This window comes from Cupressus sempervirens, chromosome 4 (genome assembly GCF_028749045.1).
Source record: "Cupressus sempervirens isolate cs-2001-9-10 chromosome 4, ASM2874904v1, whole genome shotgun sequence".
Taxonomy (NCBI): domain Eukaryota; kingdom Viridiplantae; phylum Streptophyta; class Pinopsida; order Cupressales; family Cupressaceae; genus Cupressus; species Cupressus sempervirens.
The window spans coordinates 198,376,436-198,448,524 of NC_143121.1; the positions used below are offsets into that span (position 1 = coordinate 198,376,436).

At 33.2% G+C, this 72,089-nt stretch overlaps 1 protein-coding gene across 1 annotated transcript; it reads right to left on the reverse strand.

Moving 5' to 3' along the window:
- Positions 1–38,842: 38,842 nt before the first annotated feature.
- LOC149560676 (disease resistance protein ADR1-like) lies at positions 38,843–40,787 on the reverse strand. The gene is made up of 3 exons (XM_089823638.1): positions 40,305–40,787; positions 39,998–40,215; positions 38,843–39,778 (listed from the first exon to the last, which is right to left on the reverse strand). Exons 1-3 carry the CDS (start codon positions 40,670–40,672, stop codon positions 38,964–38,966), a joined length of 1,401 nt encoding a protein of 466 aa, XP_089679764.1. The 5' UTR covers positions 40,673–40,787; the 3' UTR covers positions 38,843–38,963.
- Between the last annotated feature and the right edge of the window lie 31,302 nt (positions 40,788–72,089).

Here is a 72,089-nt window from a genome sequence, read left to right on the forward strand (position 1 = left end):
CAATTTTCATTGGCTAAAATGCATCAATGTAGATAATTGTGCATCTCTCTAAGAGAAATTCCCCACTAAAAGGTGATAACTATGTACTATTACCATGGGTAGATTTTTTCCCAAGTAGGCTTATGGAATTTGTCTCCCTAAATAAATGGATGAAGGAATTTTTAGAGGGAGTTGACTTTAGGTATGGTTGGTTAATAACTTCTAACATATGCAAGTTAAATCCTATTAAATTTTCATGGCTTTACTTCTAATTGTGTCATTTCTTTGGAGGCATCACTTACTCGAGAGGCAGCTACAACATACCTATGCTAAGAGGCAACCAAAATCTATTATCTTGATCAAGAAATATGTTGTTGGGTTTCATATCATGGTGTACAATTGGTGGATGACATTCATGGTGGAGAAATTGTATAAGCTCATATCCTGCTTCTGTAGTGTTCTTCACACAGAGGAGGAAATCATTTAGGGATGGGATTTGGCTTTGCCTTCGGCTTTGGGATTGGGATTCCTCATACAGGTGGTCTTCTAGGATACCATTTCTCACAAGTTTGTAGATCAAAAGCTTGCCTAAGCTTGCAATGTACTAGTCCAATAATGGGGCCACATTTGGGTGCTTGATTTGCCCCACAGTGTGGAATTCCTTGTCCAATCTAGGATTGTGTTCTGTTAAGCATTTTATAGCTAGGGGTACTATACTTAATCATATTTGAGATGGAAGAGGGCTTTGTGGACCACTCTAAATCTCCCTTTTCCTATAATGGTGGAATTATTGAACTTCGTGGCTACTTTCAGTAGCTCTCTATGGCTTAGCAGTATTTTCTCCCTTCTAATTGATTTGAATATTCTAACTTTATCGCTTGGGATGTGGTGTTGTTCTCTACAGATCTGACAAAACTATTGAAATGGAATTACAAGGATGCTTTTTACAACCACTAGAGTGTGATTTTTTTAAAGGATACTTGGTAACTTAAATTGTTGCATTGAATGTCTAGTGTGGCATTTAAGGATATTTCATAGAATTTTAAATTAGAAAATTCTTTTTTATAAATCCTATTTGATATATAATATTGAGTTTTTCCTTGAGGATAGGTGTTTTTATTTATAGTTGTCACTCAATTTTATCAATAATTTTCTACCTCTACAATATTTAGTAATATTTTGGGCCAACATCTTTAGCATGATGTGTTTGTTCATAAAATTAAATATTGGTTTAGTTTACAATTCATATCTATTCATATATGATCATTAAACCTTCATGTCACTTTTTGGTATTTGAACTTCATTATTGGCACTTTTTTTGGTATGCATCTTGGATTCAACATAATTCCTAGACTTCATGTTGTAATCCCATTAAATTAGGTATGCAATTGAATACAATAAAAAAAACAACCCAGGCCCCTCTATGTGAGTGCCTCAATAAGTTTCCCATTTCCTAAAAGATAATATGGCCCTAATGCAATGGAATATGGGAAGTTCCAAGAACCAAATCATAGATATAAAATGAAAGTAGAAATGCAAAAAGTATATTGTGGCTTGGATTTTTGAAGATAAAATTCCTAACCCCTCCATTATATCTAGAACTACATAGACAACTTTGAGAATTTCTTACCTAAGATTTGGTCCAAACACTCCTTCCCAATAGCAAAGTGTAGGCTTTGCTAAACACTTTTCTGCCTACATTTTATTTTGAAGTCAATCTATTTTCACATCTATTACTTGAATTTAAATTTTCCGCACATTACTTCTTTGAACTTAAAGTAGATATATAGTTCAAGGCTAGTTTAATATATTATTTTGTTCCAAGAGCATTTTTATTGCCTCTTCTTAGTAAAATTTTAAAACATTTTAGTCTTTGTGAAGAGAAAGGAAAGCAAGAAAAGAATCCTATTATTACATTCTATCATAAACAACTTTCACCACTACTAGTACTATTTTATATTATGTGATGAATACAATCAACAATATATAGGGTGATGCACAATTACCTCAAAGATTCCTTTAAAACCCTAGCTTCCCTTGTAGAACCCTTAAAATAAGCCCTAGGTCCCTAGAAATGGGAAGTGTAGAATAAAAATCACATTATAAAATGATGGGTAGTTCAAAAGGTTTATAATTAGGAACATACACAATCTATGAAACTAGAAACAAGTAGTCTCTAAGACTATAAAATTGTGGGAAAATGTCCTCTAAAGATACACACAATCTATGAAACTAAAAATTGCATGGAAATCTTCAGACATGACTCCCTAGAAAATCCCTTCACGACAGTTGAGAAATTTCCAAAAGGAAAGATAGTTCATTCAAGATTGTTATCCCTAGAGCTCATGATCTGAAAAATCTAGTTCAAAGTGGTAGCAAGGAATCCTTCACACAATAAAAAAGAAAATAGGAACAAAATTCAAGAATAGAAACATGGCAGACATAAAATTGATGAAAAGAAAAGAACGATCTAGATAAAAGGACAACCTCTTAAAATTGATAAAAAGAAAAGAATAATCTAGATAAAAGGACAACCTCTTAATAAATGCACATTTAACACCAAAAGAAAATAAATCTAGTTCAATATTTAAAAAAAAATCTAATTTCAACTTCAAAAATTAATTTTACTCATTGCATTTTTTGGTGGTAGCCAATAGAATTTTAAAAAAGAATGTTAAGTTTAAAAAATCTATATTTTAATATTTTTCTAATTTTGACTTCAAAACTTAATTTTACTCATTGCATTTTTTGGTGGTAGGAAATAGAATTATTATTATTATTTTTTTAAAATTTAAAATGTATAAAAATAAGAAACTATAGAACAAACATTAGGGAAGAAATAATTTTAGAATTCTATTGGTTGAAAGTTATTAATTTTAGGATTGAATAGATCCATTAGTATTCCTGTTGTACGCAAAAATTAATAATATTCTAGATAATTGAGATTAATATAATATGATACAATAGAAACTACATGAACTATAGAAATGTGTTTGATTTTTTAATATGATTGGTTATTATAATTGAATAAATGAATTGAATGAATGCATTAGTATCATGTCTTTTGTAGGAACTAATAAGGTTCTTTTAAATTGATGTTTATAATAGGAGCATGATCATGGTGTTTATAGTCAACTATTGATGTGTACTAATATTTTTAATGTCCTTTAGCCATTGATAAGCTAAGATACACCACAAATCCTACATGACCATTTTATTAGAGCCCAATCAATTCTCCACTTAGATTGAATTGATGGACTTCCATTTTCCTTTAAACTTTAGGTGGTGAAATTGTGCTATTAAGAGCATGTTGTGGATTTATATATAACTAGAGAGATTCATATCAAGACTTAAATACATTGTTGATAGTATGAAATCAAGAACTAAGGAGTTCTACTAATCTTTCTTGTAACACATCAATACTTTAAAAAAAAAAAAGTATAAAAAATTATAAAAACACTAATAACCCTTTTCAAAAAAAAAAAAAAAGTTTCTAGTATCCACTATTAACTATTTTGAAATATTAAGATCCCTCACAAGATCCATAGGCCGACATCAAACAAATTTAGGATTTGGTCATTATTTTTTGTAATAATCTAGTATCTTTAAAAAAAGTCCTAGCTCAATAGGATCTCCATTTTGCCATTAATTACACAATTGATGAGGAGGTTTCTCATGGATAATGAAATATTGATTTATACCTAAAATTGATAATCTTAAGTTAATACACATTAAAATATAAATCACTCTCTTAAATATTTGGGTAATATCATTGTAGAAGCCCTTATTCTTGGTGTTAGCCATATTAACCATTGGTTCATCATTTATAGGAAATATAAAAATATAATTTATAAGTGAAAATATTATTGTTGTATATAAGATATAGAATGTCTTAAGAAATTCAATTAATAAGTGGTCTTTGTCAAATTTAACTTTGAGAAAAAATATGATTGAATTAGAGGGTCATTAAGTTGTCCATTCATCACACAAATTTCTTTAAGAATACTATTATCGAATTTCTTAATACATTCTTTAGTAGTCCTTTTTCTTTCCTCATACTTAATAGACCACACTAATATTTAATATTTAAATTTATTAGTGATGAATAATCTAGAGCTTTCAATATCCTTTGATGAGTTGGCTATGAAGCACTTTAGATATCTAATGTCTTAATTTCTTGTACTACCTTAAATTTGAAGCATCTCAATTGAATGATGATTTAAAAACCATTTAATGCAATATCATCATTCATTTGAATTTCTCCCCTTTCTTTTCCTTTCTCTTAGGTGGAATTAGGGTAAGACCTATTTGATCTTCTTTAAAGATTCTATTTTCATGGTGTAAAGTACAAGGAAGGATTTGACCACCTATTTTCCCCATCGAAATGGCTATATCTCAAGTTTTGTACACAAATTTCAAGATATGAGACCTGTTTTAGGAACCCAATGAAATCTTGAAGGTTTTGGGCTCTAATTGGTATGAATGTAGTGTGCCCCTATCTAATCAGGGATTAGTGTTCCCATGATGCACCAATTAGGCATGTAGTGCATCCCTTTTTCAGAGCTATTTGTTGTGGTCGCACAACTCACACCCCATTTTGAGTCACAAAATAGAGACCCCCTAGTTTCAAAATCCTCTATGAGGCACTCAATCATGAGGCTCAGTCATTTAGGACCCTCCTCTAGGTCTAGGTCATACCCTGGTCTCTGATTACGAAGTGTCAAGAAGATTAGAGGGGTAACACATATTAGTTTTGGAGAATATATATATATATATATATATATATATATATATATATATATATATATATATATATATATATATATATATATATATATATATATATATATATATATATATATATATATATATATAGTGTTAAGTGTGCACAACATTGGAGGTGTGCAGTGTTTATGTCCTAGGTCTATAAATAGACCCCCACTACCCTCCACTCTCCACTTATCTTCTATCCCCTCTCCAGTTACGCACCATCGCACTCTTGTCACCTACAAAAGTCTACTTGTCCTCTCACCAAATCCAACCAATGTCTAACATAAAACCATATTTTGGAGGTGTGCACATGCACATGTGTGCACCCTCAAAAGGTGTGCATCTCCACACTAAAAACACTACTTTCTCCTCCAAACCATAACACAACTGCTCTTGGCACGTGTATACATGTGCACCTTGTGTAGATGTGCAAGGTGTGCGATTGTGCACATTAGGTTTTAGAGGCAATAATTCAGTGCACTACAAAATAATTCTCACATGTACAGGTGCACTAGGTGTGCTAGTACGCAAAATAAGACCTTTGGGGAGTTTTTTGGTTAATTTGACTATTTTTCATGGTTTTTTAATCAGTTTGGATTCTTGCACATTATTTAAGGTTTTGACATCAAGATGATAATGTTTCTCCCCTTTCTTGCAAGTATAATGGCATCATCATCATCCTCTATGGCAGAAAATATGGCACTAAAGAAGTAGTGTTCAAATACCAAGGAGCCCCGAAGCAATCTAGATTCTAGGTCAAACACATAGAGATTTGAGACACAAAATTGGGATACATTGATTGAAATATTTTCCTAACTCTCTGCAACAAACCAAAAGAAAGATTAGCAATGGTGTCAGCCCTAATCTAGAGTGGGTTGGTGAATGTTGATTCACAACCTACATCAATATAATCTGTTGAGTTGACCATGACATTAGCCCAACACTATGTGCTAGATGAGAAGGTCGTAAAGAATGTGACATGAGAGATAGTCCTTGTTCATAGGCCATGAAACATTGAGAAGGCTTTCCAACTCCCTAGGGGAGACCAATACATTTAGATATCTTATAAAGGTGTAGATATATGGTATAGAAAGAATGAAGTAGAGGCCAAGGAATTAGTACAATCTAAGTACCTAATTGATAGGACACCCTTGGGCTAGAGAGTAGGAAAGTTTGATTTGACATTGGGATACATGATCAAGGATATTGACTACTCAATAGTCCTCTTCAGTAGAACTATGGGCCTTCTTGCAATAGGTCACTTAGAGACATAGATGATCCACTTCATCGAAACCATTAGAACAATGAAGATGCCTATTGATTGGGCCACTATCTTAAGTGTCAATCTAGATGAGCAACTCATCAAGGTATAGAATGATACCCGCTTTTACATGACTTCTTATATGGTGTATCTATTGGCAACAAGGACCATAGACTACCTAGGGTTGTACAAAAGGGAAGCATTTCAGATGCAAATTCTTGACCCTATGTAGTATATCTATAGCTTGTAAAGAAGAATCTCTGACTACAAAGTGTGGAATATAGGGTGGTAAATTATGGTTTCATATTTGACATCATTAGGTTTATCAAAGGTGATTACGCAAAGAGGATGTCAGTAGAGGCTACAGTACAAATAATAGAAGTTGGTGCCTACTACATCCACTTTAAGACCTTCACCTATGTACAAGTAGCTGGTACTCTCACATGTCCTAGAAATCTCCTAAGATACCCATTGGATAGGTTCATACTATTCGAGATAACTTTCCAACTCACTTCTACATATGACAGAGTGAGAAAACAACATAAAAAAATGTGGGTATGGATGATCACCATTGTAGTGTTTGAAGTAAAGAAAATGCAAGATATTTATAATTTTCACTCATAATGGGATCAATATCCCTTGGAGGATTATTAGGCTCCACAATCATATTTTGATAATATTGGGATGGTACAACATCTAGTGGGGAAGACATTTGTACATGAGCAAGCATTGGAAGATCATTGGATAAATATGGTAGATGACTATGATGTCCATATTAGGGACTACTTTAGAATGAGTCTAAACCTATGATAAAAGAGTGCTAAACATGGAGATACCCTTAAATTCTTGGGACAAGGATGTGCCTAAGATAATAGATCCCTTATATAGTAGGGATAAGATCTATGATTGGCTTATCATGAACATACAAATAGGGCATGAGGAGAATGATGACATGGGTCATTGGGGTTAACATGGAATAAAAATTACAAGGGAATGGATTAGGAAACCATTTTTGATGGATCTAGTCCCCTAAGACATACCTCTTTAGGATACAACCTGACCAAAGAAATGAAAAGGAAAAAAAGTCACTATACTGACCTACCCATGCAAATCACCAATGAGACCAAAAATGGAACACCAACATGAGTGAGAGGTTGAGTATTTTGAGATTGGAAAAGGAAATGGTAAGAAGAGAAAGGAAGCCTCTAGAATAAGAAATAAAGTGGTTGAGGCTCAAGCCATGCTGACTGGTCAAGAAGGAACACATCTAGAGTTGGAACAAGCTCAATAGGAGCAATAATAATAGGAATCGCTAGAACACAAATCAACCCCATCTCTCTGAGCCCTAGATGAAGTAACCTCCATGTCAGTGCCTAAGAGAGCCCAAATAGAAACAATAGTGTTAGGTGTGAAAAGGGGAAAATTAAATAAGAAGAGAACTCCCTCCCCATAGGTTCCAGAAACTATTTCCAAAATGGAGGATGAGGAAGAAGGGGAAAAAATTGAGCCTATTCCTTTAAATAAGAGAACTCACTCATCTACTATTTCCAAAGAAGGGAGAAGGAGAACCTCTTCTCAAACACCTCTATGTATACCTAGGGAACTCATCCATGTTGAGACCTCAGAAGACAAGCAACATAAATGGATTGAAGAAATGGAGGTTGAAGGAGCAAATATTTTTGACCTTTCAAATTTTGATTTTATGCCAGTAGGTATCGAGATGATGGGAGTGAAAATAAGAGATACTCCTAGGAATGTGTCATTAGAAGAAGATTGGAATTGATTAACTCCTATACCTTAAGGACCTCTCAACATTCCTTCACTACCAACACTAGTGATAATGGATAAAGCGTCAGTAGCTCCACCTCCTCTAGCAATCTAAGTAGAAACATGAATTTAGAATATAGAGGAATGAGAATATGGAAAGTTACATGCCGATCAAGTATTCAAAAGAGGAAAAATAGTAGAAGAAAGGAAACAAATTCCTCCATATACAAAGGCTAGGTCCTTAGCCCAACGTAACACAAATGCTCTCTTTAATGATCTCCCTCAAACTGAGAAGACTCCAAAGACAAGTGATAAGGGAAAGGAGCCTCTTTTGGAACCAACTTCTTCACCACAATACATGTCACTAATGAGGATTAAAAAACCATGGCTGAAAAATGAGGTCATTTTCCAACAAAGGAAGAATATGAAACTCACCGAAGAAGAGGGAATGATGAAACTGATAAAAGTGATGAAGAAGCTTGATCCACCTAAGGATGATGCTAGAACACTTGCCTTCACTATGAAGAATCAAGATTAGGATCTTCTAGCACACATTGCCATTCTACCTTCTCATGTTGACCCCAGAGAAATGAATGCAAAAGATTATTAGATGAAAGAGGTTATATTGGGAAAGCCCATGGTGGATACTAGGAAGGAAGTAGGCATTACCATAGATGGATTCATTTTTTGACACTTTTCATCAATGATATCATAGTTTTGAGGAGAGGGGAATACATATAATATAGGGAAAATTTAACCTTATGAACAACATCTAGACTAATGCTATCAAATTGGATTCTATTATAAACCAAGATTTTGGGCTAGTGGATGAAGTGCATACCCGAGCTACTGATTTGTAGGTACTCATATCTATGAAAGGGAAAAGTACTAGATGCTGATGGAGATATACTTAGCAGAGGAGCTAGATAAATTAGATGATTGGACAAAAAGGATATCACTAGGGAATACAATTACGGAGGGATTACATGAAAGTATTCAACAGATTAAGAATAAAGATCAAGAGCAATTTTTGGAAGTGGATAAGTACTACAATGCTGCTAGCCTTGAGATTTTTGAAGATGAGTCAAAGACCAAGCTTTCCTTAGTGCAAATAGTGGTTCAACAATTAAGAGATACATTTGAAAATGTTTCATCAGAAGATGATATAAGACAAGCATTTAAAATAGAAGAAGCATTGTTGGAAATAGATACTAAGCTTGAGGATTTTATGGATATAAGAATAGAAGTAAGGAACTACTAGCAAGTAGTTAAGAATAAGTATGATAGATTATATTTACTAGAGGTTAATGAAGTGGAAGAGATAATGGAGAAGTTCAAAAGTAAACATTCAGACACTATTTTTCTATAAAGGGGAAGAAAACCCACATGTCAGAAAATCAGTTTTTGACACTTAGAATAAATTTTGGATTTTTAGGTCTTATCACCAAGATACATAGATGTGCTTTTCTTAGAGGTGCATTGATAGTTTTGAAGAAGAAGTAGTGTGCCAATAGTTAACTTCCAATTGCTATTTTAGATCATTCCATGCATCAAAAATGCATTTTGATGGATGTTCAACTCCCAAAGAGACCTAGAGAAGGTTGAGCTTCCATTTTTAGAGCTCTTAGTGACTCCTAGATCATCTCATGGCTTCTATCTTCTTATATCCTTCTTCTTTAATTTTTTTAAGTCATGTAAAGGCTCATGCACCCATTAATTGCTACAAACAAGGGTAGAGACCTACTTAGCACCATTTAGAGAGTCAATTTGTATGTAGTTAGTTTTGTTTTATTAGTTTTTTAGCATGAGTTTGCATTAGAAGAGATCTCACTCCTAACACAAAAAGAGGAGAGGATTTCTTTTAAATACAAGGATGTAATATGTACTCCAGGTCATTATTTTGATGCAATAATAGAGGTTATTCGTGCTCTCATTTTGAGTGTAGTTATTCTTGTCAGAGTGTGATAAATTTGTGATTGCATGTCCATGGATAATAATGGAGTCAGTGGTTTTATTGCATTATTATGATTGTCCAATATTTTAGATATGGTGTTTTCCTTGTGTTAACAGATTTTCTTATTTCAACAAATTGGAGAAAGGATCATCTTTATTCTTGCATAGCATTTTGTCTTGTGTGAGTGCATGTCTCATGTGAGCGTACTTTCTAGGGCCTCACAATTTGATAAAACATGAAAGATCTTTGGGTTATCATTGAAGTTCCCATTGATGATTTTGACATAGTACAATGAAGGATACTACCTAAAGGAGATGTCCTAGCCCCCAACGAATAACCAGATAATGGAAACACTAGAACAATGCAAGATCTGATAACAAATCACAACACTTTATTAATAAAATAATTGATTACATGTAATGTGTTAGGTTGTAAGGCCTTCCTAGTTACAACCAAATACAAAGAAAGTAATAGTTGTGCAAGATCCCTCAAGATCCAATCAAAACCCTATCTAGTGTACATCCACACTTTGGCAGGAACCTCCAAGGAAGATCTAAAATTGTGTTTGCAAACCACCAAGCAATCTTCTTGTTTCCCAAGTCACAACTACTAGATCTTCTCAAAATTCACTTATTTGCTTCATCCTTCTCTCCAAGCTAGATGAGTAATGACCAAAGACTCCACAAAACCCCCTACTTATACCCAAATTAGCCACAGGTCAGCCTAGTAAGATACAGATTAAATAAACCCTTACATTAAATACATGTTGAGCCAAAGTCAACCTCCAACAAAAATTAAATATCAAATGCCTTAAAAGGCTTACAACACTTATGAAATACATCAAGAAAAAATAACCAAGACCAAAATAGGTCCACACAAACTCAACCAAGATGTCAGAATATTCAAGAACCTCAGATGCCCCTATATTAGAATCTCAAGGTACAAAGAGAAGTGCATCCCACATTTGATACCCAATGAGAAATCCAAAACCATCTTCATCTACACCAAAGGCTTCCACTCTAATAGGGACAAGAAAACAAAACTATACATCATCTAGATCTATTTCAACCATCCAAACATTAGAACCATTTGAATCACCACTAAAAAATCAACATGTAACTTATCACATTTATCTATATAAGAAACAAGTGCATCCAACTCCACAACTCTACTAACAACATGTATTTTGAATACCAAATCCACATCAATAGAAATATGCAACTCCTCAACAACATATGGAATACTCTCAATACCAACAATCTCATTGCTCACAACAAGATGGTCTATAACACATAACTCATCACCAACAACAACTTGATTATCCATGACTAAAAACTCTATAATTTCTATGTCAGATCTAACCAACTGATTATGAAAAATAATCTCCATCCCAACATCAATAAGGTTAGGAATAGTCTCAACAACAACCTCAAGTTACTCTTTATGTTTTGCATCAGACTCCACAAACTAATCAACAAAACCAAAATCTTCCACCTCAACCTTTCCATGTTGTCTTCACTCTTGAACAAGTCTTCTAATTGGCCAAACAATTCTCTTCCATATTGGTAGACTACATTTGCACAAATTTCTTTGAAAATCAACCATCCCTTCCTTAACTCGATTGGTCAAGCTAGCTTCAAACTGAGAAGACATTTTTGAAAACTTCTTCTCCACCACATCAAGGAGATTTTTGATCACCTTAGGGATCAGTCCTCTCAAATCCATCTTCCAGGATCTTCATGAACCATCTACAACAAATCACCAATAGATCCGGATCTTCTTAGATCAACTTCTCTCAACCCAAGGTCCTAGTGAAAAATGCCTCAACTTCGATGACCTGTCTACATGCTCAGGAAAAATTATTATCTGATAACATATGATGTAATTCAAGGAAAGAGAATCCCCAAAGAAAATGTCCCATCCCCTAGTAAATAACCACACAATGGAAACACAAAAAAAATGCAAGATTTGATGCCAATTCACAACACTTTATTCATCAAATAATTGATTAAATGCAAATTTTCAGGCTGGAAGGCCTTCCTATTTATGACCAAATACAAAGAAAGTAATAACTCTACAAGATCCCTCAAGATCAAATCAAAACCCTAGCTAGTCCAAATCCACTGGTAGGAACCTCCAAGGAAGATCTAAAGTTATGTTCGCAAGCCACCAAGAAATCTCCTTGTTTCCCAAGCTGTAGCTACTAGCTCTTCTCAAAATTAACTCCTTTTCTTCATCCTTCTCTCCAAGATGGATGAATAATGACTAAAGAGTCCACAAAATCCCATACTTATACCCAACTAAGCTAGAAGTTGGCCTAGTAAGCTACAAATTAAATAAACCCTTACATTAAATACATGTGGAGCCACAATTCATCCTCCAACATAAATTAACTATCAAATGTCATAAAAGGCTTATGAAACCTATTAAATACATCAAGACCAAAATAGGTCCACACAAACTCCATCAAATGCCAAAATCTTCAAGAACCTCAATTGCCTTTGCATTAGATTTCATCAGTAGAGTTGAGGAAGCACTGCTCCTAATTTCATTGGTTTCCTACCAGATCCTTTTGATAATTTAATTTGAAGATGTGTTATTACTTTGGCTTATGCCAATTAAAATTTTTCCTTATAGTAATTTTATTAAAATCTCTTGTTACTCTATCTTTTTCTTTTTCTTTTTTTTAAACACTTGATTAAAATAAGGATTCATATAGTTGCATTGATAAATTGCATTCATCGTTAAACATAAAAGTTAAAAAAATTATCTTCCTTTGTGGATACATATTCAGTAGAGTTGTGCATTTGTTAGTACCAATAAAGGCCTCCTTGTGAACATACACATTTATCTTCAATTGAGTTACCCAACACGTTGAAAAATAGCTATCCAAAATCTTGGAGTTGGTCATTGATAATATTTTCAAGATAGACATTCAAAATTATTTCTTCCATTAATCATCCTAAAGAAATATTACTCAATAGAAGTGCCACTAGAAGGAGGGCCCAAAACCATTCTACCCAAAAATCCAAGTTTCTATTTGAAAATTTTGTAGTTTTTAGAAGTTCAAAATTTTTGTTGTCTCTCATTGTTAGAATGTGCACAAGTGCATTTTTTAGAGGTGCTCTTTTCTAGAGTTAACACAAAATAGAGGATCCTGATCCACTGTCTCCATTTCAATGAGCTTTAAGGTCTTCACCCAATGGACATTAGTTCCTAGAACTCATTCACTTTCCTAAGTCTTGTAGTGATAAAGGGATACCAAGAATTCCACCACTCTCATTTAAACTTTCATCATATTCCTTAGTTCCACCTTTGAACTAACCTCCACCTATCATTCCACATAACCCTCATCAGTGGCCTTCTTTGCAAATGCAATAGCTCCACCAATCAATTTTCAAGGTCCACTTAATAACCTTCCCAATAACCTATCTAGACATAGGCAACTTTTGAGAATTTTTTCTTAGATCAATTCAAAACATTCATTAACCCAACTGTGATATACCACCACTTCATATCTATCAAGAGGGACCTACTAGAGACCATTTCATGCTTCAATCATCACTTCCACATGACATACCACAAGTTGGAAACACCCCACACTATATTAGTTGGGGCTATAATTTAGATTTATCTAAACGCTATGGATCAACTCACTACTATCCACCTAAGGAGATTGCCTGCTACAAATATTGATACATTGCATAATGTATTCAAAGAAGAAATCACCTTTACTAAAAAGACCAACCCTAATGGGGGAGGAATGATTTTTCCAACTCATGCCAGTACAAAAGTACCAAGATATCTTATTGGAGCACAAGTGATGCCTAGTCAATTCATTCCATTAATTCTAATTCCACTACAAAAGGAACCAATTGCACTAGATCTATCTATAACATATCTAGGATATGAACCTCCAAAAGATACTTTCTGTGAGCAAAAGGCACCAGCATCTATTGAGGTAGAGAATAATGTCACAACTGAGGTAGGTCAAAGGAAAAAGACCATGTCTTAGATAACCAATGAGATAACCCATATGAGGTTGTCACAAGGGTAGAATAACAACTTGCAAAGAATGAATCCAACCCCGTACAACAACTATGGTCAAAATTGCAATAACAATTTTAATGGAAATAACAATGCAGGGAATAATTTCAACCCTCTAGATCATAACAACATTTTCCAAAGACAAAATCAACAATGGAATACTTGTCCAAACAATGGAAGTATCCCTATACGAAAAAAAAACAATGCCTAGTTTTTAGACATCAATCAACTTGACACCAACCAAAATATACCCAATGATGGTGACTCATACTTCAATGGAAATAAAGAAGTGAATTAGGATTCATAGTGCACTAATAATGAATCCCCTATTCAATTCAATGTCATGTTGTTAGAATCTTATGATTCTTCCTTGAAATACTAAATGAGGGAACAAGTCAATGAAGAATTTGTCTTTCCATTTCAATCAAGAATCAAACCCTAAACTAGTAGAGATGTTTTCTTTTTAGAATGACAAACATAATAATTACAACTTACAAAATTGAACAGAACCCATATGTGATGGAATTCCTTTGAGATTGTAGCCAATGCTTCTAGATCGAAGAGCAAATAATAATTTAGCACCTACAAAGGCACTCAATAATGAACAACAAATTCAAAACTAAGGAAATATACCTACAATACTGAAGAATCCTACTTGGTCAAATGAAAAGTACAATGTAGTTGAAGAGTTAAAAAAGACAAAGGCTAAGATATCTATGTTTGGCATGCTATGAAAAAGTTTCCCTACTCAAGGAGAAGAACTATTGAAAGCTCTTTATCATACAAAGACAATTCTTGGCATAGGCCCTTAGAAGAAAATATGGTAATAGATTAACACCTATGAGGCTATGCCTACCATGTATAAAGAAAAAGGTTGAAGTGCCCCCTTTCTTGCTCAGTCTCAAATTTTTTGGAAGGAACCTACACAATTGTGTCATAGAATTTTGAGCTTCTTGTAATGTCACACCACTTTTGATAGCTTAGAAGTTGGGGTTCACCCCAAAACCTACAAACCAAATAGTGATTCAACTCAAAATGCATTAGTGAAAGTTATTGTAGTATTGAAAGATGTCCAAATATAATTGACTACAGATTCCTAGATCCAAGATATCATTGATATACATGTGGTGGAGATTGTAGAAACATATTGCTTATTACTAAGTAGAGAATGCACTTGGTGTCTAAGAGGGTGGTTCTCAAATGACTCCATCCAATTATGGTTGCCTTAGAAAGGATTGAACAACTAGTTAAAGATAGATGCCAAGCAAAAATTAAACACAATGATCATAGGGTACAATGCTTTGAATGAAGTTGCATTTCTTTAATCAGACTTAAGTTCATACAAGGTAATGACTCTTGCATAGCTATAATTGAAAAATTAGACAATCCCCATGAAGAATCATTAAACCCTACCCCAAAGGAAGAAATTGTGATTCAATTCATAGATAACATGGTTATAAATTTGTAATTTTTAGGGGAAGAATTAGACCCAAACATCTTTCTCCTATGATTTCACAGGTTGCAAAAAGTGTGTCATTCAGAATTTGAATGTTCACATAGTCAAGAAGTGATTGCTCTAGTATTAACTCAAATAATGCATACAAATAACAACCAGGCCACAAGTGAAATACCCAAAGGAAATTGAAGTCCTACGTACATGTCTGAAGTCGTAAATAATGAATAGAAAAAAGAATATCTGAATGTGTCATATAGTTACACCTCTTCAGATGGTGGAGCTTTATCTTCCCCTCCACTAGGGATGATTAAAGTTCTCAGAAGAAGACACTTGTGAAAGGTCAAGGATAGAACTTGGTGGTTGTTCAATCTAAACTACAAATTGATAAAATTATAGAGCTGAATGGGGAAATTGAAGATGAACAAAAGAAAAAGAAAATATCCATATCAAGGGTAAACAATAGTAACTCGTCAAGTCCAACATGTGAAAGAAAGCAATGGATCCTGAAGAAACACATTTTCAAAGTCCAAGTTGAGGAAAAGCCCTAGAAAAATAAACATAAGCCTAAGAAGCCAAAAGAAAAACTAATATGGACATGTAGGTTTGATGCTTTTAAATGAAAGTAAGGAGCCAGTGTAGGTATTGAACCAATTAATCCAATAGATAGGTCTTTTTATGTTTCATATCATTTAGAACTTAGGTGTACTAACAATGTTCCACAATATAAAGCTTTGATTTTTGAACTTCTCTTCGCATTGGAAAATGATGTCAAATATCTCATAGTTGAAGGAGACTCTCGGTTGGTGATTCGAGAGGTAAAAATGATCTACTTTGGCAATGACAAAAGATTACTCACTTACCGAAAGAAATTTAGGAACTTTATGGAAGAGTTTGAAGCCCTAAATGTAAGGCTTATTCCAAGAAGAAGAAATATGGTGGCCAATGCCCTTACAATTTCAGCCAGAGCATTATAGCCCATTAAAAGAACCAACCTAAAAAGGTTTTTAGTCAAGCTTATGGCTTCCCTGTCTATTCCAAATAACATTACTAACTTCCAAGTATTCCAAGATGATCAACATATTCTTGAGTTCATTATGTGTAATGGTGTTTTCAAAGGACAAGAAAGTGATGACACACCTGATGAAAAACCAAAAGAAGATGAACTAGAAGATAAAGATGGGATCATAAATTTGAAAAAAAATACTATTCCTAAGGGGATGGTGGAGTTAGAACATATCTTTGACCAAGACTAGTCAACATGCAGCAAGAGGACCATTGAAGAAAAGAGAATTGAAGAGTGTGACTCTAATAATTTAGGAATGGAAGACAACCCTAAGTTGGTGAGAGTTAGGAAAGCATGTAATCAACAAGAATGAGAAAGTATGCTCCAATTAGTCACATAATACAAAGATGTCATTACATGGAGTTATGAAGGACTCAAGAGATATGATCTTGACATAATCACTCATGATATTCTATTGAAGCTTGATGCTAAGCCTTTTCGTCAAAGACAAAGACATGTGAACGCCATTATCGAGCCATTAATAATGAAAGAGGTTAAAAAGTTGCTTTATGCCAAGATTATCTTTCCAATTTAACATTCTACATGGGTTGCTAACTTGGTACCAATAGGGAAAAAGATTGGAGAGATTCACCTTTGCGTAGACTTTTGCAATTTGAACCAAGCATCCTAGAAAGATAACTACCCATTTCCTTCACTTGAAGAAGTATTATAGATTGTAAATGGGTCTATGATGATATATTTTCTAGATGTATATTGAGGATATAACTAGGTGATGGTGGACAAGGAAGATAGATTTAAGAGTGCATTCAAAACAAAATGGGGAACATTTGTATATAGAAGGATGCCCTTTGGATTAATCAATGTAGGATACACATTTCAAAGACAAATGGATGATGAATTTAAAGGCTTGATAAATAAATGCATAGTTATGTATATGGATGATGTAACTATCTATTCAAAAGACTAAAGTACTAATATTACTAATATGAAATAAATCTTCAACTATTGTTGAAAATACATCATATCTCTCAAACCTAAGAAATGTTCATTCAGGGTTATGAAAGAAAAGCTGCTAGGTCAAATCATTTCTAAAGTTGGTATTTCCATTGATCTTGAGAGGATAGAAGTGATTCTAAAATTTTCAACTCCCCATAGCCACAACGAGCTTAAATTTACTTTGGAAAGATTAATTTTTGTACCAAATTTCATTAGCTAGGTTGCTGAGATAGTTTTCCCCCTCAAAGACTTCCTAAAGAAGGGAGCAAAAACTAACTAGGTTCCTAAAGTCAAGAGATCTTTCAAAGATATAAAAGTGGCCATTTCCATAGCCCTAGTACACGTAAGTTCTGATTATGATTTTCCTTTTAAAATCTATTCTTTTGTTTTAGAACACTCATGTGCAGGAATTCTCACACAAAAGAAAGAAAAAGACAATGAAATACGTATCACATTCATGAGTTTCCCACTAAAGAATCCTAATTTGAACTATTCTAATCTTGATAAATAATCATTCACCCTGATAAAGGTTGTCAAGAACTTTTTCAATTACATAATTAGGAGTAATGTATATGCTATTTTTCCAGATCCTGTAGTCAAATCATTATTGATGTAGCATGAATTAGGTGAAAGAAGAGGAAAATGGATGACTATATTACAACAATTTGATTTCGAAATTCAACCAATGAAACTAGTGAGAGGACAAGGGCTAACCAAGATGATAGCTAACAATGAAGAACAAATCCTAGTGTCACAAGTAGACACTAATGAAGGGATACTAATGAATGATTGGTATCAAGATGTTATCTATTACCTCTTGCAGAATCAATACCCTCAATGGATGAATAGTTCCCAACATAAAGGACTCAAGATGAAATGTTAATCCTACATGATTCAAGATAGGAAGCTTCACAAGAAGAAGTATTAGGGGATATATTTGAAATGTTATGTATGTAAAGAAGAAAGAGAAGTACTAGAGAAATATCATGACAAGTGTGGTAGTGGAAATGGATTAGTAGAGGCTATGACCCATCAAATTTTGAGATTAGGTTACTTTTGGCCTACAATTTTCCAATACATGTTTGAACATGTACATTATTTCCATATGAGTCAAACAAGTGCCAATAGAGAAAGAAACCAATTTTTGAGGTACACCCCTTTGCCAAGTTGGGGATGGATTTTATTGGACCTATATATCCACCATCATCAACATGACATATGCTTGTTCTCATAGCTACAAATTATTACACATGATGGACTGAATCTGAAACTTTTAGAAACTGTATAATGAAAGTGGTTATGGATGTCTTAGAAAAATACTTTGTGACTAGGTTTGGAATGCCATTCTTCCTGGCGTGTGATAACAAGTCATCTCTATGCCAATTTTTCTTACTCAATGAGCATTAGACAATAAATTTATAATCAAGTTCTCATCCAACTACTATCCTCAAGGGAATGGCATGGCTAAGTCCACGAATAATGTTAGGATTAAACCACATACAGAAACAACAATTATATGAAACTATAAACAATATTAGAAAATATTGAATCCCACAAAAGAGAACACAAGACACCAAGATTTTGGTGGGCTACGTCCACCAAAGAACAATTCCAATATTATTATGATCCAGTGATTACAACCTGATTACAATTTATAATCCTTTACAACTTAATACTGCTACAAGAAGCAATTTTTGCATCACACATTATTAAACAATCCCTAACCCTAAGCCCTTTTGTACAAGTATTTTGTTGCTTTAGGGTTTAAATTAGTTACAACATATCGGCCATAAATTATCGATAAAATAACTCCAATTTTTATTTTATTTTATGGAGCATGGAGTATATACAATATTTCCCTGATCAGTCACCACAAACTAATTAATAAGAACTTGATTACAATGATAAAACATTTGCTTTAAGAGAATCCAAAAGATTGGCACACCCAATTGAAGTATGCATTATGGATAGACAAGGTTGGGATAAAGAGTGCTTTGGGGACATCTTCATATCTATTTTTCTATCAACAAGAACTAGTATTCCCACTCAATCTCACAATTCCAGTGTTGAAATTCATGAGAAGGCATGCTGAGGATGCTGAAAGGCTCCAAATTTGATTGATGAATCTCTTGGAATTGGATGAGAAGAAGACAATAACTTTATAACACATGCCAAAACATTAGGCTATCATAAAATATTTGTTCAACAAGCGAGCCAGTATCAAATCTTTTAGAATCTCAGATCTTGTTCTTTAGTGGGACAAGATAAAAGAAAAACTAGGTAGTCATACCAAGTTTCAACACTTTTGGATTGACCCTTATCAGATTGCAGAGATTTAGGGAGAAAATACTTTTAGGCTACGTTCTTTACAAGGGGAATTGATCCCATTACCGATGAATGTCCAATTTCTAAAAATTATTTCAAAGCCTAACACAAAATATTAAAAAAAACAAAAACAACATGTTTGTTTAATTTTTGCACTTGTGTTTACTTTTTGCAATTGTGTTTACTTTCAACATGTGTGTTTACTTTGTGCATGTGTGTTTACTTTCAGTACATGTGTTTTCTTTTAAGTTTCATCTTTCTTTTCTTTTCGTTCTAGGGTTAGGTGTAATCAAATTTCCTTCTTAGTGCATAAGCAAAACCATGCCATTTGGTTTTGATTTTAGGAAAGGGGCATTTCTTTGTCAAAGCATTCAGATAATTTTTTTTCTTGTACCAACTAATGAACAAGTATTACTTGTAGTTGTAGATGACTTCTTGCCTTGAACCCAGAATCTAAGATTGATTTTTCTCGATACTTTTCAAATTTAAAGAACTAATTCTCTTAGTTGTTTTCATCTAGGTTGACAGTAGCAAGGAATAATTCAAAACTTACTAGTTCAGATAAAGGCTCTTGTCAAAGACCTACTAAGATCATTGTTTGGTGTTAGAATTTCCCAAAAGTTCATTAAAAGAGGAATGCAAGAGTTATCAAATTAAGTATAAAACTAAAGAAGAACACCAATGCCCTGGCCACACAATCTAAACATGGTTAGGGTATAAAAGAAAGAAAAAGAAAATCATGATGTTGTTACATTTAAAGATTCTAGACAATTGAAAAAGGTAACCAAATATAGGGATATGCATTTCTTAATAGCTATCCTATTCTACACAATGAAAGAAAATGCTTCAAGGAAAAATCAAGTGGAAACACGTGAACTCTATGAAGAAAGTTAAAGAAGATTACCAAAAGCTCAAAGAAAAGGAATTGATAATTTTCCAAGAGCCCTCTAAATGGATTCTCTCATCTTGTCAAATAGTGATGGATAAATAGGTTTATGAGGATCTCCAATAACTAGACTAGTGGAGCAAAGGATTTTCTCTAAAGTTGCTAGATACTCATGATAGATGACACCTTGAGATGTCAATTAGAATTGGAACACTAAGAACACATTGAGCTTGAAGATTTGAGATTCTAAAGTTTTGGCTTTTGAAGGACTTGAAAGCTACTTGAAATCTAGTTGTCACTTAACACATGTTAGAATAATTCTTGTTGTTGTAGAAATGTCTTTGTCATTCCTTCCCTTTTGTTGGTGCTATTTGTTGTGCTCTCACACCACATGCCCCATTTTGAGTCACAAAATGGGGACCCCTAGTTAGGTGCATCAATAATTTAGAACCCTCCTTATTTAACTAAGGGTCATACCCCAATCTTTGATTAGGCAATGTTGAGAAGATTAGAGGGGAAAAAAAATTAGTTTCGAGGAGATTATATATATATATATATATAGAGTGATAAGTGCACACTTGAACACCCTTGGAGGTGCATAATGTTTGTGTCGTAGGCCTATAAATAGACCCCTTCTCTCCTCTACTCTTCACTTGTCTTCTATCCCCTCTCCAGTTGCACCATCGCACCTGTGTCACTTGCAAAAGTCCACTTGTTTTCTCTCCAAGACCAACCAACTTCTAAGGTAAAATCATATTTTAGAGGTGTGCACATGCACACATGTGCATGTGCACACCATCAAAAGATGCTCATCTCTGCACTAAAAATAAATCTTTCCCCTCCAAACCATACCACAACTATTGTTCGCATGTGCCTAGTTTTGCACATTTGCACCTTGCATATGTGAGTAGGTGTGCAAGGTGTGCAAATACACACATTGTGTAAAAGAGAAAATAGTGAAGTGCACTAGCACACTTGCGCATGTGTGCTAGGTGCGGTAGTGCACAAAATATGTCCTTAAGGAGTTGTTTGGTCAATTTGACTATTTTGCTCAATTTTTTTGTTAGTTTGAGTCCTAGTTTAGCACCATTAAGGTCTTATGACATCAAGATCTACTAATTTTTCTCCTCTTTTGTATAGATATAATAGAATCCATCATCCTATATGATAGAATATATGGCACCAAAGCCAATAGCATTCAAATACCAAGGAGCCCCAAAGAAATCTAGATTCTAAGAAAAACACATAGAGATCTGAGACACGAAATTGGGATACATTGACTAAAATGTTTTCCTGACCCTCCACAACAAACCAAAAGAAATATGAGTGATGGTGTCAACCCTAATCTAGAGTGGGTTAGTGAATTTTGCTTCACACACTACATATGTTCAATCCTATCAGTTGATCATGACATTAGCTCAACACTATGTTCTAGAAAAGAAGGTTGTAAAATGTGTAACACGAGAGATATCCCTTGATCACAGGCCATACAAAATTGAGAAGGTTTTCAAGCTACCAAGATAGGGAAGACCTATACATTTAGATATCTTATGAAGGTGTAGATAGATGGTATAGGGAAAATAGAGTAGAGGCCAAGGAGTTGGTACAATCTAAGTACCTAATTGACAAGACACCCTTGGGCCAGAAAACAAGAAAGGTCAATATGACATCGTGATACATGATCAATTATATTAGCTAATATATAGTCCTCCTGAGTAGAGCCATGGGCCTTCCTGCAATAGGTCACTTAGAGATATGGATGGTGCACTTCATCAAAACCATACAAACAATGAAAACTATTGATTGAGCCACCATTCTAAGTGACAATTTGGATTTGCAACTGATCAAGGTAAAGAATGATCCCCTCTTTTTCATGATTTCTTATATAGTTTATCTATTGGTAGTAGGGACTATAGACTACCTAGGGTTGTAAAAAAAGGAAAGCATGAAAGATACAAATGTTTGGCCCTATGTAGTATATCCACAACTTGTGAAGAAGAAGCTCCCACTGGAAAGAGATGAATACAAGGTGGTAAATGATGGTTTCATATTTTCCATCATTGGGTTTATCAAAGGTGATTATGAGAAGAGGATTTCAGTAGAAGATGCAACATGAATAAAAGAAGTTGGTGCCTACTACATCTAGTTTAAGACCTTCACTTATCATCAGGTAGCTAGTACTCTCTTATGTCCTAAAAAGGTTCTAAGATACCCATCATACAGACTCATACTACTCAAGATAGCTCACCAACTCACTTATACATATGATAGAGTGATAAAATAACATAAGAAAATGTGGGTGTGGCCGATCATTCTTGGGGCATTTGAAGTAAACCAAAAGCAAGATATAGCTAGTTTCAACTTAGAATGGGATCAATGTACTCCAGAGGATTATTGGGCTCCACGTCCATATTTTTATAATATTAGGATGGTGCAACATCTAGTGGGGAAGAAATTTGTACATGAGGAAACATTGGAAGATCATTGTGTAAGGACGGTAGATGACTATGATGTCCATATCAGGGACTATCTAAAATGAGTATACACCTGGTAGAAAAAGTGCTAAACATGGAGATACCCTTAAAGTCATTGGACAAGGATGTCCATGAGATAATGTATCTCTTATACAAAAGGGATAAGATCTATGATCGACCCATCATGAACTCAAAAATAGGGTATGAGAAGAATGATGACATGGATCATAGGGGTTGATATGTAGTCAAACTTATAAGGGAATGGATAGGGAAACCATTTTGGATGGATCCAGTCCCCCAGGCCATAGCTCTTTAGGCTATAGATCGACCAAAGAAAGGAAGTAGAACAAAAGTTACTATACTAACCTACCCTTCCAAATCACCAGTGAGGCTAGAAACAATACATCAACATTAGCGGGAGGTTAAGTATTTTGAGACTGGAAAAAGAAAGGGAAAGAAGAGAAGGGAAGACCCTAGAATACAAATTAAAGTAGTTTATGCTCAAGCTGAACCAACAACTCAAGAAGGAGCATAGAAAGAGCCATAACAAACTCAACAAGAGCAACAACAATAGGAACCACTAGAACATGAATCAATTCCACCTCACCAAGCCTCTGCACATTTTTTCTTCCAATGCTTGCATCTATCTTTGGAGGGCTCTAAAACACTAAGGTGTAACACCTACAACTCTCCCACCATGCTATTTTCATGGATGCATCTTTGCACTTCCACTGAAACCCTAATGAAAACAACCTCACAATTGGTGATTTGTCTACATGCTCAGGCCAAAGCACGGTCTTGGTGTGAATTGCCTCACAGTAAGTAATTTGTCCACACATTCAAGAACTCCATCTTTGATACCACTAGATAATGGGTACTCCCCTTAATACCATAAACACATAATAGAAACAAAGAAAAAACAAAAATTTGTGAGAAAAAAATGTGCTTCTTATTATTGTTGTAAATGCAAAGTTACAGAATTTAGAATTACAATATGCTAGCCCACATGGGTGCCTTGATTATAGTAATTTGCAAGAAAAAGCTATGAACTATCACCCAAACTTGTCCTAGACAATGATTAGGAACTTTTTAAATAGGCAATTTTATGCCACTTGAGAAGGTTCTAGATACTCAAACTTAATACCTAGGGCTGATAGACCCTAAAAAATACATGTAGAGTTCATGAAATCCACTTTTGACATTTATTTTGGAAGTTTTGGTTGGCTTAACTTTGGAAGGCCATAACTCTTGAATCATTTCTTTGATTGGCTATTATAACCACTTTTCAGAAACCTTAGCTTCTAATCTAAGGGCTCAAATTTGTGCAAGCACCCATCCATCAAATTTTTAGGCCTCATTTGAGAACATTTAGGCCTTTAATGGTGAGCCTGAATTTTATATACAAAAATTGCAAACCAAAAATATGCAATAAATCCATGAATACACATGATATGACATTGAGCCTCAACTAGTAGGCTATATATCCAAGATGAATATTCATCTCTAAAATTAGGACATTTCATGCTCGGATGACTAAGTTACTAAGTAGAAAGCCTCCATAGACAATAACAATTGCATTAAGACAACCCTTATTCAAACAATTAAAATGAAATATTTTTGGTCGATGCAAGATTGCTCTTACATGCAGGATGATCTTGTATCACAAAGACTTCAAGGGATTTACATGTGAATCTCCAATTTACTTGATCATATTTCTTTTTTATATCTAATTTCATAAGCATACAACAATTTTTAGTAACTTGTGTTGAATGAATTACTTCTTGAATGATTATGATACCATCTAAAATTGATCTATTAGGCATAAAACTAGTTCTCTCTTTAGAAATAAGTTTGGGCAAAAGAACTTTGAGTATGTCAACTAAAACTTTTGTGAGAATTTTGTAAATAGTATTACATAAAACAATTAGCCTATAATCACTAGGCTTAGTGTGATTGACTTTTTTGGGTATTAAAGCTAAGAAAGTATTATTAATTTCAGCTAAAAGAGAACCTAAATTTCTTGTTGCTTCTAATTCTTTCGAAAAGTCTTCACCTAGAATATCCCAACACTTTTGAATAAATAAAGCTTGAAATTCATCCAACCCAAGAGATTTATCTAGCTAAAAATTAAATAGTGTTGTTTTGATTTCTTCTTTGGAGAAGTCTTTATTTAATATTTTATTATCTTCCCTTGAGATTAGTTTTGGGATAGAACTGAACATACTTTTTTGAGCTTCCAAATTTGAGTATTCATAATTGTTTATGATTTTTGTGTAATAATCAATAAAAATTATTGTTATCTATTATTGGTCCTCAGTATCGTTCCCTTATTCATCTTTAGTTTTTGATGTTCTATTAACATTTATGTTATTAGTAGTGTTGATACAAAAAAAATTTAGTATTACAATCTCCATTTGTTATACAATTTCCCCTTGATTTTTCTTCCTAAAAGATTTGTTCTTTTGCTAACATTAATTCTTGATTTGATAAAAGATCAAGTTTTATTTTATATATTTAGTGTTGTCTTATCCTTCTTTAATGATTTGATTATTTAATTTTTCAAGTTCTTCTATTTTTAGTTTATCTTTGAAAATGTTATTAGAGTGAGTTTCATTCCATCTTAAACTATTTTCTTTTAACATTTTAATTTCAAATATGAAGTTGAACATGTTTTAACCTTCAAAGTATCCTTCTAGCCACCATTGTTTTATATTCATCATGGATATCTCATCTTGAAACCACATTTGTTCACACTTGCAAGGATTTTTGGATGGCTAATGAAGTTTGGAATTTTCTAATCTGATAGGGAAGTGATCAAATCCTGAAAATAGAAGAATCAACAGTTGTACCACATGATCTAGGTTTCTGAGATCTCCTTTGACCCAAAATCTATCAACCCTTTCTTCTATTTGGTAAAAATATTTCCTTCTATTATGCCAAGTATAAATGCTATTTGAGGGAGCACCGTCCAACAAATTGTCATTATTTATCTAGTTTTGAAAATCTAGCATTGTTTGTGATATCAAGAGATCCTCCTTATTTTTCTTCTAAATTAAGATTGCATTAAAGTCCCCCTTATCCAAAATTCTTCCAAAGGATAACCATTTATGTATGTGCTAATCTCTTTCCATACTACACTTTTACTAGTAGTTTGAGTAGGACCATATACATTGATCATGTTGAATTGCAAGGATTTTTTATAACTTCTAATTCTCTCACTCAATTTTTTTTTTCAACCATTCCTTTAGTGTATTTAAATTTCCTGGTTCCCATATTATACCTATGCCACCTAAAGCTCCTTCTGATTGAATTAAGTCCATTTTCCATATCCCTACTAGTTTCTTACTCAGTGAATCTCATTTTGTCTTAAAACTTAATTTTGTTTCTTAAATTAGTATTATATTTAATTCAAATAAGGTTAAATTATGCTTTAATAAAAAATTTTCTTTAGGGGTATTTAAGCCCCTAACATTCCATGTAGTTATCTTTATCACTTTGAGGCAAGGACCTTACCCTTCCCAACTTTCAGAATTTCATGGATCTTTTTTGAATTTCCATCTTTCCCAGTTTCTAATCTTAGTTTTACAAGCGTCTTTTGCTTCCCTTTTTGTTTACTTTACCACAACATGGTTTTTTATTTCCTTCCATATTACAAACTATTCCAAGGGAGTCCATATTTTCTTTAGCATTATTAATATTATTCTCAACTGGTTCCTCCTCTATCTCTTCTTCCTCTTTTGTTAATTCTCTAGATAATTTGATGCCATAGTTGTTAATTTCTTGTTGAGCCATTACCTCATCTAGTTCTAGAGAATGATCATTATACTATAAGGATGAATTTTCTTTGAAGTTTAGATTACCATATTCTCCAAAATCTTCCCCACCTCCTATCAGTATTCTTTCATTATTTTCTCTACTTCTAGAAATTTCTTTTTCTTTTTCTTTTATCTTGTTAGCTATTATATAAGGTTCTACTTCTACCAGAATACCTTCCCATTCATTCTCATTTTCTTTACTACAGTTATTTTTTGAGTTACTTGGTTGAAAGGGTTCTTTCCCACTTTGAGGAGTTTGCCAAAAATTATGAATTTTTTTCTTTCTTTATTTTTTTATTTTCTTGAATGATATGTTTTTTGTTTGGATGTTATGTCCTACATTCCTAGTTATATTTGTCATTAATTTTCCCTCCTTCTCTATAGTTATCTTGTGAATATTATGATTTTGAAGTTTCTTACTTTCTGTTGATTCCACTTCCATGTTTTTATGTTCTATAAGACACAATATTTTTAAGTCTTGGTTTTGTATCTTGAACTAAGAATCTGAGATTTACTTTTACTAGTTCTTGATCCTAATGTATCTTTTTTGTTAGGACTGTTTCCTCTACTTCCATATTGCTTACAACATGGTTTTGATGTGCTTCGTCCCATAAGATAATTTGGTCACCAGTATCATTTTGTATAAGTAGGATCTCATGAGTGAATATTTTATAGTGAATTGGATTTTCCTATATATCTTTGATAGGTTTTATTCTTTACATTGATTGCATTGTTGAAGGGTGCCTAAATTGGCTATATGTTGACCCGATTCTCTTGTATATCATTGATATCTTCAAGTGCCTTGTTTGCTAGTATTTATTTAATTGAGGCATTATCCAAAAATTCTCCCTCTTCAATCTCTTGATTCAAACTTAACTCTATTGGATTTTTCGATATAATTCTTTTTTATTGGTCCATATCTTATGAGTAATCATCATTATTTTAATTCTTAATACATATTAATGGGAAAATTTCTTTAATTCTAGAATATTTTGGTAAATTTGGAAAATTCTTGATAGATGGATTAGTTATATTAATTATGTTCGATATATGTCCTTTGTATCTGGAAATCTTAAGATTGTAGATCAATCTATTGGTAATTAGTTTGATAAGTTTGAAATTAGAGAGTTTTAAGATTATATTAATAACCATTCTAATATTAGTAAGTTTGTTAAATTTTTCTTCTAGGTCTATTAATTCTCCTATATTTGATCGAAGACACTTAATAATTTCTATATGGGAAAAAAAGATTGTACTTCTATCCTAGTAGGAGCTAAAAATTTATGGATTTCGAATTCACTAAAATTTGGTTCCCAATTTATGAATTTGATTGAGTAACCCATAAAAAAGAAAATTGAAACTAAAAGAAATTCTTTCTTAACATCTTCATTTTTACAATGAATATAAATAATCTATTAGAAATAAGGGACATACTTACCTATGGTTCGCACAAATCTTCCAGCCAATGTATCATCTTGATGTTCTTAGAACTAGATCCATTCCAATATGCATAGAGTTCACACTTAATACAATCTATCCATTGGTCCCCTCTTACTTGATTACTAATAATAAGAATATTCCCCTCCTTTTGATTTGTATTCTTTTATCTTTGCAGATGGTGTGATTTATAGTTTTTTTTAACAAACAAATCTGATTCAATAAGAGGGGCAGAAAATGATTCCTAAAATGCTTAAATCTATGATGAGGAGGAATGTAGGGTTTATGAATAAATTTTTCTTAGGATTGGATCTGAGGAGCAATATTATGAATATAGGTTTTATCCTTATTATTTTGGGTGAAATTAGGGTTACTAAACTTGCTTCCTTTCTTCCTATGAGCTAAGATCCATCCTTGTTGATTTGGATTTACATATTTTGGTTTTGAAAAGAAATTTTCTTGTTGCTTGAATTCGCTAACTAAATCATTCGCTGGTTTTGCTTGTATTGTATTGTCGAGCTTGGTTCTTCTTTTAAAATCTTCTCATCCTCATCTATGGTGTGTAAGATATCAAATTAATTTGTTGATACTAGAGCTTTTCCTAATCCATATTTCATTTTTTGAGAAATAAGATTTTTGTGTTTCTTAGATTAAATAAAGGGTTTTAAGCTTCACAGGGATCACTATATGAGAAAGGGTTGAAATTGAATTCTTTGCAAATTGAGTAGATTTCACATAAAGAGTAGAGTTCACATGCAGAGAAGAGTGTGCCATTTTTTTTCTTCATCCTTGAGCGATATTAGAAAAAATGTGTTTGCAAAATGTATGTCACCTTTATGGTATGCAAACATAGCTACATTTTTTATATTACATACATACGTCATTGCATCTTATTGCTGGTCATGCATGAGAAAACAAGATAGAATATTCTCTCTTGCATTTTGGAAATTACAAAAACAATGTACTCACACTTACTATGATAAGATACAATTCATACATAAGGTAGGAATTGTGTTTCTTAATTTTCAAAAAATATCAAATCATCAAGATATTTACATTTTCTTGTCATTTCCCATATGCAAATCCTTAAGGCCCTGTTTGGTTGGAAGAATTGGACCGGAATAGGAAAATCTAAATACCTGCATTCACCAATTTGATGTTTGAATCCAAAATACAAAATTGGAATTAAAATTTTCCTATCCTAATTTGACCCCAAAATGAGCATAGTGAAATTCCTAAAACATGTGGAATAAGAATAGCTTATTCTTATTCCAGCTTTTAATAAACCCAATTTGATGGGTTGTCGCGTCCGTGACTTTACCGTTTGATTGTATTTTGCCACTCAAATAGACGTTTGGACTATTTTCTTCGTTCATCAAAAGATATAAACTAGGTCAACATTATTTAATGTTTAATGTATTTTTTTTAAATGACAAAAAAGACTAATATCAAATTTGATATCTTTTCTAATTTTTCATAAAATTTTCTTTACAAATAAATCTTGTATTTAGTCTTATAATTAAAACTATGTTGAAAGATCATTTAAATATCATATTAATGGTCTCGACTTATTTGTTTTTTTTATTTTCTTTAATATATTTAAAAATAAAATGATTTTAGTTTTGATCTTATACTCATTAAAATAATTTGATTTAATTTAGAATTAAATTATAATATACAATATAATATGTCCTTTGAATTTTGATGAATTTCAAAAGTTGTAGTATATCTTTCACTTATAAAGTCAATTTAAAAAATAAAATAAAGGCTAACTAAAATAATTTGAGGTTTAAAAAAAAAATCGAAAAACCATTTTTTATAAATAAAAAATCTTGTTTATTAAAATATTACCAAACTAAAAATATTATATATATATATATATATATATATATATATATATATATATATATATATATATATATTCAAGATAAAACTTATTCCAATTCCTATTTCAATTGTTGCAACCAAACATAAAATATGCATTGTTCGACTCCTCTTCTAGGTCAACCAAACAGGTCTAAATCATATTCCAAAATTTATTTTTAAGAATGCATGAATACTAGAAGAGATCTTATTCTAGCATAGATGAATGTTGCATTCGGCAATTCTTGCAGCCAAACGGGCCATAAAAAAATAGTTTTCTTCAATATTGTACCAATTGAGTGTGGAGTATTTGTGTTAAAAAGTCATTGGAAAAGGAAGAAGACACTTTAGAAAACATAATGCATGCATCTGTAGTGGGTGATTACGTAGAATGACCAAAGGCATTTGAAAAGTTGTCAATACCTAAACTCAATGCATTCTACTATAGGGGCCCACCAAAGGTACAAAAAATACACAAACCATAGAACATATGCTATGTAAAATATAATCCTCATATTGATGATGAGAATTTTTTCCAAGATAAACTGATGCTCCATGTACCGTTTAGAACCATCGAGCAAACATAACATAAAGAAAATATTAAAATAAATTTAATGTACAAATTGATTATAGAAAGGGGTGAAATTGATGAAGCTAAAAAAAAATGACATTGACAAATAAAACAATGATCTTTGAATATGAGATAGACCAAAAAAAAAATTGAATAAAAAAAGCATGATATTATGCACATGAATATTAATATACCAAAACATAGGGCAGTGACACAAATTTATAGCTAATTGCAAAGGTTCACAGGTGAAATCAAACATTGAAAACACATCAACGAACATTCACTTCATCTCACATACAATTGTGCATTACTGTTACTTTCAAACTTGCAGATATGCAAAATGTGCCAAAGTTGAGAATGCAAAAGAAAAAAAAATCATTGACCTATAAGATATTAGGTATGATTAGAAGAATTTGATGTGAATCTTCTTACCTTTATAGTTCTTGTTGAGTATGGTGGAGAGAGTAGCAAGATGAGTATTTAACATCTTGCTTCGTCAACATTTTTCTTCAGTATGACTATGGATCAATGATTTCCTCTTCATTCAAGTAACAATTAAATCTAGAGAGAATGACTGAGATAAAAAACATATAATTTAAAAGGAAAGACATCTTTCCACACATGCCCAAATTTTTCTGTTATGTTATGATATATATTAAATTTCTCTCTAATTTCAACTTTAAAAGGTAAATTTTCTCCTCTCTTTTTTCTGTATTTTTTTTTTCTGTGAGAACCAATAAGCACTTAAATAAATAGTGTTTTCCCATTTCTATAAATATGAAAAAATAAATGAAAGATAATAACAATATGCAATAGACTATAGAGTTGGAAAAATTGATCGAACTAATAGGATATTGTTAGTATTGCTTCTAGATTAGATTGTGTTGAATTTTTTTATCATCAATATTTTGAATCACACTATGTGATTCATCATCAGAATGAGAGAGCAAGAGCTGCAAAAAATAAATTGTGATTCAAAACGTTGATGATAAAAATTTTCAACACAATCTAATCCAGAAGCAATACTAACAATTTTAATGGATTGTGGAAATCTGATCTCTTTAATAGCATATTATCATCTAATAGACGCATAGCTACTTATTGGTTCAAATCAACATCTACCCAAAATCCTATAAGCATAAGCAAAACAAAAGACTGCAGGGTATCATACTTAACTCTCAAGGCTTCCAGACCATATATAGTGATTCTAGTTGGTTTTCTATACCACATGTAGTGATTCTAGTTGATCTAAACCATTGGAGTTTTCTTTGCACATTTTTGTATGAGCCTCTATAACAAATTTTAAATTTCTTCAATGAATAAGTGACGAATTTAACTAAGACAATAGGCTTTGTGTGGGAGCTTTGCTCCCAAAAATCATATTTTTGATAGAAAAGGTGTCATCCATTAGAAAAGTTGTTAGTTCATCTCATTTTAAAATTTTTTTCCAATAATACACGTAAAACCTAATTAGAAAAACCTTAGTTTAGATTTTTTTTGAAAAATGAAACTATATTGTTCTCTTTTAATGAAGCTTCCCTTTAGTTTTCTTCAATAATTCTAGCATTCTAAGTTTTAACTTGGAAAAGTGTCTAACTTCTATGATTTTCTTTCTTTATGAATAATTGCAAGCATTTAGCTCAAAATTAGATGGAATGAGATTTGGGATAACTAATGCCCCCATATATGACCATTGCCCTAAATAATGTAGAGTTTATAGTTACTTTTAATGTAGGATGATTTCAAGCTACAAAATAACACAAGCCTTTTAATAATTAGTCGCATGTGTTTGGGAGTTAAGCATTTTCATTATTAATTATAATTATTTAAATGCTTTCTTTTAAGAATGTCATTTAAGTTTGTTTATGGCTATTGGCTCTTATATGGCTTATTAATCTTTAAAACATGGTTTAATATTTTGTCATTATGGATTGTGTATGATTTAAATGGATTGCGTTGTGTATAATGGGAAGTTGTTTAATTTATTGTTCGTGGTTATTTCTTTACAATTATTTTAAGAAAATTCTTAGATTAGCATTGATTTATGGTTATTTTCAGTCAATTATTAGATTAAAATTGATATGTATTGAGAATGATGAAACCAATATGAATTGAGGAATACTCACTGTATGAATTTTATGAATGATAGAAGCAAAAAATATTACCCACATTCATAGTTGAAGAACATTTCTTGTATTTGGAAATAAATCAACATTCATTCCTCTGCAACTACTTGAGAACAATTAGTTTTGGGAGATCAATTTTTAATGTTCAACTAAATTGTCAAATATATTCAAACTTTCAATTTCTCCATACTTGCTAATATTTTCAAATAAATCCTCATAGAAATATGTGCATCAGTTTTCTTTTTTCCATTTGCCATCAATTAGAAAATACTAGAAGCTTCCATAACCGACATGCAAATTTTTTTTTTTGAAACAACAATTCAACAAGTTCAACTTAATCTTCTATTACAAATCGATGATGTTTTCAGCTCATCTTGGACAAGAACCTTGAAATTAAAAATGTATGATTTAGTTGGGTGTTTTTATTTCATATCAAAATCTTGCATTTCTAGATTAAATTGTGTATCATTTTTCATCATTAATTTTTAGATTATACTATAACCAGAATGACCAATAGCTTGAGAGAAAAACTCAATGCTCTTATTCTCTTGATTGTTTTGGGCATCAATGCTCCAGTTTCTATTTTCTTTCACTAGAAAAAGATTAGAAGCTTCTATAGCCACCATGCAAATTTTAGTTTTTCTGAAATGATGACTCAATAAATTCATCCTAATCTTCCATTACACATTGATGTTGTTTTGAGCTCATCCTCAAAGAACCTTGGAATTTACCAGGCATTATTAAGTTGGGTATTTTCATTTCATCTTAAATTCTTGTTTTTCTAGATTAAATTGTGTACCATTTTTCATCATTAATTTTTCAGATTGTTTTATCATTAGGATGAGCAATAGCTTGAGAGAAAAATTCAATACTCTTATTCTCTTGATTGTTTTAGGCATCAATGCTCTATTTTCTATTTGATATCACTGGGAAAACATTAGAAGCTACCGTAGCTACAATGCAAATTTTAGTTTTTGTGAAACAACAACTAACAAGCCTAACATAATCTTCCATTAAAGATTGATGTTATTTTTGGTTCATCTTCCAAGAATCTTGGAATTTAGCAAGTATTGATAAGTTGAGTGTTTTTATTTTTAGCATTCCATTTTTTATCATTATTTTTTCAAATTATTCTATCATTAGGATGCATAATAACCTGAGAGAGAAACTCAATGCTCTTATTCTCTTGATTGTTTTGGGAATCAGTGCTTTGTTTTCTATTTGCTATCATTGGGAAAATATTAGAAGCTTCCATAGTTGCCATGCAAATTTCAGTTTTTTCCATGAACAACGGCTCAACAAGTTCAATCTAATCTTCCATTACAAATCGATGTTGTTTTGGGGTCATCTTCTAAGAACCTTGAAATTCCACATCTATTATTAAGTTGGGTGTTTTTATTTCATATTAGATCCTTTCATTTCTAGATTAAATTGTGTACCATTTTTCATCATTAATTTTTCAGATTATACTATTGTTAGGATGAGCAATAACTTGAGATAAAAAATCTATTTTCTTAGCTATTTTAATTTTGAGAAAAAAATCCTTTAGGTGAAAGATATCAATATTAAATTGTGTACACTTTTGTAGTACATGATCTATCATCACAATTAACAATAAGTAGAGGGGAAAAAAATCACTCTCTGAACTATTTCAATTTAAAAAATAGATCTCTCACATTAAAGATATTAATTAAAGTCATTTAATTTTAGATTTTTTTAATCATTAAATATATTTTCATTTTCTATTTGTCTTGTGAAATGTCTATTTTTAAAAAATATCTTATATGGCTACTGAATTTATGAAATGGTTGTTTAAACAACGACAAAGCTTTCCTTCTGATGCCTGGAGATGTTTCAAAGAAATGATTTAGATTAGAGTGGTGTGTTTCAATTAGTTGTTTTGTCAATGCAAAATAGGCTCTTACTAAATTTCAAGTTACTTAACAACAATTAATTTTGAGAGCTCTGTTTTTTATGTTGAGCTAAACTGTCCCATATATTCAAACTTTCAATTTCTTCGTTCTTGCTAAGCTTTTCAAATAAATCCTCATAGAAATCTCGCATTTACATTTAAAGCGGGTCGCGCTCAGCCATATTAGATCAAAAGATCTGTTAATAATGTACCACACACAAGCTAGATACAAAGGTTGTGATGACCATTACAATATGAAGATATGGCATGCATTATTATCGATGGGAACAATACATCAGTAGCTGTTACCTACCAACAAGCACTGAAATTGCATTCACATGTGAGCATGTAAGAAATATAATCTATACGCTCTTTTTTATTCACACATTATCTCTTACAAATACATTACAAAATTATATGAACAATTTTCTTCAAAATACAATGAAAAACACTCCTATTGGTTGCTCGTTTCGTAAGTGTCGTCAGTACCAGTTCCTCCACAGTAAAATTCTATTCGCATTTAAAGGTCTAATGGACTTCGGATATTTAGTCCATAGATGGTTTATTTGTGTGGGAAATCAATCATCGATATTCAAAAATTTTGTATGGCTGAGATATGAAACTAATACATTAGGGGAAGAGAACTAGTAGTGTTCAGGCTGATTTAGCAGAATTAGAATTCTTAATTCTTACATCGAAATTTGTGAGTAAATTTGTACAAGTGATCGAAGAGCTTAAATATGAGGTTTATGCATTCCTGCATGTATGGAGCTCTCTGTAGAAGTCATAGAGTACAAAGTGGTGGAAAAGTGTCATTTCAAAATGTTTTCCCCAAACTGTAATGTTCACCCCTAATAGCCCCTCACCAAAATAAAATAGTACTTTATGCACAAATGGACCAATCAACAACCAAGGAAGCTAAAAAATGAACAACTATTGGTACATGTGTTATCGACTATTAGTACATGTTGTATCGGTATTAGTACATATGGTATCACTTTTTGAACTTTTTTAAAGTGGTAATTGGGGGAGATCTATATAATGATACGGACACAAGAAGAAGATGGAGAAAAGTTTACACTTAAATTATGGGTGTTCTCTATATTGTGAAACAAGCTAGTTGTCGTCTATGTTTGTATTACTACCACGTCCTACCATTACCTATCCCCCCAATTACCTCTCATATAGAGTCCCAAAAATGATAGCATATGTACTAATAGCCAATCACACATGCACTAATAGTTGATCATTTTTTAGCTTTCTTGTTTTTTGATTGGTCCATTTGTCCAAGAAGTACTATTTTTTTTTGTGGGTGGCTATTGGGGGTGAACCGAATGTTTTAAAATGACACTTTTAACTACCTCACACTCTACAAGTTCTACAAAGAGCTTCATAAATGTGGGAAAGCCTAAAGGTTAGCTTTAAGCTCTTCGCTGGAAGCCCCTATAGAGGTTCACTAAATGGACAAATTTTGACATACGGATTAGAAACTGTAGATATGTGAAGTTAGCCTTAGTTACTACTGAGTCTTTTCCTTATGCCAGTAATGAGGAATGACTCCCCGTGTGCAAGAACAGGCAGGGGAAAAATTGGGGAATGGATCAGATGAAAAGGATTCAAGAAAGTAGGAGAAAAACACAGTTGGCACGTGTAGAAATCTAGACTACACAGCCTTGATGGTATCTTCCCTGATTCTGCAGAACTGAGGGCTTTGAAACTAGTTATAGATTTCTATAACCGTAAAGGATAGACAAATTTTGGATGAAAACACAAGGATTTCAGACAATTTTTTTCGAGTAAGTGAAGGAATTTCAGTTTCAGAAGGACAAGAGCAAGCGAAAAGAGTTGCAGGTTCAAGGTGGAGTGAAGGGTATAGCAGAGCAGCATAATGAGCTACAAAGTCAGGTACTGTGATTGCTGTTAAATTATTTTGAGCGAAAATCAGTGTTTTGCCAGCTATGGGTCTGCGATTTCAAATTCGCTAAGTGACATGTAAGTAAACATTTAATGAAGAAAACAGGGGGGTGATGGTGGAGGGGAAAGATAAGAACCACAATTGAGAAACATGCTCTCTCGTAGCTCAACTAGATGTTATGGCCTCTCTTTTCCTCCATGCATTTATATAGGAAGCACAAATGAAAATAGGGAAGCATATGTAATGCCTATGAACTGTTTGACTAATGCCTCAAAGTAATATAGAGCGATGGAATACCTTAATAGAAGGATTTGTCTGAAATAGGTATATTGAAAAGGCTTTAGAAACCTTTATTTGAATGCAAAATAGTATCTTGCCTCCTACGCATAAATTGAACTTGCGGAAAAAGGGTACAAATGCCTTTCGAAGCATGCTTGGAAATGCGTATCTAGCAAGATGGTTGTCGTCCCCACTCATAAAAGGGGTCTGCCTTATTTTCTATCTATCAAGATGGTTGTCATCCTACTCATAACAGGGCTCTGCCTCATTTTCTATGTAAGAAGTCGAAATTACAATGTATCATCTACTGGTGATTTGACATAGTCTGATTTCATTTAGTGATTGTTAGTGTCTCGAAGAAGCATAACACATACCACAAATTTGTATTGGCATGGATGGCGTTACTTTATTGTGGATGGTGTTACTTTCCTATATATGCTGAAAAGTGAAGGCTTCTCATGTAACCTAACACAATATAGTCCACAAATCACTATAAACGATTCGATTAAGAAAGCTATGGTGATAAGAGTTAGATTCATCCATATGCAGCCCTACATCCTCTTGATTAAACGGTATAGGTGGAATTAGGTAAAAATAATAACTTTGAATTGATTAGTGTTGTACTGTAAATGTTTATAGAAATGGTGTGATCACTTTGGTAACCTTAATATTTTAGAGAGTGGTAAATTGAAACTGTATAATCACACTTAACATCAATTTGGGCTACTGCTCTAAACATTAGGCTGATATCAGAAAAAACTAGTCTCATTTTTTTATTCATATTCTTAATTCCTTTCTAGATTTTATCTCTATTATCTTTGCAAAACATTTTGAAGTTCTGAATTCTGAGGAGAAATGAGGAAGTACATGACAATTTCATGGCTTCCTAGTATTTAGGTTTTAAACTGTCAATTGTGATAAAAAAAAGAAAAAAATTCATTTAGCTGTTAAGAGTCTACTAGATAGCTATGTTGGCTTACTTTGAGTTTTAGTTTGGAAATGGTTTGGAGACTTTTTAGTGTTTAAGAGGAGACCTAATCGATTGTGGTAAGATTTTGTTAACCACATAGTAGACAGTTGAAAATGCATCCATTTCTTCAAGTGCTTCCCTAGGAAATTCAAATGGAGTTAAAATCTCTATAATTCATGATCTTTGTAATATTTCTAAGTAGAAACCAAAATTGCTTTGTCTACATATCCTTTCTATCAAGGTTTATAATTTTTGGGTCATAAATAAACTTGTTTTTCCATCACTATCTTGTGCAATATGAGAAAGTGATGAAGTTGTTGACCATATCCTTTAAATGAATAATGTGATTGAAGATCATTGATGCAATCTAGATTAGGATTATGAAGAGAGGTTGGGTTGGAAAAAGGGATTGTTTATTTTATTAATAATAGTTGTTGTTAATATCCTCCCTTGTATTATGGTATTTAAAAAGTTCAAACATGTAGTGTGAAGCTGTTGTATCAAATATATTCAAGTGTAAATAACTTAAGGAGATACAACAACACTCATTTACAACTGAGTCTGATACTGGAATGATTAGCAGGTTGTTGTTGGACTGTGTCAATGAAACTATCATACACTGAATGTTGTATTTTATGGAATAGTCGATAATGTTTGATTAAGTTGATAGTTGTTATGAACTATTTTTATTTTGAAAAACTTAATAGCAACTAAAGGGTGGTTGCTACACGTAGTTACTAAATAGATTTCTTTATAACCTATGATTCAATTATTTATTACTCTTAACAAACATTGCAGTATGGCACATGTGTTTTCTTATTACAAATATTGACTAATTTGTACATACAGCACACTACTCAAAATTGGAAAACTTGTGAGCATTTTGATTGTACATACATTCGGAGGTAATAACAGAGATCACATTTATGTAAAAATCTGTCTGTGATAGAGATCAAATTGCTGTAGAAACTGCTCATTCCTCTAAATTACCATTAAAATCGATCATAAAATAGGCTTAAAATTAAAAGGGCCTTATATATTCATTTTGGGCCAATGAACATGAAAATAATTAAGTAGAGCATTTACAGAGCATGTGAATATCCTTAGATCTTATTCTTCAAGATGACAGATGAAAGTCAATCGTCAAGCCAATCCAGACTAAACTGTTCTTCCACAATTTGAATTCTAAGCTCGGGAATACAAGTCTTCTTCAACCGCAACCACTGTTCACCAATCGTCTCATCACAGGTAACGATCTTCAAGCAACTCAGTTCACAAACGGCAGCAGGTAACATTGTCAGACGGGAACATTCTCTCATATCAAGCTCCCTCAATTTTTTGAGTTGTCCTATTTCCTTTGGAACTTCTTTCAAGCCCTCACACAGTGAAATGTCTAGATATTCCAACTGTTCAAGTTTCCCGATTGATGCAGGAAGCTGTTCCAGGCGTGGTAATGCTGATAACCTTAACATTTTTAGACTTTTCATGTTTCCAAAATCATAAGGTAAAAGTTGAAGCTGGTGGCAGTTGGTGATAGAGCATGACAGAGTGGAGGGTCCATTGCAGATACCAGGAAGTAATTCCCCCGAATCATTGCTGTGATCGAGGTTAAAGTCTTGTAGCTTCGTGAATGTGGATACATTTCCAAATCCTTCACACAAGCTCAAAGATAACTTCTCTATATTCTTCAGTGCTTCAATGCTCTGGTTTCCACCAAAGGGTGAAATCAATCTCTCCAAGCGGACACTCTTGAGTTCAGTGAGAGATGATAACACATCTATACCTTTCACTGTTGCCTTGTTTGTACCGCAATTGGATATCATCAGAAACTTCAAATTTTTCATGGATTTCAGAAATAGGGGAAGAAAGTATTCTGTCGAATCAAAGAGCAACAATAGGGCCTCTGTTTCAGGGAAGCTCATATCATACCAGTCACTTTCCTCCATAGGGCCTGCATGTTTTAAATACAAAGAAAATCAAATTAGAATTTTATGTACTAATAATTACTACTAGTTATGTATGTGAACTCACACACAACCAAGTTGCCTAGAAAAGTGATGTAAACATTATTCAATTTTTTGAAATTCAATATTTTTTCACCCTATAAGAAAACAAAGAAATGTTTTTATCGTGACCAAAATGGATGTGGAAGAGTTTTTGAATAACTTACCGGTGAGAATGGATAGAAATCGAGAACCAATCGCCTTATTTCGGAGCATCTCCCTATCCTTTAATGAAGCCGAGTTCTTCCTTTCTATGACCAATCTTTCGCGGTGGAGTATATTGTCATGGTGTCCCAAATACAGGGCTAAATTTCGCACTCCATCACGCTGGGAAAAGTAGAGCTCCGAAGCATTTCTATTACCATCTGAAATTGTTGTACTTCCCCTGTTAAGTGCAAGCATGTCAGGTTGCTGTCGAGAAACATGATTAAAAGAAACCCAATATATAAATTAATGTAAAACAAAGACAATTACCTTGAGTTACTAGTCAAATTTATCAGATTCCTGCTTTCGAGTTGTGATAAGAGGGCAAAAGCATCATTCCTTTGTAGCTTTCTAACATAAACCCAAATGTCCAAAAGCGCATCAGCACAGATTTTCCTGTCGCTGGGAAATAATCCGAGGTCTAAGAAACATTCCTTGAGAAGACCATCTAAGGAGTTATTACTGACAAAATCAAGGGCATACTGCAGATACTGACTGAGTACATCTGATAAGAAGTAAATACTGAGCCCTCTTCTGTGAAAATGTGATGTATATTTTCGTTTAGAAATATTGTTGGTCGCCCTCTTCCAAGCCTTGTGCGATTCGCCATGCGTAGAGCTTACAATCATGGACACCATTTCTTTAAGTATTTTGGACGGATTCAATTTCTCTCAGATTTGAACCTTTATACTGTTGCGTAATTCTAAGCGGCTTGTCCTTAACAGTGCTTTCTTTTCTGCAATTCTTCTCTTTGCAAGGCTAATAGATATGTCTTCTCTATATAAGAAATAAACTCGGCATATGGAAGTTACATTGGAAATCTGCATTATCAGCGTATACGCGACTGAGTCTGTAACGTGCATAAATCTCATTTATTCCCTTTCATACTCTCTTTCCTTTGTCCTCGCACGAAAGTGCGTATATATATTTTTTCCTTTCAACTCTCTTTCAGAGGAATAGATTAATCAAAAAAGTGGGCTAGTGTGGGTTCCCCGTTTGCTTCCATTCAAGCCCATAGGAAGCTGACTTTTTTGCGCGTTTTGTTTATCACACATCGATATTATTTAAAGGTCATATAAAAACAGAGAGGAACCTTTCTGACCGCATTTCAGATTTTCTGGGTTATTATTATTCTTACTTTTTTGGGACCATATTTTATTTTATCCTGTAAATTATAATATCTTCCAAATATTCTATCGAAGTGTTCAATTATAAAATGACGGTATCTTTAAAGGAGCATTATATATAAATTTATGAAAGATGTATATAAAAATGTCTTTTAGTTATAATATGAGAAATCATGAGTATGGTTATAATACTTTAATAAATTAATGTTTATGATATGAGAATGATCATGGTGTGATTACTAAAGTCGTACTAAACATTCTTAGTACATAATTCAAACTATTTTGTTTAATGTTCTTTACCTATTGATAAGGTAAGATACAGTACAAGTCATTTGATAATTTATTATAGCTCAATTAATTTTTGACTTAAATTGAACCGATGTACTTTCATTTTCATTTAAACATTAGGTGGTCAAATTGGGCTACTAAGAGCATGTTGTGGATATATATATTCATATCAAGACAACAATTCATCGTTGAAAGTTGACAATCAAGAACTAAGGAGTTTTTCTAATCTTTCTTGTCAGACAACTTACTTTAAAAAATAAAATCTATAAAGAATAAATAAACACTAATAGTCATGTTCATAGTTTTAAAGGTTCTACTTAGTACTATAAACTATTTTTGAATCTTAAGACCCCTCACAAGCTTTGGAGAATGATTTAAAACAAATTTAGGATGTGGCCATTATCTTTGGTAATTAGCTAATACCTTATTTAAAAATACCAGACTAAAGAGGATCTTCATTTCAAAGTTTCGTACACAATTAATGAAAAAGTTTCTTATAAATAATGAAAGATTGAATTATACCTAAAATTGATAATCTTAAGCTAATATACATTAAAATACAAACACTCTATTGAATATTGGGTGATCTCATTGTAGAGGTCGTTGTTCTTGGTGTTGGACATAATAACCATTGGGTCATCATGTAGAAGAAAGATACAAATATAATTTATAAGTGAAAATGTTATTATTATATGAAAAAATATGGAATGGCTTAGGATATTCAATTAACAAGTGGTCTTTGTCAAAATTCATTTTATACAAGAAAATACATGATTTTTAGTCATTAAGTTTTCCATTCATCTGACTATTTTCGTTAAGCACAATATTCTTTAGTCACTTAAAGATATAATTTACTACTGCTTTTAGTTTCCTCATATCTAATAGAATCCATATTAGTAATTTAATTTATTTGCAATGAATAATATAAATTGCAATATCCTTTACTGGGTTGGCTACTAAATGCTTTAGATATCTATTGTCTTAAACTCTACATTACCAAAACGAGTCAAAGAAATATTCCTCTTAGTTGAAAAACCTCACTGCTTGTTAATGGTGACTTTGGCCCTCTAATTGTATAGAAACTTTAGAACTAGATTTGTGGATCTATGTTAGCTAATAATAATGGTTCAATTAGGATGCACTTGTAGAGATTTTTAAGGAAACTAAATAGAGTGGGTAACTCAGCTAAACCTTTAGCTCTATAATACTAGTGAGCATATTCTTGTAGAGTTCAATTATATTAAAGAGATAAAATAATAGATAAGATCAAATAGATTAGTCATACCTATTGTATGATAAAATCCTTTATTTTTCATTAAATAACTCCTATGATAGCTTACTATTCTAGAAAACTAAATATACAAACATGCATTTTAAAAAAGATTATGAATAACTCACACATGCAACTAAATATGTAAGAAAACATATCTCCAAAGATTACTCCCCTTATTCTCTTCATACCTCAACCTTGCAACCTAACGTACATAACTCTTTAAAGATATGTTACACTAACTCTCAAAAATTCAATAAAATGTCTTCTAACTAAATTATCTAGTTTGATAGAACATGAGCTATATTAGTCTAGCAAAGGAAAACATAGAAAACATGGTCATTAACATAAACAAGTACAAATTGTTTTATCTGACAAAAATATAGTCTAGTAAAAAAAAAACCTACAAATATTACTCTGAATATGAAAAGAGAACCATCACCATGCCTTAAATTCCATTAGCTTAAGTGATACTACAAGTATAATTTAATTTGACATTATCTCCTACTAGTTCTTTGTCCCCAATGAAGAAAATAAGAGATTAAGACATCAAGATAAGATATTTGAAAAAGAGATAATTGGAGGACATGTATTTTAAAAATAAATAATAAAATATGGATTTAATAGAATACTTATGGTTAGTGATTTTCTATCTACACTTCTCTTGTTTTATTCTTGATTTATATGCATGCAATTCCAATGATTTTTTGATATGCGGATCTATAGAAAATTAATCTTTTTGATATATACAAAAATAAATGTTAGAAAGTAAAGTCCACCAACATAACCAAGGGGGAGGGTGGGAGTGGGGGGGTGAATCAATTATGCATTTTAAATAAATTAAATTGACTTTAATAGTGAGCAAGTTTCCGCAATCCATAGTAATATTACTTTCTACTTCTAGAATTGATTGTGTAAGAATTTTTCTCATCAACATTTTAGATCACACACCATGATCCATTGTCAAGATGAAAGAGAGAAAAAAAAAAGAAGAGAAAAAATTAATTTTATCAAATCTCAAACATATAACTAAAAGATATAACAACCACAAGATGATAACCATGAAAAGTGACACAAGATATGTTAACTAGGGAAACCCTTGATCAGAAGGAAAACCCTAGTGGAAATGATGCCCACGAGATGATGTACTAATAAAGAAGCTACATTTGAAAGGATGTGACCCTATTAGGAGTCAAATGGATATAGTCAATACATATGAGCCCCTATTAGGGGACTTTGAATCTCTATTAGAAGATTCCAACCATAGTAGGAGTTATTCCAACCCTGTTAGGAATTGATAAGAAGTCAATTGAATCCATTGTCTAAATTTCTTTAGAACTTTTCTCACTAAACAATTCAAGATAACATATCCATGAAAATGAATTGACTAAAATAACAATTATGTTGTCAATATAGTTCCCTTGAAGTTCCAAAATGTCACCAACATCTATCTCTACTTTGATCCTAGAAGAATTTACATCTAGGCGACTGTGCACTTTAATGTTTCCTATGCAAAATATATATCTTTAGAACATTAGGTTAGATATACAACCATTGCAATCTTGCTTTGCCAAGAAGCATGAACCTTTGAGAATGTGAGAAAGTGATGAGTTGACACCTGGGATGGTGGGTCCATTCCTCTTTAGTGGGCTGCAACAGGTTTTGGATGTGTTAGAGGTTATACACGTGGCTCATTCCTATTGGCTGGGGAATTGAATCTACATATAACTTCAAGGTTAATCTCCATCGTCAGATGGATTAAGATCCATGGTCATTGCTTTGTGACTTTATAGAATAGAAAGGTAGTTAATTCACATGACAAAGAGAGGTCTCGACCCGTGGAATTTGTGATGTCACCTCCCTTGTGGGTTGCAAAGTTGAGCTTGTTAAAACAACGTGGAGATGTCAGGGCATGTTAGCAGTTTGGTGTCTTTTCATTGGTCAAAATGTTGACATGGGTAGTATGTGGGCTAGTTTCCTTTCATCATCAAATCAAAGTTGGTCAATGGTGGGAACTTTCCCACTTTCTAAAGATGCAAGGATTTTTAAACAAAGTGGGTAAGCACCTTGCAAACAAGTGTCTTTGCGAGCCCAAGTAGAAGTCAAACAGTTAGCGGCAGTGGTTAAGTTTGTAGTTTCACTAGCAGACAATAGTTAAGTGTGAAAAGGTGGTGTGGTTAGGGTAAGAAAGATGGTCAAACCTAAGAGGCCATGGTAGATGTAGAGTCTCTATTTCACAAAGTTTTGATCTTATGACAAACAACTATCATAGGATCTTAAGGTTAAGATTGTCGATCACTAATATCACGATAGAGTGTTTGCTGCTTGGTCGTATGGTCATAAGAATGAAAAGATTAATCACCAAAGACACGACATGGTTAACCTAACCTTAGTCATAGGATTGTGGATGCAAAAATAAAGTGTTGCAATGCTATGATAAGCCATGCATCATGAGATTTTCGGGTAAGCTAGATAGTGGTAAGATGCTACGCCAAGGGTTGATCATAAGTTTGTGTTGCCATGTCATCATGAGATCACAAGGAAATGGTGTGTCGTAAGATCATAAGAAGGATTAAAGGTGCTCTTGACCAAAAGATAAACTAATGATTGTAAGATCATAGGGGTCAACTTCTAGGCTAGGGATGATACAAGGGTTTTGACTTTATTGATAATTGTAAGATCATAGGTCCCTAGGTTGACCATGATAAGGGTGTTTCACTTGTCTAAGCTGGAAAAGAAAAGGGTCTTCAACCAATAGAATTGCAAGAAGGGTACTGGAGGAACATTGAATACTATTGACCTACTGATACATTTGATTTGGTGTTCTGATAGAGAAGAGGAAATAACTCTTTAATGATGCATCAGATCTTAATGACCGTGTGTAGATTGCTTTCAACATTTCCCATGCCTAGTAAATGCAAAAGGAGCACACACTCATCACCTAGTTATCTATCTACCCAGTTGTGCATTAATGGTTGTCATTCATGTCTTCTTGAGGGGTTCTATTGGATAAAATATTGGATTTCCATGCATCTGGACGTGTACCATGATCAAATTTTTCTCCAGATTTGCATGATTGTCCTCTATAGCTTTAATTAGGGTGGTTGAGTATTGCTTCTTTATGAAGCTATCCTAGTTATGCTTCAACTATAAAAGAAAGTTTTGTTACTCTCCTAAGGGTTCTCTCTTTTCAGATTTCTAGACCTCTTCTATAATTTTGCCTATGCTCAATTGAGATCTTCTATGTTGTATCCATTTTCTATCAACTGGGTGTATTATCTTTTAGCTTATCTATGATATTGAGATTGAAAATGTGTAGATAATGGTATATTTTGAGAAATCTATTAAGTTCTAGTGCATTCATTGGGAAAGAAGTAGACCCACATACTATTTGGTGCATCACCCTCTAGATTAGATTAGGTAGTTTTTCTTACATGCATTCCTTCTCCTTTTTCCTCTCAAGAATTAGTTAGGCGCATCTTGATAGTAAAGGAAGTTGACCTTCGGAGACTCAATCTCAAGTTGCAAAGTCCTACATTTTTGAGATTGTTTCCATGTTACATGAGGCTACCTAAGAAGTATTCCCCCAAGCTAGGGTGAACGCTTTTGTGTCAACAATTTTTGGCATGCTCAGTGGGACTAGTATCAAAGTATTCAAATTCAGAAGATTTCATGCTTATGTTGAAGAGATAGTACCACCTTTAGTGTTCAAGGCTTCAAGATGCTCATTCTCCAAGTAATTGGTGACTCCAAGCTTCAAATGCATATGGTTCTAGATCAAAGTTGTTGTGATTCATGCCCAAAGCTCACACAAGGGCATTTTCTAGAGGTAATTTTCAGTATTCTAGGCTTTCATTTTCTAATCCTAGAAGAAAGAAGACTAGATTGTCTCTATCATTAGTTAGGAGTACAAAAGAAATCCATACACTTGCAAGATCCATCTCTACTCCTCCTGTTGTTAGATATCAGCCTAGAATACCATCTACTTAGATTAATAGGCCACTTGTTTATATGGCTAGAGCTCATACTTTTGCCACCTTTAATGGTGGGAGTCCTATCCTATTAGCTCAAAGACATGATATTCCAATGTCAGCTCTCAAAAGTATACTTGAATGCACTGGTGAAACCTCCATCTCTCCTATAGAACATATTCAAGAAGTCTCAAATTTTTGTAATATTCATGGTATTACTGAAGATGATGTTGTAGTTAGGCTTCTAGCCTCATCCTTGAAAGGAAAAGCACTACAATGGTATAAAGGTTTACCTTATAACTCTATTACTAATTGGAATGGATTAGGAGCAGGGCTATGTAAGAATTTTGAGGATAAAAGTGATCACCTATCACTTTTAGAGTAGCTAAAAACTATCAAAAGAGCAACCCATGAATGCATGATAGATTTCAACTACAGATTTTAGGAAACATGGGATAGGATAGCTACTTTAGTAAAGCCTTCACCTGGTAATGCCTTCTTGCATTACCTTAAAGCTTTCAATAGTGATATAGCTACCACAGTGCAAAATATGGGAGGGATACTTTACCAGATGCTTATGAGATTTCTATAAAGGTAGGAAATACTTTGAGACAAGGAGGAAAGTTAGATCCAAGGCCTCGAATGCATTTCTCCCCTAATATGCCTAATCATCAGCCTACTGTAGCCTCCATCCCTACCATGTCTGCAAGTCAACCCCTTTCTCTAACCCCTCAAGCTTCCACATCATCTAGTGAGCTAGGAGAGTTTAGGGCCCTAACGTGAGATTTTGGGAAAAAGTTGGAAGATAGAGCTTCTCTGTGATTCAAAAAGTGAGCAACAAGGTGGTAACTTTGAAAAGGAAGCAAGCTCAAAATAGTAAGCCTCCCCAACTATAGTATCAAGCCCTTATGAACAATAGGCCCTCAAATAAAAATCAAAATTATGCTCCTGCTACAAATGCAAATCAAAATAGAGCCTTGGGTCCCCAAAACAATTTTTCTCAAGAGAAAGATTTCTAATCTTCTTGCAACTATTCCTATGCCTATTGCATGTGCCAAAAGGAAAAATATTATTTCGCATTGACTACCCAAGAGCCTAGAGTAGGAAAACCATATATTATTAGTCATCCTACTAATGCTTCTTATTTATAGCAACAAAATGATTGTTCTTTCATGAATCATCAAGTAGAGGAACACTGTCATGCCAGTCATGATGTTATAGCTCACAATACCAAGAGAAAAAGAAGAGCCGTTGAAGATGCTACACCCCTGGCACCTAATCAACCTTCAACTTTAAATGTTGCTCCATATATGCTAGTAATGAATTCCCAATCCAGTGTTGTCCCTTGATAGAAACATAACACAAGAAACAAGGACCTTGTTGAACCTTAGGTTACTCAACCTCAGTCACCTACCCATGCAATTCCCAAAGCTTCAACCAAGGTAGTCAAAAATCTTGTTAATTTGGTAGATCAAATGAAAAGGACTAATATAAATATCTCCATGTGGGATGCTATTGCCACCATACCATTGCAGAAGGAATTGCTGCAAAAGGATTTAGAGAACATAGAGGCCAAGAATCAACTACCTAGAGAGGAGAATGCAACAAGCTTGGTGCAACCAATAAAGGAAGGAAACATAAGTAAGAAAATTAAGCCTCCCCCCTTTTATGTTTCCTTGATCATAGGAGAAAAACTAGTCCACAATTGTATGATAGATTTAGGGGCTAGTAGTTCTATAATGCCTAAAAGTGTAGCTGATCTCCTTGGTATCAAGTATGAGCCCATGATCAAGGATGTCCTTTAGTTGGATGGTAGCTCTGTCAAGACTGTAGGGGTCTTAAAGAATGTGGAGATGGCATTACATGCTTGTCTTGGTTGCACTATAACCCAAGATATATCAATAACAGAGGTAGAACCTTATTTTTCTATCTGTCTTTCTAGAGACTTCACACTACACAAGTAGGTGGTCATAATGAAACATATTGGTCTTTTATATTCTTTACAACAAGATATGGGGCAAGAGCTTCCCTAAGAAAAGAACCTTGTGCCCTTAACCACATAGAGACTTATACTCCAAGCCCTATAAACATGAATTGTACAATTAGGGAGGAGGAGGAAGTGTACATATTCCATGAGCCTACTACTTCATTAGTAGAGGTTCTTGACTACCTTTAAGATGAGTGGGCTAATTCTTATTAGTTTGATCCAATATAAGAAGCCAAGGAGATAAGCCTTGGGATATATTGTATATTTGAAAAAAGTGTCCTTATTCCCAATCTCATGAAAGAAAAATAAGATACAAATGGAGTGTGGGAGATTTTCTTTGATGGTTCAAGAAAAATAAATGGTTCATGGGCTAGTGTTATGCCGATTTCTCTTGAATTGGAGAAGTATCACTCTTCTTATAGGCTCCAATTTAGTTGCATGAGTAATATAGTAGAGTATGAAGCTCTGATCCAAAGTCTTCAACTTTCACAAAGTATGAAATCAAATCTTTAAAAGTTTATGGAGATAGTTAGCTAGTTGTAAATCAAGCAAGGAATAAAAATATCACAAAGAATAACCTCCTTAAGTCATACAAACATAGAGTATGGGATCTTCTTGAAGGATTCTAGGCTTTCAATATCCAAAGTGTCCCTAGAAGCAAGAACAAACATGATGATAGGCTTGTAGCCATTGGTGCTCACTATGACATACTAGAGCATGTTGTTAATGATAAGGAGAAAAAAATTAGAATTTTTGTGAGGCTTGTTGTTCTTTATAATTGCACAAATTGGAAGGTGTTCAATTTTGATGTACAAATTGTAAATTTCTTGTAAAATGAAAAAGAATTCTTTGCTAAAAATCAGTCAAAACTCCAAAGTCAATATGGGGATCGGATCATGAATTTGAACTCTAAAAAATTACCTAAGGGTCTCATTACCTTGGAAGGAATTCTCAATTTTGATGATCAGGCAAGGAACAAGGGTTCAAATCTGATTGCAAGTAAGGATGACTATACACCTGTCATTTTTGCTGATGGGAAGACTCTTAACTTAGGGAATGTATGTAATGAAGCTAAACAAGAAGTTTTCATTAAGTTAAAAGGTTTTGACCCAAGCCTATTTCAAGATACTATTGATTTGAATCAAGATGCTAAACTTGTTAGGAAGAAGCAAAGGCCAGTTAACCCCAAGGTTGAGCCATTAATGAGAAAAGAGTTGTCAAAACTCATAAAGGCTAATATCATTGTCCCTATCAAACATTCCTCATGGGTAGCCAATTTTTTCCCTATTAGGAAGAAGAGTGGAGAAATCAAACTTTGTGTAGACTTTAGAGACCTCAATAGGGCTTCTCTTAAAGACCATCAACCTCTCTCTTCTATGGAACCGATCCTATCCAAGGTTGGTGGTTTAGAGAGATTTTCTTTCTTGGATGGTTTTTTAGGCTATAATCAGGTGCTTTTCCAGGAGTCAGACCGACATAAAATAACCTTCACCACCCAGTGGGGCACCTACACCTATTGTAAGATACCATTTGGACTAACAATGCTGGTGCCTATTTTAGAAGGAAATGGAGATGGCTTTCAAAGGTGTAATGGAGAATTTTGTGTTAGTGTATCTTGATGATATAACTATCTTTCCTAAACATGCAATAGATCACTTTCATCATTTGAGGTAGATATTTGTTAGATGAAAAGAATATGGTGTGTCACTAAATCCCAAGAAATGTGTGTTTGCCACTAAGAAGGGGAGGCTCCTAGGACACATCATGTCAAGATATGGATTGATGATAGATCTAGAGAGGGTAGAGGCAATTCTTGCTCTCCCACTTCCTACTCATAAGAAGAAGCTGCAAAGTTTCCTTGGTAGGATTAATTTTGTGAGAAGATATATTCCAAACCTTGCTGCCATGGTTAAACCTCTTACTACCATGTTAAAGAAGAATTTGACTTTCACCTGGACTAGGGAGGGGAAAGCCAATTTCAAAGAGATTAAGAAATCAATTGCCTCAACCCCCACTCTTGTTAATTCTAAGTTCGATAGAGATTTCATCCTTTACTCCTTTGGAGGAGAATCAAGTTTATATATTGTTTCAACATAGCTCAATGATGAGAATTTGCAACAACCCCTTATTTTCTTTAGTAAGGAGCTTAATGATTATGAGGGTAGGTATAGTTATGTAGAGAAGAAAACCCTTGCTGTTGTGAGGGCTCTCCAAAAATTGAGACATCTCTTATCTCAAAATAAGGTCCAACTTTTGGTTCCACATTTAGGTGTTAAGGATTTCCTCCTAAACAAGGATATCAATGAAGAAAGGGTTGGGTGGATTAGTAAGGTAATTAAATATGACATTGATATCAAGATCACCAAGCTAATAAGAGGTAAAGGACTTTGTGAGCAAATGGCTTCATCTTTTGAGATACCTAAGGAAATTGCCCTCTTGATTCAAGGTGAGCAACCAGTAGAGAATGAGGGTCAGTTTGATTGGATGCATGACATGAAAACTTTCCTACTAGAAGGAAGGTATCCCCTAGAATTAAATAGAATAAAGAGGAGAAAATTTAGATTACAAGCTATTACCTATGTCTTTGTGGATGGAATATCATTTAGAAAGGATTCTGATGAAGTCCTATTAAGATGTATCTGTGCTGATCATTTCAGTAGGTTGCCAAAAGATTTCCATAATGGTCATGCTAGTGGCCATTTCTCAGCTAGAATTATTTCCATGAAGATAATGAGGGCTAGCTATTATTGGCCAACCTTTTTTAATGACTATTATAGGTGGTTAAGGAATTGTGAGAAATGTGTTTTCTTTTTTGGAAAGAAAAGGTTTGTTTCTCTTTCCCTCAATCCCATTCAGGTTGATCAATCCTTTGCTCAATGGGTTTTGGATTTTATTGGTCCAATAAACCCACAGTCTAGCATTGGTCACAAATAGATCTTGGTAGCCATAGATTATTTCACAAGACGGATAAAAGAAGTGGCTCTTAAGGATGCAACAGAGGCTTCTGTGGTTGAATTCCTTAGTGGAATTGTAACCAGATTTGGCGTTCCTTGCACAATTATATCTAAAAATGCCAAATCTTTTGTTAGAGCTCATATATGCTCTTGGGTTGTAGAATATGGGATATATTTGAGCACCTCCTCTAATTATTACCTGCAAGGTAATGACTTGGTTGAATCCTCTAACAAGAACTTCATCATAATTATGAAGAGGACAATTGAAGATAACCAAAGGAGTTGGCATCCCAAGTTGAAGACAACCCTTTGGATTGACAAAATCACACCCAAGATGGACATTGGGAACTCCCCATTCTTGCTAGTATATGGACATGAATCCAAGCTTCCTATATCATTAGAGTTCTGTCTCTTGAGCTAGCTCATCAATTGGAGATAGAAGAACATGACCGTATGACAATCAGGTTGGCATAACTGATTAAATTTGAAGAAAGAAGGAAACAAGCTATGAAAACCTTGGAAACATATCAACAATAGATGAAAAAGGTCCTTCAACAAGAAGGCCAAGGCTAGGATATTCAAGGAAGGAGATCTTGTTCCCAAGTGGGATGTAGACAGGGAAAAACTAGGGAAGCACTCAAAATTTGATGCATTATGGAGTGGTCCTTATGTGATTATCGGTTGCAAATAGGCAAATGCCTTCTAGTTTTGCAAACCCAATGGTGATGTTCTACTAATTCCAATCAATGGAATTTATCTCAAGCCCTACTTCTAAAGAGGGTTAAGATTTTGCATGCACATAGTTAGATAGTTTGCTTCCTATTCTTCCTGTTTTCCAAGAAGTGCATGAGCACATGTTATTTTGAAAAGATTGTAGAGGGTTTTAGTTCCTGGCTTCAGTTGCAGAGATCCTAATTTCTAGTTGCAAAGGGAAATTTTAGGGTTTCACAATGCGCAGGTTTCATGTTTTCATTACTCCATAGCCCAATGGATATTTTAGATCACTGATCGTATGCATAGCAGGATTGCATCCCCTCTGAATCGCTAGAATTGTTAGCTATTTCTCCCTCTTGCCAAAATTCATATTTCATATTCTACAAAATGTCTAACAGTCATTCAAATATTTGAATATTTAAATTAGGGCACACAAAATATATATCTTTAGAACCTTAGGTTATTTCTTATTTCCTAAGCGACTACACACTTTAATGTTTCTGTAGGCCCACACCTTTCGCTACCATAAGATCTTCCCAGATCTATGGCCATCATAATCTTACTTTTCCAAGAAGTACAAACCTTAGAGAGTGTGAGAAAGTGATGAGTTGACACTTGGCATGATGGGTCCATTCCTATTTGGTGGGCTGTGATAGCTTTTGGATGTGTTAGAGGTTATACACATGGTTCATTCTTGTTGGCTAGGGGATTGAATCTACATGCAACTTCAGGGTTTGATCTCCACTGTTAGATGGATTAAGATCCATGGTTGTCACTTTTTTTCTTTATAGAATAGTGAGGTAGTTAATTCATGTGATAAAGTGAGATCTCAACATGTGGAATTCGTAATGTCACCTCCATTGTGGGCCACAAAATTGAACTTGTTAGAAGAACATGGAGATGTTAGGGCACGTTGGCAGTTTGGTGTCTTTTCATTGGTTGAAATGTTGACATGGCTAGTATGTGGGCCAGTTTCCTTTCAATCATCAGATCAAAGTTGATCAATGGTGAACACTTTCCCACTTTCTTAAGATGCAAGGTTTTTTAAAGAAAGTGAGCAAGCCCCTTACAGACATATGTCCTTTCGGGCTTGGGTGGAAGTCAAATAGTTAGTGGTGGTAGTTATGTTTGTGGTTTCACTAGTAGACAATGGTTAAGTGTGAAAATGTGGTGCAATTAGGGTAAGATGGTCAAACCTAAGAGGTCATGGTAGAAGTAGAGTCCCAATCTCATGAAGTTTTGATCTTATGACAAATAGCTATCGTAGGGTGTTAGGGTTAAGATTGTTGATCGCCAATGTCACAATATAGTATTTTTTGCCGGGCCATATGGTCATAAGAATGAAAAGATTAACCACCAAAGGCACGACATGGTTAGCCTAACCATTACTGTAGGATTGTGGATCCAAAAATAAAGTGTTGTGATAATACAATAGGCCATGCATCATGAGATTAGCGGGTAAGCTAGATAATGGTAAGATGTTATGCCAAGGGTTGATCATAAGTTCGTGTTGTCATGTTATCATGCTGTCATGATATCACAAGGAAATGGTGTGTCATAAGATCGTAAGAAGGATGAAAGTTGCTCTCAAGCAAAAGATAAATTGGCTATTGTAAGATCATAGGAGTCAGCTTCTAGGCTAGGGATGATACACGGGTTTTGACTTTATTAATGATTATAAGATCATAGGTCCCTAGGTTAACCATGAAAGGGTGTTTCACTTGTCTAAGCTAGAAAAGAAAAGGGTCCTCGACCAATAGAATTGTAGGAAGGGTACAAAAGGAATGTTGAATGCTATTGACCTGCTAATACATCTAATTTGGTGTACGTGGTTCCATCCATATACAATTGAATTACAAACAATGAGATTAGAAGATTTTTGTTATAATGCCAAACTATATTATTTTTCTTCTACTTACTTCATTACTTTTCTATTCTAATCCCAGATCTCAAAAATATAGTCATCAAGACCACAAGTCATCTTGATAGATATAGTTATTACAATATAAAGTCCTTCTCCAAAGGGGAAATCGATGAGCATACAATTAGGCAAAGTATTATCTTCAAGAATACAGATTGTAGCTCCACACATGATCCAAGAAGGAATCTCAAAGGCTATAGAAAAACTTGATATCAAAAAAACCTTACAGAAGAAAGTAAGATCACACGTTACTTAATATGCCAGGAATGAGCATGCTTCAAGAAAAGAGAAAGGATAAATCTTTGGAAAAATGAAATGAAGTTTTGAGATCTTAGAAGAGTGATCCATGATAGGTCCACAAAAGGGAACCGATTTTGTAGAAATAAATAACATAGAAAATAAGGTCTATTCCAAGAACAATAGACATGAACACAAAATAGGAAATATTTTTAGTTCATGTGAGATTTCTAAAGAACCCAAGAGGTTATTACATCACCTACTAAGGTGGAGTCAAACCCTATTAAGGTGGCTTCTCCTATTGTAGTCATGTTGGGGTTTTCTTTTCTTTTTCTTTTAGTTCTCTATTCATAATAGGACAATTCCATTGAGGTATTGATTTGTATGTAGATAGAGGTTTCTCATGGTAGTATGCTTCTTTCCTTGGATCTTTCTTCTAAAGTATGGGTTTAATCTAGAGGTTCCCTCCTTCTCTCTCAAGGGTGGATCTAAATGGTGGTCATAAATGTTTAAGGTTTCAAGATTCCTTTTAGAACCTACAAGCAATTTGCTTCTTTGTTGGCCCTTCATTTTTCAGTGGAAGGGTTTCTTTCTAGTTGTTGGTTCATAGTTACCACATTAGTCCCTTTATTTTTGAAATGTAAGTTGCCTGGGTATTAGCTCCCATATTCTGTATGGTTTTTTAGCTCCATTAAAATTCTATTTGAATTCACTTATTTTAAATTCCTTTCTTTTTATAATTTTGAATTTATGTTAGTATTATTGTTGGCTTCAATCCATTTAATCCTACTTGATTAAATTTTTAACTTCTTGTTGCCTCCTTAATATATCTTCCTCTTGTTATATTTGTGAGTCATGATTTAAATGGGAAATAATCCAAGGCATGAAATAATATCATATAAGTGTAAATCAAATATCCTTAAAACTAACACATGCATGTTTTCCATTCTTTGAATTTTATTTTCAAACATGGGCTAATAGTAATGCACTATTAACTATATTTACCATTCATTGTTTCATTTTTCTATTTTATGAGGTACCAAAATCTCAATCATGGATCAAGAAACAAGAAGATATATTTATATGGTGGATTTGTAGTGGGACTCTTAGCCTAAAAAACCAGCTATGTTCATATGGTATCTTGAAAAAAACCTACGAAAAAACTCATCAATATCTTCTACTTCAAACTTGAATAACTCTACTCCATTTAAAAAAATATAAATAGAGACAAGGTACTTTGTTTTAACTCATTCAAACTCATAAATTCTTGATACAACTTCTATAAATTGACCAATGAAGATAATTCTATCAATCTATCATTTGGGAATGGTACACCAAACTTCTATTCATCAATGCAATCGAAATTTAAGCATTGGACACCTCTAGCCAAATCATTGACAATCTACAAACACACCTTTTGCAATATTAATCCCCACATTGGATTTTCTTGACCAATTATTGAGTCTATGCACAAGAATCTTGAGTCTCCAAATTGTGTTTGACGATCCATAACCATTATTTTTATTGAATGTATGATGTGGTGAGTGTGGATAGAAGAAGACATTTTCTTTTAGAAGGATATTTGTGAGAAAGGAAGGAAGGGTGAAATACAAAATAAGGTGGAGCTAACACACTCAAAGAATCAATATCGACTCAAAATGTTTGCATTGAGTGTTCATTCATTTGGGGAAGTGTATGATCATTATGTAGTCATAGCTAGAAGAAAGATGCGACATTCAGAGTATTTGACAAAATGGTTGATGTTTTGGAGATCTAATGTGGTGCTAAATTTGTAATTTTTAAATTTAATATTCTATTAGATAAATATTATAGTTTTTATTTTCAAATGTGAAGAATAAAAATCCAAATGTAATGTATGAATATAAATTTGTGTGGTTTATCAAGTAAAGAAATAATCCACCTACAAATACAAGTTATTTAGTGGATTTGTGTAGTACAAAACAAAAGGCCAATGCTATTATACTGATGAGGGAAGATTAATTTTCATTTTTATGAGTTGCATTTTGTAAATTATGTTCAATATTTTTGAGAACAAGTTTATGAGTACCTAAGAATGACTCTACTACAGTGCATTATTTATAGACTCATTTTATTTGTAAGAGATCACCTTAACAATAGGTAGAGACTTAGAAGTGTGCTAAATCTAGAATGGGGAGATACCTAAGGACAGTCCTAGATCATATGCTTAGAGGATTAAATTTGTTAGTAAGAATAGAAGAAATTTAAATTGTGAAACAATGATTGTACTTCACTTGAACAATTAGGTGCATGCCATTTTCTATAAATCCTTGGAGAGGTCTAGATTCAAGACAGTATCTGCTAGGCTCAAACCAAGGAAGACCTTTTTAATTCAAGACACATGACAAAGCGTGTAGAGACATTTATTTGCCTTAAATAATTTTAATATGACAACAATATACTAAGTAAATGCTCTTGAAAAAAGACATAAATAACTATTTAGTTAAAAATGAGTAAATGTCTAGCTTAAAATGAAAGAATTAAAAAATTAACAAAATAAAAATTCTATTTATTACTAACTTTGGTAAATTGAATTCAATATATTAATTATTTATAATAAAAATACAAACTATTTTTTTTCAGCAAAACATTATATTTATATTAATAATAACTAGTTCAAAAATAGCTCTCAGAGAAAAGAACTAGAAAAGAAAAACTTTGGTCATTGCTTGATACAGAAAGGATGTAGAAGAAGAAAGAGTGTATCAAGAGAGAGTATCTATCAACACTAATGAATCTTGTCCTCGTGATTCCCAAATTGAGAATATTGTGATTACAAAGAGCCCAAAACTCATATGAATACAATTTATTGTTTGGTGTTGGAGAAAAAACCGAGAGCTAAGCGAAAAGCTGTCATAAAATTTTCCATCATTGATCTTCATCCAAAACTCCAATTGAGATTGTGATATTAGAAAGCCATTTGACACAAGTGCAACCCAAGACTCTGAATTACATACAATATCTCAAAAGAAAAAGTGAGATCCATAAAAATAAAAACATAAAATATTATTAAAAAAGAATATAACATAAAATATAGAATGAAACCCTAATAAAGCATTTTATTTCTCCTCTCATTCATACTCCTTGGAAAATCCTCAGTATAATACTATTAGGAAAAGCATCAAAAAAAACTATTCCCATCAACTGCAAAATAAAACTAAATCACAAGTTAGTCCGTTTGGCTGTAGGAAAAAGAATATGAGAATAGGAATATGAATTCTTGAATTGTTATTCTAGAATAGAAAATAAGAATACAATATTCCTATTCTTGTTTAGTTCAGTCGGGATTTGATGGGAATTCACAGACTCAAAAATTTATGCTTTCTAAAATAAATAAAACTATAAGAATACTTATTCCAATTCTACGTGGAATTCCAAATGTTATTTTTTAACTAAAATTAGAATATTTATTCTTATTTGCCATTCTAATTTGGTGCACCATAAAAACAAAGATGTGTTGACAGATCTCAACTTGTACCCAGACGATATTCTCCTAATGAAGCGTTAAAACATTGAGGAAAATATGAACCTATTGTAGAGGACATATAACTTTTAAATTGAAAATTATTGCATTTTGGCATATTATAACTACCAATTTGAAAATTATTGCTTTCCTGCAACTTTCAGAGTTCAGGACAGACACCTCTCTGTGGAACGAAATTTCTTCGAAATTCAAATGCATTTCTCCAACTTCACGTAAAACTGAACATTATCAAAACAACACGTCGAATCATTCACCATTTTAGAACTATGTAACTCGCCATGCATTTTCCTTAAAAGGTTGCATTAATGCGGTTTGTTTTTTGGTCTTTTGTAAGGCAATGTCATACACGTCGTCTTTTTATAACAGATGCGGCAAGTGGCAGAGGAATTGAAGTTATAATGAAATAGGCATTCTCAGCGTACACCCAAAGAAACTAAAATAAATATTGCTTCGTGGAAGATAATTCATGCTCCTCAATAAATATCGTTGAAATTTGATTCTAAGTCTGCATCCTCATCACTTCTACCACTGAACCCTGTACTTTGCCTATGCTGTCTTGCAGACTTCACGGAAATTAATCCGAAATCCCTTTCTAATTGCTTCGAAAGAGAGGATATTTTGGGAGGTGAAACTGTATAAGTATATGCATAAATCGTTAATCCATGCTGCAAAAGAATTAAAAAGTTATAACCGATATTCTTCTTCAAAGAATAACTGGAGCACAAATTGTTTCGATTCTTCGCCACCAGTAACAATTCGCATCTTCAGTCGTTGCAAAGCTATAATTGTGAGGATTGAACATAACGTACCATTTGTGGATTTCTGTGTTTTTTTTCTCCGTGGGGCAAACTGCGAATACGATGAAGATGTCATTGGTCAAGAGTGTGGTAATTCTTCTCCTTTTCGTTTTTTGTGATTTGAATGTTTCTGGCAGGCGCAATCTCGATGCCCATTATAGGGAAAAGAATTACCATGCAAAGTTCATCCCAAGCGGGGATGAGATAAAGACACAGTGTCCATCATCACATCCGAGTTGCGAAGGCAAATTTCCAGATAAAAGATGCTGCCCCCCGCCCAAGAAGAAGGCGTACAAATCGGCGCCCTAATTCAGTTGTGTCATAATTAAAATATTCTCTTTAGAGAATATCTGTCAATAGCTCTTCTACAGGTGTCTGTCTTTGCTTTTCTGATTGTTGTTAATCAGTTATAGATTGTTTTTTCAAATCTTTCTGACGTTTGAAGAAAGATTGTTGTATATATAATTAATAGTATCAATGACGAACAATTGATTAATATTTCAAGCGAGACATGGTCCGCTGTTTTAATTCTATCACACTCATGATCGTGTCTTTCATCATTCTCTTCTGCGTCCTATTTTACTTCTTTGATTTGTTTCATTACTCGCTTACTGAAAGACATTTAGGAACTTGATGGAAGAGTTTGAAGCCCTAAACGTAAGGCCTATTCCAAGAAGAAGAAATATGGTAACCAATGCCCTTGCAATTTCAGCCAAAGCATTATAGTCTATTAAAAGAACCAACCTAAAAAGGTTTTTAGTCGAGCTTGTGGCTTCCCTGTCTATTCCAAATAACATTACTAACTTTCAAGTCTTCCAAGATGATGAACATATTCTTGAGCTCATTATGTGTAATGGTGTTTTCAAAGGACAAGAAAGTGATGACACACCTGATGAAAAACCAAAAGAATATGAACTAGAAGATAAAGATGGGATCATAAATTTGAAAAAAAATACTATTCCTAAGGGGATGGTGGAGTTAAAACATATCTTTGACCAAGACTAGTCAACATGTAGCAAGAGGACCATTGAAGAAAAGGGAATTGAAGAGTGTAACTCTGATAATTTAGGAATGGAAGACAACCCTAAGTTGGTGAGAGTTAGGAAGGCATGTAATCCCCAAGAATGATAAAGTATGCTCCAATTACTCACAGAATACAAAGATGTCTTTACATGGAGTTATGAAGAACTCAAGAGATATGATCTTGACATAATCACTCATGATATTCTATTGAAGCTTGATGCTAAGCCTTTTGGCAAAGACAAAGACATGTGAACCCCATTATTGAGCCATTAATAATGAAAGAGGTAAAAAATTTTCTTTATGCCAAGATTATCTTTCCAATTTAACATTCTACGTGGGTTCCTAACTTGGTACCAGAAGGGAAAAAGATTGGAGAGATTCGCCTTTGCTTAGACTTTTGCAATTTGAACCAAGCATCATAGAAAGATAACTACCCTTTGCCTTCACTTGAAGAAGTATTATAGATTGTAAATGGGTCTATGATGATATATTTTCTAGATGTATATTGAGGATGCAACTAGGTGATGGTGGACAAGGAAGATAGATTAAAGACTACATTCACAACAAAATGGGGAACATTTGTATATAGAAGGATGCCCTTTGGATTAATCAATGTAGGAGACACATTTCAAAGAGAAATGGATGAGGAATTTAAAGGCTTGATAAATAAATGCATAGTTATGTATATGGATGATGTAACTATCTTTTCAAAAGACTAAAGTACTGATATTACTAATATGAAACAAATCTTCAACCGTTGTTGAAAATACTTCATATCTCTTAACCCTAAGAAATGCTCATTCAGGGTTATGAAAGAAAAGCTGCTAGATCAAATCATTTCTGAAGTTGGTATCTCCATTGATCTTGAGAGGTTAGAAGTGATTCTAAAATTTTCAACTCCCCATAGCCACAAAGAGCTTAAATTTTCTTTGGAAGGATTAATTTTGTACAAAATTTCATTAGCTAGGTTGCTGAGATAGTTTGCCCCCTCAAAGACTTACTAAAGAAGGGAGAAAAAACTAACTAGGTTCCTGAAGTCAAGAGATCTTTCAAAGATATAAAAGTGGCCATTTCCACAACCCTAGTACACGTAAGTGCTAATTATGATTTTCCTTTTAAAATCTATTCTTTTGCTTTAGAACATTCATGTGCAGGAATTCTCACACAAAAGAAAGAAAAAGAAGATGAGAGACGTATCACATTCATGAGTTTTCCACTCAAGAATCCTAATTTGAACTATTCCAATCTTGATAAATAATCATTCACCCTAATAAAGGAGGTCAAGAAATTTTTCAATTACATAATCAGGAGTAAGGTTTATGCTATTTTTCTAGATCCTGTAGTCAAATCATTACTGATGTAGCATGAATTAGGTGAAAGAAGAGGAAAATGGATGACTATATTACAACAATTTGATTTTGAAATTCAACCAATGAAACCAGTGAGAGGACAAGGGCTAACCAAGATGATAGCTAACAATGAAGAACAAATCCTAGTGTCACAAGTAGACACTAATGAAGGGATACTAATGAATGGTTGGTATCAAGATGTTGTCTATTACCTCTTGCAGAATCAATACCCTTAATGGATGAATATTTCCCAACACAAAGGACTCAAGATGAAATGTTAATCCTACATGATTCAAGATAGGAAGCTTTACAAGAAGAAGTATGAGGGGATATATTTGAAATGTTTGTGATGTAAAGAAGAAAGAGAAGTACTGGAGAAATATCATGACAAGCGCGGTAGTTGAAATGGATCAGTGGAGGCTACAACCCATCAAATTTTGAGATTAGGTTACTTTTGGCCTACAATTTTCCAAGATATGTTTGAACATGTACATTATTTCCATATGAGTCAAACAAGTGCCAATAGAGAAAGAAACCAATTTTTGAGGTACACCCCTTTGCCAAGTTGGGGATGGATTTTATTGGACCTATATATCCACCATCATCAACATGATATATGCTTATTCTCATAGCTACAAATTATTATACATGATGGACTAAATCTGAAACTTTTAGAAACTATATAATGAAAGTGGTTACTGATGTATTAAAAAAATACTTTGTGACTAGGTTTGGAATGCCATTCTTCCTGGCATGTGATAACGAGTCATCTTTGTGTCAATTTTTCTTACTCAATGGGCATTAGATAATAAATTTATAATCAAGTTCTCATCCACTTACTATCCCCAAGGGAATGACATGGCTAAGTCCACCAATAATGTTAGGATTAAACCACATACAGAAATAAAAATTATATGAAAATATAAACAATATTAGAAAATATTGAATCACACAGAAGAGAACACAAGACACAAAGATTTAACATGGTTCACTCAATCCGTGGGCTATGTCCACCAAACAACAATTCCAATATTATTATGATCTAGTGATTACAACCTGATTACAATTCGTAATCCCTTACAACTCAATACTGCTACAAAAAGCAATTTTTGCATCACACATTATTAAACAATCCCTAACCCTAAGCCCTTTTGTACAAGTATTTTGTTGCTTTAGGGTTAAAATTAGTTATAGCATATCAGCCATAAAATATCGATAAAATAGCTCCAATTTTTATTTTATTTTATGGAGCATGGAGTGTATATAGTATTTCCCTTATCAGTCACCCCAAACTACTAAATAAGAACTTGATTACAATGATAAAACACTTGCTTTAAGAGAATCCAAAAGATTGGCACATCCAATTGAAGTATGCATTATGGATAGACAAGGTCAGGATAAAGAGTGCTGTGGGGACATCTTCATATCTCTTTTTCTATCGACAGGAACTAGTATTACCACTCAATCTCAAGATTCCAGTGTTGAAATTCATGAGAAGGCATGCTGAGGATGCTGACAGGATCCAAATTGGATTCGTGAATCTCTTGGAATTGGATGAGAAGAAGACAATAACTTTATAACACATGCCAAAACATCAAGCTATCATAAAATGTTTGTTCGACAAGCAAGCTAGGATAAAATCTTTTAAAATCTCAAATCTTGTTCTTTTGTGGAACAAGACAAAAGAAAAACTAGGCAGTCATACCAAGTTTAAACACTTTTGGATTGGCCCTTATTAGATTGTAGAGATTTAGGGAGAAAATACTTTTAGGCTACGTTCTTTACAAGGGGAATTGATCCCATTACCAGTGAATGTCCAATTTCTAAAACATTATTTTGAAGCCTAACGCATAAAATATTTAAAAAAACAAAAAAAATATGTTTGTTTATTTTTTGCACCTGTGTTTACTTTCAACATGTGTGTTTACTTTGTGCATGTGTGTTTACTTTTAGTACATGTGTTTTCTTTTAAGTTGCATCTTTCTTTCCTTTTTGCTCTAGGGTTAGGTGTAATCAAATTTCCTTCTTAGTGCATAACCAAGACCATGCCATTTGGTTTTGATTTTAGGAAGGTGATATTTCTTTGTCAAAGCATTCAGATAATTTTTTTCTTGTACCAACTAAAGAACAAGTATTACTTGCAGTTGTAGTGGACTTCTTGCCTTGAAGCCAGAATCTAAGATTGATTTTTCTTGATACTTTTCAAATTTAAAGAACTAATTATCTTGGTTGTTTTCATCTAGGTTGATAGTAGTGAGGGATAATTCAGAACTTACTAGTTCAGATAAAGGGTCTTGTCAAAGACCTACTAAGATCATTGTTTGGTGTTTGAATTTCCCAAAAGTTCATTAAAAGAGGAATGCAAGAGTTATCAAATTAAGTATAAAACTAAAAAAGAACACCAATGCCCTGGCCACACAATCTAAACATGGTTAGGGTATATAAGAAAGAAAAATAAAATCATGATGGTGTTACATTTAAAGATTCTAGACAATTGAAAAAGGTAACCAAATATAGGGATATGCATTTCTTAATGGCTATCCTATTCTACACAATGAAAGAAAATGCTTCAAGGAAAAATCAAGTGGAAACACATGAGCTCTATGAAGAAAGTTAAAGAAGATTACCAAAAGCTCAAAGAAAAGGAATTGATAATTTTCCAAGAGCCCTCAAAATGGATTCTCTCATCTTGTCAAATAGTGATGGATAAATAGGTTTACGAGGATCTCCAATGTCTATAACAGTGGAGCAAACGATTTTCTCTAAAGTTGCTAGATACTCATGATAGATGACACCTTGACACATCAATGAGAATTGGAACACTAAGCACACACTGAGCTTGAAGATTCGAGATTCTAAAGTTTTTGCTTTCAAAGGACTTGAAAGCTACTTGAAATCTAGTTGTCACTTAACACATGTTAGAAGAATTCTTGTTGTTGTAGAAATGTCTTTGTCATTCCTTCCCTTTTGTTGGTTCTATTTGTTGTGCTCTCAAACCACACACTCCATTTTGAGTCACAAAATGGGGACCCCTAGTCAGGTGCATCAATAATTTAGAACCCTCCTAATTTAAGTAAGGGTCATACCGCAATCTTTGATTAGGCAATGTTGAGAAGATTAGAGGGGATAAAAAATTAGTTTCAGGGAGATTATACATACATACATACATACATACATACATACATACATACATACATACATACATACATACATACATACATACATATATATATATATATATATATATATATATATATATATATATATATATATATATATATATATATATAGTGATAAGTGCACACTTGAACACCCTTGGAGGTGCATAATGTTTGTGTCCTAGGCCAATAAATAGACCGCTTCTCTCCTCTACTCTTCACTTGTCTTTTATCCCCTCTCCAGTTGCACCATCGCACATGTGTCACCTGGAAAAGTCCACTTGTATGCTCTCCAAGACCAACCAACTTCTAAGGTAAAATTATATTTTTGAGGTGTGCACATGCACACATGTGCATGTGCACACCATTGAAAGATGCTCATCTCTGCACTAAAAATAAATCTTTCCCCTCCAAACGATAACACAACTATTGTTTGCTTGTGCCCAGTTTTGCACATTTGCACCTTGCATATGTGAGTAGATGTACAAGGTGCACAAATACACACATTGTTTAAAAGAGAAAATAATGAAGTGCACTAGCACACTTGTGTAGGTGTGCTAGATGCGGTAGTGCACAAAACATGTCCTTAAGGAGTTGTTTGGTCAATTTGACTATTTTGCTCAACTTTTTTGTTAGTTTGTGTCCTAGTTGAGAATCATTAAGGTCTTATGACATGAAGATCTACTAATGTTTATCCTCTTTTGTAAAGATATAATGGAATCCATCGTCCTCTATGAAAGAATATATGGCACCAAAGCTAGTAGCATTGAAATACCAAGGAGCCTTGAAGAAATGTAGATTCTAAGAAAAACACATAGAGATCTGAGACACGAAATTGGGATACATTGACTAAAATTTTTTCCTGACCCTCTACAACAAACCAAAAGAAAGATGAGTGATGGTGTCAACCCTGATCTAGAGTGAGTTAGTGAATGTTGCTTCACACGCTACATATGTTCAATCCTGTGAGTTGATCATGACATTAGCTCAACACTATGTGCCAGACAAGAAGGTTGTAAAAAGTGTAACAAGAGAGATATCCCTTGATCACAGGCCATGCAAAATTGAGAAGGTTTTCAAGCTCCCAAGATAGGGAAGACCAATACATTTAGATATCTTATGAAGGTGTAGATAGATGGTATAGGGGAAATAGAGTAGAGGCCAAGGAGTTGGTACAATCTAAGTACCTAATTGACAAGACACCCTTGGGCCAGACAAAAAGAAAGGTCAATATGACATTGAGATACATGATCAATTATATTAGCTAATCTATAGTCCTCTTGAGTAGAGCCATGGGCCTTCCTACAATAGGTCACTTAGAGATATGGATGGTGCACTTCATCAAAACCATACAAACAAAAAAAACTATTGATTGAGCCACCATCCTAAGTGACAATCTGGATGAGCAACTGATCAAGGTAAAGAATGATCCCCTCTTTTTCATGATTTGTTATATAGTTTATCTATTGGTAGTAGGGACTATAGACTACCTAGGGTTGTACAAAAAAGAAAGCATGAAAGATACAAATGTTTGGCCCTATGTAGTATATCCATAGCTTGTGAAGAAGAAGCTCCCACTAGAAAGAGATGAATACAAGGTGGTAAATGATGGTTTCATAGTTGCAATCATTAGGTTTATTAAAGGTGATTATGAGAAGATGATTTCCATAGAAGAGGCAACATGAATAAAAGAAGTTGGTGCCTACGACATCCAGTTTAAGACCTTCACTTATCATCAGGTAGCTAGTACTCTCTTATGTCCTAAAAAGGTTCTGAGATACCCATCAGACAAAATCATTCTACTCAAGATAGCTCACCAACTCACTTATACATATGACAGAGTGAGAAAATAACATAAGAAAATGTGGGTGTGGCCGATCATTCTTGGGGCATTTGAAGTAAACCAAAAGCAAGATATAGCTAGTTTCAACTTAGAATGGGATCAATGTACTCTAGAGGATTATCAGGCTCCACGTCCATATTTTTTATAATATTAGGATGGTGCAACATCTAGTGGGGAAGAAATTTGTACATGAGGAAACATTGGAAGATCATTGCATGAGGATAGTAGATGACTACAATGTCCATATTAGGGACTATCTAAAATGAGTATACACCTGGTAGAAAAAGTACTAAACATGGAGATACCCTTAAAGTCATTGGACAAGGATGTCAATGAGATAATGGATCTCTTATACAAAAGGGATAAGATCTATGATTGACCCATCATGAACTCAAAAATAGGGTATGAGAAGAATGACGACATGGATCATAGGGGTTGATATGTAGTCAAACTTATAAGGGAATGGATAGGGAAACCATTTTGGATGGATCCAGTCCCCCAAGCCATAGCTCTTCAGGCTATAGATCGACCAAAGAAAGGAAGTAGAACAAAAGTTACTATACTAACCTACCCTGCCAAATCACCAATGAGGCTAGAAATAATACATGAACATTGGCAGGAGGTTAAGTATTTTGAGACTGGAAAAAGAAAGGGCAAGAAGAGAAAGGAAGACCCTAGAATAAGAAATAAAGTGGTTGATGCTCAAGCTGAACAAACAACTCAAGAAGGAGCATAGAAAGAGCCATAACAAACTCAATAAGAGCAACAACAATAGGAACCACTAGAACATGAATCAATTCCACCTCCCCGAGCCTCTGCACATTTTTTCTTCCAATGTCTGCATCTATCTTTGGAGGGATCTAAAACACTAAGATGTAACACCTAAACCTCTCCCACCATGCTATCTTCATGGATGCATCTTTGCACTTCCACTGAAACCCTAATGCAAACAACCTCACAATTGGTGATCTGTCTACATGCTCAGCCCAAAGCATGGTCCTGGTGTGAATTTCCTTATAGTTAGTGATTTGTCCACACATTCAAGAACTCTAACTTTGATACCACTAGATGATGGGTACTCCCCTTAATACCATAAACACATAACAGAAACAAAGAAAAAACAACAATTTGCGAGAAAAAAAATGTGCTTCTTATTATCGCTGTAAATGCAGAGTTATAGAATTTAGAAATACAATATGCTAACCCACATGGGTGCCTTGATTATAGTAATCTGTAAGACAAAGATAGGAACTATCACCCAGACTTGTCCTAGACAATGATTGAGAATTTCTTAAATAGGCAATTTTATGCCACCTGAGAAGGTTCTAGATACTCAAACTTAATACCTAGGGTAGATAGACCCTAAAAAATACACGTAGAGTTCGTGAAATCCACTTTTGAAATTTATTTTGGAAGTTTTGGTTGGCTTTACTTTGGAAGGCCATAACTCTTGAATCATTTCTTTGATTGGCTATCATAACCACTTTTCAAAAACCTTAGCTTCTAATCTAAGGGCTCAAATTTGCACAAGCACCCATCCATCAAGTTTTTAGGCCTCATTTGAGAATATTTAAGCCTTTAATGGTGAGCCTGAAGTTTACATACCAAAATTGTAAACCAAAAATCTGCAATAAATCCATGAATACACATGATATGACATTGAGCCTCAACTAGTAGGCTATATATCCAAGATGAATATTCATCTCTAAAATTAGGACATTTTGTGCTCGGATGACTGAGTTACTAAGTAGAAAGCCTCCATAGACAATAACAACTACATTAAGACAACATTTATTCAAACAAATAAAATGAAATATTTTTGGTCGATGCAAGATTGCTCTTACATGCAAGATAATCCTGCATCACAAAGACTTCAAGGGATTTACATGTGAATCTCCAATTTACTTGATCACATTTATTTTTTATATCTAATTTAATAAGCATACAACAATTTTTAGTAACTTGTGTTGAATGAATTACTTCTTGAATGATGATGATACCATCTAAAACTGATCTATTAGGCATAAAATCAGTTCTCTCTTTAGAAATAAGTTTGGGTAAAAGGACTTTGAGTTTGTTGACTAACACTTTTGTGAAAATTTTGTAAATAGTATTGCATAAAAAAATGAGCCTATAATCACTACGCTCAGTGTGATTGACTTTTTTGGGTATTAAAGCTAAGAAAGTATTATTAATTTCAGCTAAAAGAGAACCTAAATTTCTTGTTGCTTCTAATGCTTTCGAAAGGTCTTCACCTAGAATGTCCCAACAGTTTTGAATAAAAAAAGCTTTAAATTCATCCGACCCTAGAGATTTATCTAGCTTAAAATTAAATAGTGTTGTTTTGATTTCTTCTTTGGAGAAGTCTTTATTTAATATTTTATTATCTTCCATTGAGATTAGTTTTGGGATAGAACTGAACATACTTTTTTGAGCTTCCAAATTTGAGTATTCATTATTGTTTATGATTTTTGCATAATAATCAATAAAAATTATTGGTATCTATTATTGGTCCTCAGTGTTGTTCCCTTGTTCATATTTAGTTTTTGATGTTCTATTAACATTTATGTTATTAGTAGTGTTGATATGAAAAAATTTAGTATTACAATCTCCATTTGTTATACAATTTCCCCTTGATTTTTCTTCCCAAAAGATTTCTTCTTTTGATAACATCAATTCTTGATTTGATAAAAGATCAAGTTTTATGTTATATATTTAGTGTTGTCTAATCCTTCTTTAATGATTTAATTATTTAATTTTTCCAGTTCTTCAGTTTTTAGTTTATCTTTGAAAATGTTATTAAAGTGAGTTTCATTCCATCTTAAACTATTTTCTTTTAACATTTTAATTTCAAATATGAAGTTGAACATGTTTTAACCTTCAAAGTATCCTTGTAGCCACCATTGTTTTATATTCATCATGAATATCTCATCTTGAAACCACATTTGTTTACACTTGCAAGGGTTTTTGGATGGCTTCTATTGTTTGGAATTTTCTAATCTGATAGGGAAGTGATTAGATCCTGAAAATAGAAGAATCAACACTTGTACCACATGATCTAGGTTTCTAAGATCTCCTTTGACCCAAAATCTATCAACCCTTTCTTCTATTTAATTAAAAATATTTCCTTCTATTATGCCAAGTATAAATGCTACTTGAGGGAGCACTGTCCAACAAATTATCATTATTTATCCAATTTTGAAAATCTAGCATTGTTTGTGATATCAAGAGACCCTCCTTATTTTTCTTCTAAATTAAGATTGCATTAAAGTCCCCCTTATCCAAAATTATTCCAAAGGATAACCATTTATGTATGTGCTAATCTCTTTCCATACTGCACTTTTACTAATAGTTTGAGTAGGACCATATACATTGATCATGTTGAATTGCAAGATTTCTTTATAACTTTTAATTCTCTAACTCAAATTTTTTTTTCAACCGTTCCTTTAGTGTATTCAAATTTCCTTGGTTCTCATATAATACCTCTGCCACCTAAAGCTCCTTCTAATTGAATTAAGTCCATTTTCCATATCCCTACTAGTTTTTTGCTTAGTGAATCTCCTTTTGTCTTAAGACTTAATTTGGTTTTTAAATTAGTATTATATTTAATTCAAATAAGGTTAAATTATTCTTTAATAAAAAAATTTCGTTAGGAGCATTTAAACCCCTAACATTCCATGTAGTTATCTTTATCGCTTTGAGGCAAGGACCTTACCCTTCCCAACTTTCAGAATTTCATGGATCTTTTTTGAATTTTCATCTTTCCTAGTTTCTGATCTTAGTTTTACAAGCGTCTTCTACTTCTCTTTTTGTTTACTTTACCACAACATGGTTTTTTATTTCCTTCCATATTACAAACTATTCCAGGGGAGTCCATATTTTCTTTAGCATTATTAATATTATTCTCAATTGGTTCCTCCTTTATCTCTTCTTCCTCTTTTGTTAATTCTCTAGATAATTTGATGATGTAGTTGGTAATTTCTTGTTGAGCCATTACCTCATCCAGTTCTTGAGAATGATCATTATACTTAAGGATGAATTTTCTTTGAAGTTCAGATTACCATATTCTCCAAAATCTTCCTCACCTCCTATCAGTATTCCTTCATTATTTTCTCTACTTCTTGAAATTCCTTTTTCTTTTTCTTTTATCTTGTTAGCTATTATATAAGGTTCTACTTCTACCAGAATACCTTCCCATTCATTGTCTTTTTCTTTACTACGGTTATTTTTTGAGTTACTTGGTTCAAAGGGTTCTTTCCCACTTTGAGGAGTTTGCCAAAAATTATGAATTTTTTCTTTCTTTATTTTTTTATTTTCTTGAATGATATGTTTTTTGTTTGGATGTTATGTCCTAATTTCCTAGTTATATTTGTCATTAGGTTTCCCTCCTCTATAGTTATCTTGTGAATATTATGATTTTGAAGTTTCTTAGTTTTTGTTGATTCCCCTTCCATGTTTTTATGTTCTATAAGACACGATATTTTTAAGTCTTGGTTTTGTATCTTGAACTATGAATTTGAGATTTCCTTTTACTAGTTCTTGATCCTAATGTATCTTTTTTGTTAGGACTGTTTCCTCTACTTCCATATTTCTTACAACATGGCTTTGATGTGCTTCCTCCCATAAGATAATTTGGTCACCAATATCATTTTGTATAAGTAGGATCTCATGAGTGAATATTTTATAGTGAACTGGATTTTCCTTTATATCTTCGATAGATGATTGCATTGTTGAAGGGCGCCTAAATTGGCTATATGTTGACCTGATTCTCTTGTATATCATTGATATCTTCAAGTGCCTTGTTTGCTAGTATTTCTTTAATTGAGGCATTATCCAAAAATTCTCCCTCTTCAATCTCTTGATTCAAACTTAACTCTATTGGATTTTCTGATATAATTATTTTTTATTGCTCCATATCTTATGAGTAATCATCATTATTTTAATTCTTAATACATATTAATGGGAAAATTTCTTTAATTCTAGAATATTTTGGTAAATTTGGAAAATTCTTGATAGATGGATTAGTTATATTAATAATGTTAGATATGTGACCTTCGTATCTGGAATCTTAAGATTGTAGATCAATCTATTGGTAATTAGTTTGATAAGTTTGAAATTAGAGAGTTTTAAGATTATATTAATAAGAATTTTAATATTATTAAGTTTGTTAATTTTTCTTCTAGGTAGGGGCTAAAAATTTAGGGATTTCCGATTCACTAAAATTTGGTTCCCAATTTATGAATTTGATTGAGTAACCCATTAAAAAGAAAATTGAAACTAAAAGAAATTATTTCTTAACATCTTCATTTTTACAATGAATATAAATAATCTATTAGAAATAAGGGACATACTTACCTATGGTTCGCACAAATCTTCCAGCTAATGTATCATCTTGATGTTCTTAGAACTAGATCCATTCCAATATGCATAGAGTCCACACTTAATAAAATTTGTCCATTGGTCCTCTCTTACTTGATTAATGATAATAAGAATATTCCCCTCCTTTTGATTTGTATTCTTTTATCTTTGTGGATGGTGTGATTTATAGTTTTGTTTAACAAACAAATTTGATTCAATAAGAGGGGCAGAGAATGATTCCTAAAATGCTTAAATCTATGATGAGGAGGAATGTAGGGTTTATGAATAAATTTTTCTTGGGATTGGATCTGAGGAGCAATATTATGAATATAGGTTTTATCCTTATTATTTTGGGTGAAATTAGGATTACTAAACTTGCTTCCTTTCTTCCTATGAGCTAAGATCCATCCTTGTTGATTTGGATTTACATATTTTATTTTTGAAAATAAATTTTCTTGTTGCTTGAATTTGCTAACTAAATCATTCGTTGGTTTCACTTGTATTGTATTGTCAAGCTTGGTTCTTCTTTTAAAAT

Coding starts and splice junctions, on each gene's coding strand:
- LOC149560676 (XM_089823638.1), bottom strand. CDS start 40,672: ATGGTGTCCATGATTGTAAGCTCTACGCATGGCGAATCGCACAAGGCT. Junction 40,216..40,304: donor AATTTGACTAGTAACTCAAG/GTAATTGTCTTT, acceptor TGCACTTAACAG/GGGAAGTACAACAATTTCAG. Junction 39,779..39,997: donor ATTTCTATCCATTCTCACCG/GTAAGTTATTCA, acceptor TAAAACATGCAG/GCCCTATGGAGGAAAGTGAC.